This window comes from Schistocerca nitens, chromosome 3 (genome assembly GCF_023898315.1).
Source record: "Schistocerca nitens isolate TAMUIC-IGC-003100 chromosome 3, iqSchNite1.1, whole genome shotgun sequence".
NCBI lineage: Eukaryota > Metazoa > Arthropoda > Insecta > Orthoptera > Acrididae > Schistocerca > Schistocerca nitens.
Window position 1 is genome coordinate 256179267 of NC_064616.1, and position 72089 is coordinate 256251355.

Genomic DNA, 72089 nt, shown 5'->3' on the forward strand with positions numbered 1-72089 from the left:
GCTTCCCTCTATAATTATATGATGCTCTGTGTTCGAGATAGAACACCTCTTGCTTCATACATTCCTGGTGACGATAAATGAAATGAGGTGCAACTGCTATTCGTTCTGCCTGCTGCAGCAACAATGGCACAGCATCTAGCATCTCATTTCACTTCCATGGGTGGATAATGCTTTTCCACCACTAAGAACATTTGAATCCTCTTGCAAAAATGTGTCTCAGAATGCCAGAGTTATTGTAGAAATTGTAAATAGTCTGTGAGTGATAACAAAGAGCATAAACAAGTTGCAATGTAATTACATCAAATTTAAATTAGGTCCATGTTTTATGTATCATCTGACAGAATCTCACTGTTGAATGCAGTCATTATTTTAAAAACCATGTAAAGAATTTTACACTACTAATTATTAGCTTCAGTTCTCCTAAATCTGCTGTAAGAATGAATTACCCAGATACATTCATTACACATATCCTGCAAGTAGAAAAATGCTGGAGCACATAACTGCACTCTTTGATTCGGTCATTACTTGCACCTTTCAGTTTCATACATTGATGCCTAAACTGAGTAATACATTAATCTCTACACTAGTTTCTTTCTTTCTTCTTTGTGAAAAACACTTAACAATTTTACCAAGAAATTTGAAATATGCTAACAATAGTAACCAGTCACGTATACTCATCTTATCATTGCACATTTTGGATAATTAAGCCTCCATCATCAGATAGGTCTAGTAAAATGTGTTCTCTGTAAATCCAAGCTCCACAGGTTAAATCCTGTGATGCAGCTGTCCTGCCTCCTCCAGGAGAAATTGCACTGCAAAGAGAGACTTGTACGAAACATAGCACTGACAGCTGGACAGTGACTTTTACTCACTAGACAAGCATTCATGGTTATTGAGCAGCATCTGTGATTAGAAGTGTGGGATGAAATGGTACCTAAAAGGAACATGATAGGAGTATGCCTCTAGGCAGGACTCAAAATCACAGTCTAGCAGTACATCTCTCCCATAGATACCAGACACACATTAGCATAGGAAAGCCTATTTTAGAGTTTTCACTTGCAGAATTATCAATAGACTGAAGCTTTCAGTCATTCTGGAAAGCCTGTTTAAATGAACTGTTTCATAGAAGATTCCCAGTATGCAAAAGTGCCCACAGGATAGATAGTATCAGGGGGAGGCAGAAGCAAGACCCAGGAATATGGTGTATTTTTAATATTTTGGAAGACAAATGGCAACTTATAACTAGCAATTTAAAAAAGTTCCAATTGTGACCCTGTTAAAAATCAATGTAATACCGACTTTGAAATCACTTTCTTGAGAGAAAAACACCTGACTACACCATATTATTTCATTGCCGTAAGAGCTAGAGGGGGCCATGGACCCCTTTTGCCTCCAGGTATGCGTGCCTCGTCAGTAGGAAATATAAAGTTTTGAGGTAGTTACAGAACACAGTCTTAATTGTTAGAGTGATGATTATCAGCAAACACACTGTGGAAGACATTAACATGTATTCATGTTCAACAGACAGTTTGCCAATCCACTTGTAAAACAGTCTTCAAAAGGTCAGTCTTGCTATGCATTTGCATGTGTCTGTTACAGTTTATAAATTGTGCTCATCTTTCAGAAGGAGCTGTTGAGCCATTCTACAGATATTGACTAAATCTGAATGAAGGATCTCATATATAGACCTGCAAAACAAAGAGTTTATGCAACAGAGGTACCCAACAACATTTGTTTTCATAAGGTGTGTACATATAAAGCAGGTAAACAAAGTGACTGAGTGGCTACATTTTGTTTACCGCCACTGTGGGTACAGGAAGAGTAACGGAGACAGGGGAAAGCTGACAATGTTAAGGCTTAACATTTTTTTTTTAGTTTATTTATGGAGCTTCCACATGTGCACTGTTGCATATAAAAGACCAACAAATATGTCACATAATGCTGGTGTCCCCTGGAAACACTGCAATAAAAGGCAACAACCACTCCTTCCATCACCGGAAATGCAAGGAGAAAAGAGCCAGCTCAGACAGCTAAAAACCTACATGTAGTGTTGTCATCAGAAATAAACAACAGATCCCGTCAGAACTTTACCACACACATAAATGACACACACACTGTATCCAAGAAGTATGCAGAAAAGAATGGGGCAATAAGACAAAAAATATTGAGAATGAAATCGGCTATATAAAATCGACATCCTACATACAGCAGTGCTACCATCACAAAACCTGAGATAGCCATAATATCAACCAACAGAATTGTCAACAGCAACAGCAGCAGCACCAGCAGCACCAAGAACAGTAACATATAACTACTGACTACTGAGTATTGCACATTCACTATAAAATCAATATACAAGTCCCCTGGAGTGCTCAGACAGATTTTGCCACCAAACTTCGACAACCAGAAAACAGAGTTCATTTTAGGAGACCTTAACTGCCACAGCACATCATGGGGCTACATAGATACAAATGAGATTGGACATATACTAAACCTAGAGCAATTGGCATACATAAATAATTTATCTCTTCCTCATGACCACAGGCTACCATGTTCATTCAACAGCAAGATCTGGAGGTGTGAATCTAACCCTAATAACTGTTTTGTAAGTGCAAATCTGGAAGACTAATGTTTCGAAAACATATACACACCCCTTCCTAAAACAAAACACCAGCTTATCATAATCAAAATATGTGCTGCTGTGAGAACAACAAAAATACCATGCCTCAGAAGGTTCAACTTTGAAAAAGCTGAATGGACAGAGTATGCCGAGGAACTAGATACCCCTACAGTAAAATAATCAACTTTTTTCATGCAGTAGTGAACTCAAGCTACAATATCACTTTATCTGGACGGTAGGGTGACTACCACCCACATATGACTTCTATACAGAAGAATACTGAAGATTATATGGGTAGATCACATTACTAATGAGGAGGTATTGAATAGGATGGGGGAGAAGAGAAGTTTGTGGCACAACTTGACTAGAAGAAGGGATCGGTTGGTAGGACATGTTCTGAGGCATCAAGGGATCACCAATTTAGTATTGGAGGGCAGTGTGGAGGATAAAAATCGTAGAGGGAGACCAAGAGATGAATACACATAGCAGATTCAGAAGGATGTAGGTTGCAGTAGGTACTGGAATATGAAGATGCTTGCACAGGATAGAGTAGCATGAAGAGCTGCATAAAATCAGTCTCAGGAGTCATGACCGCAACAACAACAACAGTGTGCATTCAGTACAGAAGATAACATTTTTGCACATTTCTTCAATACATCTGTAGAAATAGCTTTGATAATGTGCCATCTGTTCCCGATGTCTAATACATGTGGCATGATAGGCAACATCCCATGCTATTGTTTTATGAACACACACACCTTTTTTTCTGCAAACCTCACTTTCTTATTAGAAGAGACAAAATTTAAAGTCACTGTAGCTTAGTCAGTTAGTAGCTAGTAATGGGGGTAACTAATCATGTACAAACCTGTACCAGTATCTTTGGTGAAAAATCAATTACCTTACTGACTGAAGTATAACAGTCACACATCCTCAAACTTCTGCTGTCCATTGACAAAAATGTTATGCAAAATTTGGAAGCTACAAGGGGTACTGGTGGATGCGAATACACTAATCAGCCAGAACATTATGACTACCTACCTAATAGCCAGTATGTCCACCTTTGGCATGGACAGCAACGGCAACACATCATGGCAAAGGAAGCAATGAGGCTTTGGTAGATCGCTGAAGGGAGTTGGTGCCAAAACTGTACACACAAGTCATCTAATTCCTTTAAATTCTGGGGAGGGTGGTGTGAGCTCTGACGCCACATTCAATCACGTCCCAGATGTATTTGATCAGGTTCAGATCTGAGGAACTGCGGGGACAGCACATCAATTGGAACTTGGAACTCGCCACTGTTCCTCAAACGACTCCATCACACCCCTGGCCTTGTCTCATGGTACATAAACTTGCTGAAAAATGCCACTGCTGTCAATAAGCATGATCGTCATAAAGGGATGTATGTGGTCCGCAACCAGAGTATGATACTCCTTGGATGCCATGATGCCTTGCACAATTCCTGCTGGACCCATGCATGCTCAAGTGAAAGTTTCCCAGAGCAGAACAGAGCTGCCATCACTTAGTCTCCACCCCACAGTACGGGTGTCAGGGAGCTGTACCCCAGGGAGATGACAGGTTCACACCCTCCCATTGGCATGATAGACAAGGTATTGGGATTCATCAGACCATGCAACACACTGCCACTGCATGAACTTTCAGTGCTGATGGTCATGCGCCCATTTCAGTAATAGTTGGTGATGTGGCGGTGGCGGTGGCGGTGGTGGTGGTGGTGGTGGTAATATTGGCACATGCATGGGCCGTTGACTGCAGAGGCTCATTGTTAGGAGGGTTTGGTGCATTGTGTGTTCAGACACACTTGCATCTGCCCACCATTAAAATCTGATGCCGGTTCCACTGCCTCTCCTGTTTTACCAGTCTGCCCAACCTACAGTGTCTGGTATCTCTAATGAGGGGTGGCCACCCAACCCCGTTATATGTCTGGACATGGTTTCACCTTGGTTTTGCCAGTTTCACCATTTGTTGATGACACTCACCATAGTACTCCTCGCACACCCAACGACTCGTGCAGTTTTGAAATGCTCTTGCCAAGCCTCCAGGCCATCATAATCTGCCCTCATTCAAATTCCGATAGATTGTGCACCTTCCCCATTCTACTCACGGCCAGCATGCTCATTCATACTACATGCACCATGTGTGTGTATGACCAGCAGTCCTTCTTCACCAGGTGATGCTGCTATCACCCAGACAAGTTTATATAAACAGAAGGTCGGTGGTCATAATGTTCTGGTTGATCAGTGTACATGTATATCACCATCCCACAAATGTACAGCAGGTGTGCAGTTCAACACTTGTCTAGAAGAAAAAAAGCAGTCTCCCTTATTCTTCTGCATGTGTGAGGTCAGAGCTCCCATCCTTCATGCAATTGAAAATACCTGCAAACCATCTCTCTATCGAGCTCAATGGTGGAAGTGTATTGGTCAGTTTACAGTGTATCTGAGAGCTTCTGGAACGTATGGATGAATTGCTGCACGCCATGAACAGTTTTTATGTCATATGACTTTCTTCATCACCTGTTGCAATCTAACCTTCAACGCACTGTGTAATATAATCAGAATTCCAAAGTGATATGGGCACAAATTTAGATAAATGTTTCATCTTTGTATCTTCTGGAATTAGCACAACTAGAAGTCCTTCAGAGTCTCATGAATATTGTTATTAATCCAAATACAGTTCCTGGTATCAGTGGTATGCGTTTCTACTGTCTCCCAAAATTTTATGCAATACTTGGTAGGTACTCCATCTGAGCTTGGCAACTTCCCTGTTTTGCTGTCTTACTGATTCAAGAATCTCTTCCTTCATGATGGGAGTGCATAGTGACCAATCATCATCTGCATTGAGCTTGTTTGTTACGTCTCAAAAGATAGAGGCTTTGAAAGTAGTTATGTATTACTTTTAGGATGCCCTTCCTCCATTTATAGTTCTTCTACTATTCATTGATTCCTGCTTTTATTGTGTTTTAGAAGATGATAGAGGGATGTTGGTTCTTGCTCAATTTCACTGATTGCTTTCACTCTTGCTTTCAGACTGTCCAGCTGTTGCAATCTGATACATAAAAATGTTAGCAGAACCTTATTAATACTACGTCTGCAACAGAGCTGGTCTGTACATCTACCATATAATTCACAGACACAAGAGTAGTAGATGTTTTTCATGTCTTATTTCACAGCTTGAAAAGCATATTAAAAATTTCCAGATCCTTGACTTTGCAAGTTTTGCATCTAGTCCAGTCCACTGATATTTCTACACTTGTTTTCGTACAGATGCACCATTCACTATTAAATTCATGTTCTAATTCTCTGTCTAAGAGTATGCTGACATTCAGCTTCCATATCTCTCTTGCCTGTTTCATTTCCTGTGGTTGCATTTTGATATATGTCATGTGACAGCATTGGTCAGAGGCGGCAAGAGTAGCTATTTCAGAATAAACTACTTTTGTTTTTAATGGCCCTGTTATATAAAATCTTTTCAGTCTTCTTATTGAAGCATTCACTATGTAGGTGCATGTTCGTGCCGATTCATTTGTTGGTTTCCATGTGTCATGAAAGTCAGGGCTTTCAATGAGGGTCTAGTTATTCTGAAGTGTGTAAGTTTGAAGGTATTTTCCTGTGGGCACTCACACAATTACTTCCATCTTGAAAAATGTTTGTTATTTCTGTTTTATTTACTTATTTATTTATTATTATTACCTGAACAATAGAGAGGGAGCAGGGAAAAGAATTTGCAGTGTATTTCGTGACAGATTTAAAATAGAAATTAAACATCTTCCAGTGAGTAAATATTACACTACTGTCACTGCAGCAGTGCTTCACAGGGCTTCAAGAAACAGAAGAATTTTGCAACTGAGTTACAGCATATAGTGCAATCATCTGAGGACAATTTAGCATTGTTTTACCGCATGTCGCTAGTTGAAATGAGGACAGATTGAGCAAGACTACGTGTCAATACATTTTTGGTAGCAGGCTTGAATGCCTGGTATCAGTGTTTTACTGTACACCCTTACCGAGTGAAATGGAGCACAATGTGGAAATGAGTAAAAATACCCTCTAGCAGTGCTAGTAATTTCAGAAAACAGGGAAACTTACGAGCTGATGTCCAAGAAAGAGTTACTGGGTTGCCAAGAGGAGAGTATCCTGGTCTGTCCAACCATAGTAGTCTGGACAGACACAGAGGCATATTAAGTACAATAATTTCTGGGGAAATATGAAGCAACAGAATGTCAGAGGGTAGTGTTAACTGTCTATCCCCATTTTCAAAGGATAGGAATGCAGTGGATATATTCGGTATACACACCAGAGACTATAATTCTGAACTGCTATTAATAACAAACAGGGTATAACTAAGATGGATGGAGTTAAAAGATAGTGAACTCCTAATGAATGAAATGGTTTGTGACATAGGTGGAACAACGTTCATCTGCCAGCCCCAATTACGGTTATGACAATGATCAAGTTAACACATTGTTAGCTGTTTTGGCCAGGGAGACTCTTCTAGATACTGTCAGTCCAAAACCTAACATTTTTAAAATGATTCCTTACACCAAGATATCCCTCATTCGTTAGATCAACTCAGACCAAAGATTGTCATCAACAGACTTGTGATTTCACACACCTCAGTCTCTTCAGCTGGTGCTTGTTACTTGGACACCAAGACATTTGTCTTCACAATTAATTCCACATGTGTTCACACAGCCAAAGCAGTGGAGAGCTAAAGATAAGTGTATTTTTTGCATCAATTATGTTATTTGACTGTTCAGTCAAATTTATTGTTCACTTTGTCCACCTGCATGTTCAAAAGCACAACACAATATTGCATATGTATTTATCTGTTGGCAGCCGCCGGCCGGTGTGGCCGAGCAGTTCTAAGCGCTTCAGTCTGGAACCGCGCGACCGCTACGGTCGCAGGTTCGAATCCTGCCTTGGGCATGGATGTGTGTGATGTCCTTAGGTTAGCTAGGTTTAAGTAGTTCTAAGTTCTAGGGGACTGATGACCTCAGATGTTAAGTCCCATAGTGCTCAGAGCCATTTGAACCATTTTGTTCGCAGCCCATGTCACTAGGAAGTTACACTGACCTTATATGATCACAAGAATCACTGAGTTGTAAATTAAGTATGGGACCAATTTTCATTTGATAGATACGTTATGTGGCCACAAACAGATAGGATGGGATATGCTTCTGCAAATCCACTCTGGCTACCGCGATTCCATTTAATTTAAGCCAACCATATATCCACTGTAACATTGTAGACAGTGGCATTGTTCTTTAGAATATTTGAGTGGTGAATCAATAATTTGTGAGTAAGGGGTTAATGGGCATGAGACGCTACATCACAGTGTGCAATAAGTTGGAAATTTCAGTCTGTCAGGGACTGTTTCCAGATGGCCAAGGTGGTTGAGGTGACCACTACTGAGAAGCGATAAATCCGGGTTCGAGTCCTGATGCTGCACAAATTGTCAGCTTTCACCATCGCATTAATATAGTGCCCTGTGCGGCTGGAAGTCTTTAATTCACAACCATCCCTTCACTTTCTTTCCCCATTCTCTATTTCATATACCTTTTAGTTTATCAGGTGGAACTTCAAATGACAAATTATAAATTATGGCAGACTGTAAAACAAAACCAGCATAAAAAATAACAACTGTGTTTACTGAAGCATTACCATGCTAAAATATAAGGAAACTGTTGGTATTTTTTACTATTCTTTCACTAACTACAGCACTGATATTCTTTTTGTAATATTATCCATTTTTCCTTCATTAATCAACCAATTACAAAGGAAGAACGCAGATGAACACACAATATTCCTCTCAAAGCTAAACTTCAGTGTTGTTTTCTATGAAAAGGAAGGAAATTTTCACTATAATTACAAATAAAAGCTACACCATGAAGGGAAGGAGTGAGCATGCTCATTGTATGCATGACCACTCAGTAAGGAAGGCCATGGTACATAACTGCACACTACAATAGTCAAGAACAGACTGGCACCACCGTGTCATTGAGCCACACACAAGAAAGGTTTTTTTAAAGTTTGAGAACTGAACATCCCAAGTGCAATGGAAAGGTAAGGATAAAAAAACTTAGCATTCCATTCTACATGTCATGTTCAACTTCTTTACTTGGGGCTTTTATTAATATACAAGCACCAACTTCCATCCCTCTCAAGGCAGAATGTTTCTAGTTTCTTTGAAAGTTGTCTTCTTGTGAATCACAGCCCTTTTTTGCTTCAGACAGGCACATGGAGTGTGTTACTAACAGCTAACAGCTGGTGACAATTCAAATTTGCAACCAATCATTGGCCCAGAAGCTAAATATGCACAAAAATGTTCCACTTTGTGTAGCAGAAGCGTGCTTTGCATAAGTCAATCTGGGTGCCAATGTTCCAAATGTTAACAAGCATACCTAATCACCACAAAAGTGATGTGCCAAGTAACTTCTGTCCCTTAGGCACTACTAAATTCAACACTGTGCAAGACTTGGCTGTGGACACAAGATTACAAGCAACTTACAGTCAGTTCCCAAATGGATGAAACGGCCTTAGTGTTACCAAGATTATCAAGTCTCTCTGTTGGTTGGTTTATTTGGGAAGTAAAGGGACCAGACTACATGGTTATCAGTCCCAAGTCTCTCAGTGATAAGTACTGTATACACCCTGTAGGTGAGTGTCTTAAGTTCTATTTGTGCCAAGTACTTACCTCGTATGAATCAATAAATCACTTTACAGTGTGTGTGTGTGTGTGTGTGTGTGTGTGTGTGTGTGTGTGTGTGTGTGTGTCGTGGGGGAGGGGTGGAGTGTAGAGGGTAGAGGGTAGAGGGTGTGTGGGGGCAGGGGGCTCCTTTCCTGTGTATCACACTCTCAAAACAAGTCACAATACAGAACAATAAAGAACAACTCGTGGGAAGTGTTGGGATTGTGAAACTTGAAGAGGATATTCCAAATGGGACATAACATGTAAATGACTGGAAAGAGCAACAGAGCATGAATGTGATGTGGTTGTCTTACAGTAAAGTCATGTCACAAGTGCTTTATTTCAGTTTCTATAATAATATGCACACTACGCATAGCTCACAATATTTGTCATGTGACATGGATGTCAGTCGACAGAAAGGTAGTCAGTTCTGTACGCAAGTCACAAACTCATGGTGTGAGCAAAGGAAGTGATATATACTAGGTGCAGAAATGTAAGTTATCACCTTTCAGACTAAAAGAAGCGAATTTCTGAAATGTCGAAGTTGGTGTTCTTGTTATGAAATGAATTAGTGATACCATAGTGAATAATTAAAATGAAAGCTGTGGGACTCCAAGTGACTGACGTCTGCTGATCAACAGCAAAGAGTTGAAATTGCTCGTAGTACCAAAACTGGATTGATCCTGTTTGGCAACATATAGTCTCTCTGGTGACGCACATTATGTTTCATGGGCAAGGTGGATATCAATGTGTTGTTGTTGTTGTTGTTGGTGGTGGTGGTGGTGGTGGTGGTGGTGGTCTTCAGTCTTGAGACTGGTTTGATGCAGCTCTCCATGCTACTCTATCCTGTGCAAGCTTCTTCATCTCCCAGTACCTACTGCAACCTACACCCTTCTGTATCTGTTTAGTACTGGAGAGGAGTGATTAAGTACTGTTGTCTACCAGTGGTAAACATGGCTTGAGAGACAGAGATCCATGTGCCTTGTTAACACTAAGGGCATTTTATACCTAAGTTACCAACTAAAAAGATGGCTGAAGGATAAAACATTTGCTATTATGAATAGATACATCTTGTACCCCAATAATGAAGCTTATATTGCCTGCAACAGTGCTACAGTGATTGGTGTGTGTCACATGTGAACCAAAAGGTACTGAAGTTTTCACATAATGGTCTCCCTCTGCGATTTTTACCCTCTTGCCAGCCATAATCTAGTCACCAGATTTCAATATTATACTCCTGTGATGGTTTGTCCTCATAAGCATAATCTGCGTCTCCACCACACCATGGCAGTCCCGAAAAACACTAACCATCACCTTTCTTGGTGAATCTACATATTTCAGTTGCTTGATTTGCTCCTTTGCCACGAGTCGTAGTGACACATTCATATGTGATGATTAACAGCTAAAGACATCATCTGTGTTTGCCTGACACAGCTGCAACATTTTTGGGCTTTTTGTATGCTTGAGAGTAGTCACAGAACCCACAGGGCACCAACTTTTGTGATGTTAAAAATATCATGTAAGATGTTGAAAACTGATGCGTGACTGATTTTGGTTTTTTCTACTATTGCCTCAGTTGTGATGCGTCAGTCTTCAAGCACCTGGGCCTTGACTTTTCTTGGGGTCCTGGTTCCTCACAAAAAGATGGGCTGCCTCTTCGTTCATCATCAGTCAGATTTGTCTGAAAACATTGGAAGTATCTGTTCCAACTAATCATTGCATCATATGATAGAGCATTTTTGCTGAACAATTCCCTGTCTCAACAAGGATTGTTGCAGCATTGTTTTCCTTCAAATGCAGAAAACAAACTACCACATGATACTCCAATTTATCAGTAGATTGTGTCATTTTGTTTTAGCCCATCTAGCAACAGCGGTTTTGACATGGCTTGGCAATTTTGATGTGTACCTAAAAAAAATGTGATTTTATTTTTCTGATGTGATAATTAAAACTTAATGACTGTCCTCTTCTTTACACTTTCACAATGCCTACAGCAGTGGAGAAAGTGGATATGGTTTTCATTATAGCGAATGTCGCCAAACTGTTAAACCGCAGTTGTATGTGTATCAGCAGCCTGATAATGTCAAGTCCTCAGATTTGTCATTGCAAACATTACAAAAACTTCAAGAAACTGAGTATGCAAAAAAAAATACTTCATTGAAAAATAACAGCAACTGATGACAGAAATACAGCTAACTTTTTAGCAGTGGTGACAAACAATCACATGTCCCTTTTAAAATTCAGTTATAGCTCTCCAAAAAGTGTCTACGAAAAATACAAAGTAGTGCTGTGTTTATAGACTGGATTGTGTTTATGGGTGAAGTGTTGTTTACATACCATAGGCAAGTCATTCTTCGAAATACGCTCCATTGGTCAGTTTAAAATACACACAAGCTAAGAGAAGTCAATAAACGGTCTCCTTGGTCTGTCAATGTGTGATGTAGTGATGTAAGCTACTGCACCCCCCCCCCCCCCCCCGGTCCCCCCACATATTTAATCTTAATCATTTGAGATATAGCTCCTGCACGTGGCATGTGGTACAACTTTATGAAACCCCTTTGCCTCCAAATTCCCCAGGTCTTAATCCTATTAGAAAAATGTACAACTACCGCAATAGTCACAATCACTGGGCGTATCATTTTTCACGAAACCTTCAAAAGTTGTGGGAAATAAGGTCCCATATATACATAGATTTTAACCCCCCCCCCCCTCCCCCCTCCTACTCCTCCTTGTGACGGAAACAACAGTTGCTCTGCATATTAGCAGTTGGCCTTAAAAATGTGACTTGACAGTGTTTACAAAGTACTGGAGAGGAGTGATTAAGTACTGTTGTCTACCAGTGGTAAACATGGCTTGAGAGACAGAGATCCATGTGCCTTGTTAACACTAAGGGCATTTTATACCTAAGTTACCAACTAAAAAGATGGCTGAAGGATAAAACATTTGCTATTATGAATAGATACATCTTGTACCCCAATAATGAAGCTTATATTGCCTGCAACAGTGCTACAGTGATTGGTGTGTGTCACATGTGAACCAAAAGGTACTGAAGTTTTCACATAATGGTCAAAATTATGCCTAATGTTGTTTGCTCTACTTTCAGCTATTGGCCCAGACACTGAACTATTATTGCTCTCCTCATATCATTAACCTGTTAAAATGTCGAAATATGTTAGTTGATGGAATTTTTTGTGGGTGACAATTACAGAATGCACGTAGTACACAGAATACTGTAGCCCTCACATGACTGTGTATCAGTTTTCAACGGTGTCTCAGAAGAACAGACTCTTCACATGGAATGTCATCCAGTGTAGTCAGCTGTACAGAGAAAGCAAATCAGTGCCACCTCTTCATGCCTCTGTTTATTAAGGAAACATGGGTGCGCGCACACACCCACGTGCGCACAAGCACACTCATGCGGGAGGAGAGGCCTGTCACATACACCTGTGCATGGAAATACACAAAGCTGAAATTATACATCATTCATTTATTCCAAACAACAATGGCTTTCAGAGCTGCAACATTGTAGTCAAAACAAATCTGTCAATAAACACTCAAATTAAAAACATTTAAGGAGAAGACCACGAATCAAGCTCCAGTTATAAATAATTCACTGTCACATTATTAACAACAATGCTAAAACTAATTTCTCAGACCAACCCACACACCAATTAGTGAGTGATTACAAAACAACAGGATTGTTGGAAGATGGCAGTTATCTTCGTAACCTCTGCTATTCAACATTCTCTCTTAAAATTTATAAATGGCAGGACAAATACTATGTACACGAACTGCACACATCACCTCCCTGACAAAAATATTCTTCTCACAATTAATCACTTTCTTTACACATAGAACCTGATGTTATATTCAACACAGACATTTCTTGCATTGATAAAGAACTTAAATTAATGACTTATAGTGAAAGAGTTTCCTTTATTAGCTTTTTCATTGTAGTACCAACTGATGTATTTGATGGCCCTGATGTTGTAAATGATACCTGGAAAAAACATACAAAGAAAACATACATAATAAATATATCACCTTTTCAGAACAAAATTAATCCAAAGTTTCTACTTTGTTACTGACTGATATGTACATACAATTAATGCCTATGCACACAAATCCTGAAACTATGATCATTAATTACCTTGAACAAGTATGGCTGTACATCAGGGTATGTTGTGTCAAAAATCAAATCCAGTTCTGACTGATTGGGCATTTTGGGGACATACTCATGCCTATTCATAACTTCTGCTATGTACAATATTTTTTCCGTCAGCATGTCACCAACTTTTTCTCGGCAAACCTGACGCTCTGAAAGTGGAAAAAGAAAATTAAATAATGGGCAGCATGAAAGCACATACAAACATGTCTACCACACATAATTAACAAAAATTCAGTTTAGGCAATAAAATAGCCACTCAACTTTGAGAGTTACAAGACAGCTAGTACCTTTCCTATGCCCTGCATATAATCTATTACACACTGGATATGTTTATTCTGTGCACAGCACAGTCATACTTGTGAATCTAATAATACTAACAGACACATTCCTGTTCTGTTCTATGGTCAATGTGTGTTCTCTCTCTCTCAGATGACCTCCATGAAACAACACACACCAAAAAATGTTTTGCATCACCCCGGTTCCCAGAACTCCTGAAGAGAGACATTGACTGGATATTGTATCACAGACACAGTCCCTTTGACTGTTCAGAGATGTCAGTAAACCTGCCCAAAGATGTAATCAACAATGCATGAGCAACGCCTATTAGACGGAGGGGGTCCAAAAGCAGATCAGTTCCTGAGGAACATAGCTCGTGTTATCTGTAGTTCAACCATGCCTAGACGGTCAATACCGCGATTCGATCACACCTGCATTGTTACTTTGTGCCAGGAAGGGCTCTAAACAAGGGAAGTGTCAGGGGCGACTGAGTGAACCAAAGTAATGTTGTTCGGACATGGAGGAGATACAGAGAGAGACAGGAGCTGTCGATGACATGCCTCGCTCAGGCCGCACCAGGGCTAGCACTGTAGTGGATGACTGCTACCTACGGATTATGGCTTGGAAGAACTCAGACAGCAACACCACCATGTCGAATAATGCTTTTCATGCAGCCACAGGACGTCATGTTATAACTCAAACTGTGCGCAGTAGGCTGCATGATACACAACCTCACTCCTGAGGACCATCTTTGCAACTACGACACCATGCAGTGCGGTACAGATGGGCCCAACAAAATGCCGAATGGATCACTCAGGATTGGCATCACATTCTCTTCACCAATGAGTATCGCATATGCCTTCAACCAGACAATCGTCAGAGATGTATTCGGAGGCAACCTGGTCAGGCTGAATGCCTGAGACACATTGTCCAGTGAGTGAAACAAGGTGGAGGTTTTGGGGTGGCATTATGTGGGGCCGACGTACGCTGCTGGTGGTCATGGAAGGCACCGTAACTGCTGAACCATACGTGAATGCCACCCTCCGACCAATAGTGCAACCACATCGGCAGCATATTGGCAAGGCATTCCTCTACATAGACGACAATTCGCGCCCCCATCGCGCACATCTCGTGAATTACTTTCTTCAGGATAACAACATCACTCAACTACAGGGGCCAGCATGTTCTTCACGCATGAACCCTATCAAACATGCCTGGGATAGACTGAAAAGGGCTGTTTATGGATGACGTGACCCACCAACCACTCTGACAGATATACACCAAATCGCCATTGAGGTGTGGGACAATCTGGACCAACAATGCCTTGATGAACTTGTGTGTAGTATGCTATGACGAATTTAGGACTTGCTACTAGGTATTAGAGGTGCTGGTGTGTACAGCAATCTGGACCACCACCTCTGAAGGTCTCGCTGTATGGTGGTAGAACATGCAATGTGTGGTTTTCATGAGCAATAAAAAGGGCAGAAATGATGTTTATGTTGATCTCTATTCCAATTTTCTGTAGAGGTTCCGGTACCGAGATGATGCAAAACTTTTTTTGATGTGTGTATTGTCCATACTGGCCAGTTAAAATGATGCCAGTATCTTGAATATCTTATCCTGAACAGCTATTGCATCTTAAATTCACACACACACACACACACACACACACACACACACACACACACACACACACACTAAATGCTTGGTGAACACACTTTTTTGACAGCAGCACTTTCATTATGATTGTTGTACTAGTGGACTACTGTGTTTTGACAAGTTGGTATACAGACTTTTCATGCGAAAGCACAAGCACAGTGAATACAGCCCACTGGGTTATTTCTACAAGAATCAAATTCACTTCCAGTGTCTCCTTGCACCCCCCCCCCCCCCCCACCCTCCTCCATGTGTTTTCCCCAACTCTTGTCTAGTGTACAGTTTTTGATCAGTGATTGTTCCCACTGGCTCTTTCTTACACCGACACAAAAGTACTCTGCACTTTCTCATTTACATGTCACCTGCATAAAGTCCTGTTAAGGTTCTCCAGACTGCCACTACTCTAAGGATCATGTCCCACTGCATTTTGTTCAAGGCTGGTCATTTTCTTCGTATGGGATTTGAGTGACAGTCCATTCTCTAAGTAAATGACTTAATATCAGGTTAACACTATGCATATTAATTATGTTTTCTGTAGGTAAATCACTGGGTTTTTGTTCAATGAAAGGTAGCTCTTTACGAGCATGTGTATCATCTTACTAATGTCCATTTGCAGCCTGTGCATTTATCACTTAAGAGAGCTAGGGTGTCATAACATTATCATTCCATACTGTCTCTTGAACTTTCTGATAGTAACACATGATCAGCAGACGTGGTAACTCCTGTTACACTTACAATGCCACTGAAGTGTAAGATGCAGATCTGTGGCTGTATCCTACAAGAATGTACCACAGCTAATTTTGAGGACAAACCTTGATGATATGCTGGATGATTACTGCAGATGGTACAGAGCACTTTCACTTTCTTTCTACAGTAATTTGTAAGGATACAGTATATACAAGACAGGATTCTTTAGTCACTGAGTCTGGCAAAGGATGATACCGATCAGCAATTGCTGAATGCACTTCATGTATATCTGAAAGCGTACTCAAAATTGCACATTACAACAATTTGTTGCAACTAGAGTTTCACTCTATCGAAACTATGGTTCAGTAGTTTTGGTACACTACATAAATAGTGTAGTAAATGGTAAGGTTACTGGTAGTACCAGCAGGAAATAAACAAAAGAATGTGTAAGAGACAAGCTGGGAGCCAATTCCCCCCCCCCTCCCTCTCCCTATATATATATATATATATATATATATATATATATATATATATATAATTTAGAATCACCCTTTATTCAGTGTAAGTCTGCTGTGTATTCTAAAACCTTACAGTAAGTTTGTAGGTAATTAAAAAAAATTAGTTTATTGTGTAACTCCTGTACTTTTATGTAACCAAAGCAATTACTTTTGATGCAAGTACAGTTTACATACACAAACAAAAATATATATAATTATTGTTGTTATTTTGTACGCAATAGAAATTCTTCATCATGAGCAAAAGGAAGAGTTTCCTGTTACTATTGATAAATGCAGAGGTTGTTTATAATGAATATAAACATGTTTCATGTAAGTTCATTGAAGTATTGAAGCAATTTCTAACATTTTTGTTTTGCTTTTTGTTGGAGAAATTGTATTTTCTAGCACTATATAATAAACTTTTAGTGTTTTCCTTACTTTTACTACAACACCCCTTGTTTCATGTTACAAATCAACAATTTTCAAAGAAAATCTGAATTGAACATGGCAATTTCAATCTTGCTATAAATACTGTTTATTTTTACTTAACAGACAGGAGAATAACTAAGTAGAACAAAAATGTTCAGTAGGTTTCGTGGCCCTTTATATATCCTCACTCAGTTTCTATATGGTTCAGCACTTTTAGGTGCATCTAGTAAGACACTGATTGCATGCATAAAGAAAGCGATCATCATGAGGTAATGCCCGATAGGTAGGCAACATATGTACAAGTAATGTGGATTTGAACCTCAGATGACCAAATTTACTAGTAAAACTACTGTAGTCTATGCGTACTTATGATAATCTACAGTAGCCTAGAGCAATTTTATACTCTAGTTACGACACTGACTGTTTTGCAAAATCCATCTTATGTTGGCTTTCTTTTCCATAACCCATACCGGTAAGTTACAGAATTCACTATGGGCCTCAAATTCATCACAGGGAAGTCTTAAATGTACTTTTACTCTTTATACAAGACATTTAGTGGGCATTTGGGTTAATAATACTTAGGTTTTGTTGTGTTCACATCTTCACATTTTCTAAATGACAATTACATGTGCCCTATTACAGACAGTAGGCGTTCTTTTTACAGTAATAGTTCAATAAGTATCACTAGTACTCTCACTGCAGGGTACAGCTGCACTTTCTAGCTTTCTTGATGCTTTACATGGATCACAATGTTATAAACAGGCAAGTGTGCTATTATGAATCAGAACTTATCAGTTAAGGTACTAATAAATTTTAAATGCCAATCTGTGGGAAAAAAGCTGTGGTAGCTATTACAGAGTAAAGCGAAATTATCAACAGCAAACAGTATTTATCACATCATGATTTAAAGGAGAAGATGAATTAATCACAAAGATTTCAAAAGCATTCATTTTCCTGTACCAGACTGGCTGGTTTTATTTGAAACAAACGCTCTGTTTCATTGACAACTGAGTAATTTTGCTTTCTTCAGGCATTGTCAAGCAATTTGGTGACAAAAATTATAACAAGTTATGGGCAGCTTTGAACAAACAAGAAATAACAACATACATTCCCCAGTTACATATACTGCACACAAAATGTGTAATATGCTTCCATTTGTTTAACACTGGGCTGACTTACACAATGATGTGGCAAGATGCTGACGAGAATTTCATGTAAAGTTTCAATACAATTGCAGACTGCAAATTATACATACAATTCTCATTTCAACAATGTTCTTTAACCAATATACCACCTGCATTATTTATAACATACATAGCCTTTATGCAATGGTTATTTTAGTTGTGTCATTGACTTGGCACAAGCCACAATAGATCATCATCTTCCCATTGCATTCTAACATTTACATTTTTAATCCATGCAATGTATCACCTCGGAATATTCATGTTATAATGCCAAATATAGTATTTGAGAATTTTGTAATATATTCAAGTACTTCACAGTCTGGTATTTCAGTTATCTATCACTGAGCTATTTACAACATATGACAGCTCAAGAGTATCATTAGTATTTTCCTTCTATCAATGACATAGTATCAACTTTCTTATACAATTCTGAAGTTAGCTCAAAGAAAAGCCTTAGGGTATTATTGGCTGGTAGACAATGGCACCTTTATTCCATGAACTGTGACTGCTTTGCCTTCAATGTATCTGTCCAGTGCATGTGACTACAAGTTCATGTACAGTTCAGTGGCAAGTTTGTGTTGTCTTTGACAAACAGAGAAGATGAGTGTTAAACCAAGTGCCAGAGCTTTGACTACTACTTCTCTCTAATAGCATCAAGGAGGCCACTGAACTTAGCATCACCAGTCACGGCGTCACTTGACCTCATTCTACAAAACACTGCAGAGAGGTTTGGAAGAACACTCATGACACTGACACAAACTTCTGGTGATGAGAAACTGTATACCACCACCTCTCCTCCCTTGCCAGCCAAATAATGGTGATTTCTTCTATCACCAGGATTCAAACGCAGAAGCATTTGTTCACAACCTCAGCTACAAAGGCAGGTCACAGTTAGCTACATTTTTTGCTTATAGCATTCCCGATCACACTGGTTTCATTTCAGCAACAATTCTGCACATGTATTCAATATGAACATATTTCTTTGGTTACCAACAATGGAAAATATAGGATGGGACATAACAACTGTGTGTGTGGAGGGGGGGAGGGGTGGGGGAAGGGGGGGTTCAATGAAGGCCTTGTTAACCGAAAGCTCACTTTCTAACAGTTTTTTTGTTGTGCCTATCTACGACTCAATATCTCTGCTATATGGTGCGTAGCAAGTATCCTTTCCATAATATTGTTTCTTTGGATATACATTTTCCAGGTGATTAACACTAAACTTGCTCATGTCAAGTCTCTATTTAACCAAGTCCCCCTCCCCTTTTTACCAGCAGCCTTTTCAAACATATGGTAAGTATCGGAAAACTTTTCCATGTATGTTTGAAGACTGATTGTTTACCACAACCTCAATGATATTGAGAACAGCCTGTCAGCTGCACCACAACACTTTGTACATAAGATCCCTATTTTCTCTCAAGAGTGCTCTTCTTCCAGCACTATCACAAAACCAATTAACGGTATTTTGTGGTTACCTGTGGTCAGTTGTATGGTGCACAATAAAGTGTTAATATCTGTATTAATTTCTTAAACTGATATGCAAATACATTAATTTACTTTAATGGGAAGGCCAAAAACATAAGTAACCATCCCAGGATTATCTCTTACAGATTCAGAAAAACCATGGAACACATGTCAGATTTCAAACCATACTAATCCAGTGTTTATGTCACTACATCACTTTGCTTTGTAGGAAAGCTGGAAGATTTTATTCAAATTCAGTACTTCACACAGCAATTAACTTCTCTATAACAAACAATGTTGTAACTTATCTACTGTCTGAAATCATTTTATTTACTTCAATATAATTCATCCTTATGTCTACTGTCATCTTCTATCAAACCTAAAGAAAATTAACACTGGCCCATCTGTATTACACTGCTATTTCAAAAATAAACACTAAAATAAACTGATGAAATTGTAAAACAACAGTTCACTATCAATTGTATGGTTACTGAATAAGCTGCCTGCCTAAGCATCAGGAGGCTTCCAGCAGTTAAGACTTTACTTCATCTACTACACATTACCATTACTACTAGTTCTTAGCTGCAAGTACTCAATAAAATAACAAAACATCTTTTTTCATATCCATCAACCAAATATCGAAACCTAATTACGGGAATATAGATATATGACCACATTTTTTCCAATGGAATGTGCACAGAAATTAAAATTTTTTTTGTCAGGCACACAAATTATAATCAGTTCCTATTCATGTCATGTACGTATCTGTTTATGTTTCACTAACTTCATTGATTGGAAAGTGTATAAAAGAGGGTCAGATATGGCAATCTCAAGGCACATTACGAAATAGAAAAGACAACTGGCTGTGGAGAATCTGCAGATATTACAGTTTTAATGCACTTACTAACCAGAGAGAAAGTTGCTATCAAAATTGTGAACAAATCTGGAGTTGGGGATGACCTACCTACACCATGACAAGAACAGGAAGCACTGAAGAGACTCTCATCATCATATACATAAACAACATGAAGTCATCGAAGCAGATTGAAAAAGTTGCTGAGGATGCGGGGGCCAGAGGGGCGGTGGCAGCAGCAGCAGCATCGTGCACAAGGTGTTGGGCAGCTGAGGTGGAGCCTGCAGCACATGCATCATGTGCTGAGGCTACAAGGGGCCAGCAACAGCTGCACAGATGGGGCATGGACAGGTGCATGGGGAGCCCTTGCCTGCTGGCAGCCAAGAACATATATAATGTGTAAACCAGCTCCTGCAGATGCTTATCAACTGGGGGCTTCAATTGCCAACCAGAGGTGTGGGTGGTGCATGTCAAGCCGCCATAGATGTCCAAGTTGGAGGTGTACAGGATGGCGCCATCAGTAGATGGCAATCTTGTGGTGGCCGCGCACAAGAAACAGCTTTCGAGTGATGCCCGGAACTACAAGCACATCTGCACACTGAGCTGCTTGTCATCTAGTATTCTAGGCATACAAAATCTCTTACCAGTCAATGTCAACACACAGTTTTGCCTTTAGATTTTCATTATTATACTTCGTGAGGATATTCCTAAGTATGAACCTTTGTCTTTTTAAGACACATTCATTTCCTGACATTAGAATCTGGTCCCCCGCAAATGATAATGTTTTTATGCAATATACATTTGTGATTTTCCCACCCTTGCCTTATTTACTGTTATGATTCATTATTTCACTACCTCTAATGTTAAATTTGAGGGTTATTTCACAGCAGATCTCCATTGTTTCAATGTTCATTTAAAGTCATTGACAGAAATGAAAAAGACAGCATTCACACTTTACAGTAATGACAGTCTGCTATTACTCACACTTTTGCCGAGCTAGTTCTCAAATTCAACATTAAAATAGAAACAATAATTACGCATACCTGTAATAGACCACACAGTTGTCTAAGTATCTGAACAATGTATAAATTTTCTGGGCATATTCTACAGTCTAGTTTTGATATGTACAGTTTTTATGAGAGTTCATTATATGGGTTAAATTACTTCTCACGTATCTCTTTTCAACCCAGTTACGAGCCCCCTCAAGATCTAAAATTAGAAACATAGAGGATAAATTAATCTGAAGCTGCTCCAATTGTGTCATTATAAATATGGCATTTACAATTGATCCCCTTCCTCTTTTATAAATCAACAATTATTCTTCTCCAAGTGTCTCTTCTATTATTTTTAAAGCTTTCCAAAATGACTGTTTACGGGTAATGGAATTTTGTTAAAGTAAATCAGGCAAAGCTGATAGAATTACATTAGGGAATGAGACACTAAAAGCGGCCAATGAGTTTTGCTATATGGGCATTAAAGTAACTGACAATGGAAAAGTGGAGTGTATATAAAATGCTGACTAACAATGGCAAGAAAAAAGTTTCTGAAATAGAGAGATTTGTTAACATTGAATATAAATTACAGTCATACGACATCTTTTCTGGAGGTATTGGTTTGGATTGTAGCCTTGTACAGAAGTGAAACATGGACGATAAGTAATTCAGACAATGGTGCTGCACCAGAATACTAAAACATTGATGGGCAGATTGAGTAACTATTGAGGAAGTAGTGAATCAAACTGGGGAAAAAAGAAATTTGTGGCCCACCTTGAATGAAAGACAGTAACAGTTGATAGGACACATCCTGAGACATCATGGAATCATCAATTTGGTAATTGAAGAAAGAAAGAAAGAAAGAAAGAGAGAGAGTGGGCATGCACCTGCAGGTGCAGGAGGAGGAAAAGGGGGAGGGGTAAGAAATGTAGAGAGAGACCGAATATTGACTACAGTAAGCAGGTTCAAATGGATGTAGATTACAGTAGTTACACAGAGATGAAGAGGTTTGCACAGGAGAGAATAGCATGAGAACAACAACAACAACAAATATGACAAAGATATCCTATGCTCACCCTGTTCATTGTTAAGTTTTATAAGTTCTAGCCTTATAGTCCAAACTTCCCAAGGTATACACTCTGTCTGGAAAGGCCACCGATTCTTTTTCTTCTGGAAAAACTCTAACGAAATTTGTCCTGAGCTTGGGCCATCATTTCCACGCAGCGCTTCCGAAAACTCTGAAATTTCTCTCTTTAGAGTACGATCAAGGTTGTCAGATGAACAACAAACCTGAAAATTGAAAACTGATGTTAAACATGAATACAGACAGAAGATCAAAAAAATATAAATCAACAAGAATGGTAATGTCTTTTTCATCTTTAATTAATGATACAGAGCATCTCTCCTGGTTATATGCCTATTCCCTCATCTCAAACAACAGACAGGAATGACATCATATAAACCGAGCAAAAGCAAACATTTCTATTTTGCTCATTTTTAATACATTTATTTCCCACAAAAACTATTGTCCTGCATTTGTACTCACAGATGACCCAAACACATAAGCTATCAAATGATAAAGAAACATATCTAGTCCATTTTAATACTTTAGTTGGCAGTTTTTCAGCCATCACATTACAAGCTCTGTAGTGAAATTTGAAACCAATAATGTACAGACAATACCCTAGCTGATTACAGTGCAATCTGGGTTGCAACCTACAGTGTGCAGCATAAAACTAGAGTTCTTTCAATAAAATGCAGTGGAATGTTACTAGTATTCAAAATGTAGTTACATCCTTACAAAACAAAGCCTGTGTAAATTTTTTGCAGAACTTTCAATATCATGATGGTTAACCAATAAAGTTAGTCAACAACATTAAGACTATTTCAGTGTACCAATTATCTTTATTTGTTTTAACACACAGCAAAATTACTTCAAAAACAATTGTATTAGTACCACCCACAACTATAACAATTGCACCCAGCCACTCCTGCTCTTTAACAGTACTCTGTGGAATGAAGCAGTGAACTGCTGAAGTGTTTCCCTTGGCTGCAAATGAATAAACATAATAGCCAGCAAAACAACACGTTCATATGTCCAACTATGTGAATAGTGCGAAATCTGAAGCACTGATAGCAGGGTGCATACCAAATATAAAACAGTAAGATCTTAGAAATTAAGTTGCATGATTAAATACCAATGGCAGGAAGAAGGGTTATTCTGAGGTATTCAAGATGTTAATCTGGAAGTTTAAGAAGCAGCATAAAAAATATCATAGAAGGATGCAAAGATTTCGATGGGAGGCCAAATCAAGAACAGGCAGTTCTAATAATTATAAAGATCTTTCAAAACTGGAACAGAATAGAACCTTGCAAAAAATTACAATTTGCCAATGATAAGTATCTCTTTGATAGTGTTTAGCTTTGAAAATCCTGTAAAATGGCAAAAAAATTCTCATAGTTGAAATAAATAACCATTGTCATCTACTGCATATAGAATGAATTCTGCCTATCTTTGTGTTGAAGAACATGATGCCTTCCAAAGTGTACTGGCTTGCTTTTCTTCAGGATTATCATGATACATATATCCACACGTCATAACTGGTTACAGAAACACATCATATCCATGAGTAATTTTAATACATTAACTCACGGCACGTTACCATTTTCACAGCTTTTTGTTTGGAAATCAAGAATGATTGTACCCTTGTGTACAAACCATATGGAGATGGCTATGTGTAATTCAGAAACACTGTCACATAAAAATCTCAACACTTCACTGAGTTTACATAATGAGCACAGAATGCTGTTAACCAATTTCAGTAACTGTACCAATGTTGAATTCTATGACAACAGAGGTGCAACACTGGGGTCATTTTCCTAAAATACTTTAACTACCCAATTGTGTAGCAACTTCAGCACACAACTGCTGAAAAGTCACCTAAGTTTGAAACAAATACCTATGACTGGATTATTTCTTTTGTTGTTTACAAAATGCCATAATACAGCATTGCTCCCAACTAAATTATACAAAAAGTGTTTTGAATAACAAAGTCATTTTCAGATGCCAACTCATCCTGCTTCTGCGAGAATAAATGATTCCTAAAAATAAGGAGAGAACTATGGGGCTACCAATTTGATGCATCAAAAGATGCATATTCAGTTTACATTTTTTAAGTTGGCTTCCAAACAAGGAAGCAATCAAATTTGAATTGACAGGTTTAGACAATGCATGTAGTGATAAGTGAGATTTTTTTAATTCTTTGACTCATGTATAATGGATTAACACATGCCTAGGTCGTGTTCTCAGGTGCACTGAACATGTTAGGGTGTGCAGCCATGGAGACCCTGGTGTGCTCCTAATGCATTAAGACAGGCTTCCACTCGTGTACCTGTATGCTCTGGGCATGTTAAAACACAGAGCCATATAGCCAAACTGTCAAATAGCTTTTCAACATTTGGCCTGCTCAGTCAAGAGTCTGTGCACAATGATATTAATGTAAAAACTCATTGATTGTGATCACAGTAACAGCTTTTGACAGAATACTGAAGTAATAGTTCTGAGCCATGTCTATCAGCTGATATAACATCCACCTGCTTCAACAAGAGATGAAAGTTCTTGAGAATTTGAAGTGCCTGAAAGTGCAAGCAAAATATTTGGGAAAAAAGTATGCTTTAGAAACAGGTTTGACTAGAACAAATTCATCCATTTGTGCATGTGTTTGATGACTCAGCTTCAGACAAGTTCAGATTATGACAATACTGTATCATCCTACTATTTTTCCTGATATTTTCTCAGAAGGTATGATGAAATTTGTAGAGCACAAAGCCAATAGATTATATTTTCATACCAAGGCAAATACCAAAGAATCGCTGCATTTTAGATACAGGGTTATTACAAATGATTGAAGCGATTTCACAGCTCTACAATAACTTTATTATTTGAGATATTTTCACAATGCTTTGCACACACCTACTAAAACTCACAAAGTTTTTTTAGGCATTCACAAATGTTCGATATGTGCCCCTTTAGTGATTCGGCAGACATCAAGCCGATAATCAAGTTCCTCCCACACTTGGCGCAGCATGTCCCCATCAATGAGTTCGAAAGCATCGTTGATGCGAGCTCGCAGTTCTGGCACGTTTCTTGGTAGAGGAGGTTTAAACACTGAATCTTTCACATAACCCCACAGAAAGAAATCACATGGGGTTAAGTCGGGAGAGCATGGAGGCCTTGACATGAATTGCTGATCATGATCTCCACCATGACCGATCCATCGGTTTTCCAATCTCCTCTTTAAGAAATGCCGAACATCAGGATGGAAGTGCGGTGGAGCACCATCCTGTTGAAAGATGAAGTCGGCGCTGTCGGTCTCCAGTTGTGGCATGAGCCAATTTTCCAGCATGTCCAGATACACGTGTCCTGTAACGTTTTTTTCGCAGAAGAAAAAGGGGCCGTAAACTTTAAACCGTGAGATTGCACAAAACACGTTAACTTTTGGTGAATTGCGAATTTGCTGCACGAATGTGTGAGGATTCTCTAGCGCCCAGATTCGCACATTGTGTCTGTTCACTTCACCATTAAGAAAAAATGTTGCTTCATCACTGAAAACAAGTTTCGCACTGAACGCATCCTCTTCCATGAGCTGTTGCAGCCGCGCCGAAAATTCAAAGCGTTTGACTTTGTCATCGGGTGTCAGGGCTTGTAGCAATTGTAAACGGTAAGGCTTCTGCTTTAGCCTTTTCCGTAAGATTTTCCAAACCATCGGCTGTGGTACGTTTAGCTCCCTGCTTGCTTTATTCGTAGACTTCCGCGGGCTACGCGTTCAACCGTTTCTTCGCTCACTGCAGGCCGACCCATTGATTTCCCCTTGCAGAGGCATCCAGAAGCTTTAAACTGGGCATACCATCGCCGAATAGAGTTAGCAGTTGGTGGATCTTTTTTTTTTTGTGGTTTTAGGGCGCACAACTTCAACGGTCATTAGCGCCCAGACTACGTTAGGAATGCACCGCGAGGCACAAGTTTAAAACAGCAACTAAAAGGGAAAACACGATAAAAGATCGACAGGCATAGGATTAAAAAAGAACAGCATAATCAAATGTCCTTAGACAGGTCGGTCAATTTGATAAAACGAAGAACGCGAGCAGCTGCTCCTGGGTCATCCGCTAAAATGGCATCGAGAGTACACGGCAGGCCAAGATCAATGCGCAGTGTATTAAAATTCGGACAGGACGTTAAAACGTGGCGTAACGTCAGCAATTGCCCACATGGGCAGAACAGCGCCGGCGCAGCCTTCAGCAGATGGCGATGGCTGAACCGGCAGTGTCCAATTCGTAACCGGGCCAAAACTACCTCCTCCCGCCGAGAGGGGCGTGAGGAGGACGTCCAAGCCGCGGGAAGAGGTTTCAAGGCCCGAAGCTTGTTGTCCGTAAGTGCAGCCCAATCGGCATGCCACAGCGATAAAATGCGCCGACAAATTACCCTGCTACAATCTGATGAAGGGACACAACAACAAGCTGTTCGAGGCTGGAGGACCGCAGCCTTGGCCGTGGCATCTGCAGCTTCGTTCCCAGGGATACTGACATGGCCAGGATCCCACATAAAGCTAACCGGAGAACCGTCGTTCACCAGCTGCTGAAGAGAGCGTTGGATCCGGTGCACGAAAGGGTGAACCGGATACGGATCACTGAGGCTCTGGATGGCGCTCAGGGAATCTGAGCAGATGACATAAGCAGAATGTCGGTGGCGGCAGATATAAAGAACAGCCTGGTAGAGGGCAAAGAGCTCAGCTGTGAAGACCGAACAATGGCCAAGAAGCCGGTATTTGAAACTTTGTGCCCCGACAATAGAAGAACAACCGACCCCGTCATTAGTCTTAGAGCCATCTGTATAAATGAAGGTCATATTAATGAACTTCGAACGAAGTTCGACAAAACGGGAGTGGTATACTGAACCGGGGGTAACCTCCTTTGGGAGCGAGCTGAGGTCAAGGTGAACGTGAACCTGAGCCTGGAGCCAAGGTGGCGTGTGGCTCTCGCCCACTCTAAGGGTTGCAGGGAGTGAAAAATCAAGGTGTTGAAGGAGGCGACGAAAGCGAACTCCAGGGGGTAGCAGGGCAGAGACATACAACCCGTATTGACGATCGAGAGAGTCGTCAAAAAAGGAACGATAAGATGGGTGGTCGGGCATTGACAGTAGCCGACAGGCATACCGACAAAGCAGTATAGTGCGCCGGTAGGGCAGTGGCAATTCACCGGCTTCAGAATGAAGACTCTCGACGGGACTAGTATAAAATGCTCCGATCACAAGACGTAAACCCCAATGTTGCATGGAGTTGAGGCGGTGTAAGATGGACGGCCGTGCAGAGGAGTATACGAAGCTCCCATAATCCAGCTTTGAGCGGACGATCGACCGATATAGGCAAAGTAGGACGGTTCGATCCGCTCCCCACGACATACCACTGAGAACACGGAGGACATTTAGTAATACAGACAGTCTTCTTGGCAGAAAAACGGAAGCCACTGGTGACACTCCAGGAGTAAAGACGGTCAAGACAACGCTGAAGACAGCGCTCCAGGAAACATGTACGCTGCATGCTGCAATAGATGGTAAAATCGTCCACGAAAAGGGAGCCTGATACATCAGCTGGGAGGCAATCCATTATTAGATTGATCGCTATGGCGAAGAGAGCGACACTCAAAACTGAGCCCTGTGGCACCCCATTCTCCTGGCGAAAGGTGTCCGACAGGACAGAACCCACACGTACCCTGAACTGTCGATCCATTAAAAAGGAACAAATAAAAAGAGGGAGGCAACCGCGAAGGCCCCATGTATGCATGGTGCGGAGAATGCCCGCCCTCCAACAGGTGTCGTAAGCCTTCTCCAAATCAAAGAACACAGCCGCGGTCGGGCGCTTCCGCAAGAAGTTATTCATAATGAAGGTCGACAAGGTAACCAGATGGTCAACAGCAGAGCGGCGCCTACGAAATCCACATTGTACATTGGTAAGTAGGCGCCGAGATTCGAGCAGCCAAACCAAACGAGAGTTAACCATTCGCTCCATCACCTTACAGACACAGCTGGTAAGCGAGATGGGTCGATAACTGGAAGGAAAGTGCTTGTCCTTCCCCGGCTTAGGAATCGGTACAACAATAGACTCGCGCCAGCATGCGAGAACATGTCCCTCAATCCAGATGCGATTATAAGTACGAAGAAGGAAACCTTTACCCGCAGGAGAAAGGTTCTTCAGCATATGAATACGAATAGAATCAGGCCCTGGAGCGGAGGACCGTGACCGGGCAAGTGCATTTTCGAGTTCCCGCATGGTGAAAGGGGCATTATAACTTTCACGATTCGAGGAGCGGAAGTTAGGTGGCCTAGCCTCCTCTGCCTGTTTTCGGGGGAGGAAGGCAGGGTGGTAATGAGCGGAGCTCTAAACCTCTGCGAAAAAGCGGCCGAAAGCATTGGAGATATCCTCAGGGGGCCACAAGGACGACATTCGCGACCGTCAAGCCAGAAACTGGTGAGTGGACCTTAGTGCCAGATAGACGGCGCAGGCTACCCCAGACAACAGAAGAAGGAGTAAAACTGTTGAAGGTGCTTGTGAAAGCAGCCCAGCTGGCTGTATTGCTTTCTTTAATAATACGAAGGCACTGCGCACGTAATCATTTATAAGTGATACAATTCGCCACTGTAGGGTGGCGTTTAAAGGTGCGTAAAGCACGTCGACGAGCACGTAAAGCGTCTCTACATGCTGCGGTCCACCAGGGGACCGGTACGTGACGTGGAGAAGAAGTAGTGTGAGGGATGGAATATTCAGCAGCAGTGAGTATGACTTCCGTAAGGTGTGCGACCTGACTATCGCAGCTTGTGAAGGTTTGATCCTGAAAGGTCGCCCTGGAAGAGAAGAGCCCCCAGTCTGCTTTGGAGACGTTCCAACTAGTTGGGCACGGAGAGGGGGTGTGATACAGGAGATGGATGACACACGGGAAGTGGTCGCTAGAATATGTATCAGAAAGGGCATACCACTCAAACTGGCGTGCAAGTTGGGTAGTACATATACAGAGGTCTAAATGGGAATAGGTGTGAGATGTGTCCGAAAGAAAAGTAGGGGCGCCAGTATTGAGGCAGACAAAGATTGAGCTGGTTGAAAAGGAGCCCCTCGGGCAGGATGCTGGAGAGCCCCAAAGGGGATGGTGGGCATTGAAGTCTCCAGTTAACAAAAATGGTGCAGGTAGCTGAGCAATAAGTTGCATCATGTCTGCCCTGGTAACGGCAGACAACGATGGAGTGTAAACGGTACAAATAGAAAATGTAGAGAGTAATTCGGACGGCAACTGCCTGCAGGCCGGTGTGCAATGGGATGGGATCGTAGTAAATATCATCCCGGACCAGCAACATAACCCCTCCATGAGCCGGAATACCTACCACAGGGGGTAGGTCAAAACGCACAGAGGTGTAGTGTGCCAAGGCAATGTGATCGCATGGGCGTAGCTTCGTTTCCTGGAGGGCTACGATGAGCGGACGGTGCAAGCGGAGCAGCAACTTCAAGTCCTCTCGGTTGGAGCGAATGCTGCAAATATTCCAGTAAATAAGTGCCATCGTGAGAAGAAAAGGAAGATGAAAGAAGGGGTCACCTCGAAGGCCGCTGAGGGCCTGGCTTCGAGCGAGTACTGCCGCTGCTATCAGTAGGCAGACAGTCATCGTCCATTGGTTCTATAGGTTCATTGGCCATCTCGTTAAGATGGCCGGGAGGAGGAGCTTCCTCCGCCGGTGGACGGCCAGGTGTTCGGCAACCAGCGGTGCGGCCAGGCGAAATGGATGACAGCCTGGGGCGGCAACCGCTGGGTGGCGCAGGAGAAGAAATGCGCCGTGGCGGAGAAGGAGAACTGTGCTTCCTATGAGCCTTTTTGGAAGGTCTTTTAGTGGAAGTACTGGTCGATGGCTGGGAGTTCGAGGTACGTAGGAAGTCTGCACGAGACGGTTCCTTCTTGAAGGCCCGTACATCTGATTTCTGGGTCTTCGTCTTGGCAGAAGCTGATGAAGGTGCTTGTGTTGGAGGGGTGACGGGAGGAAGAGGAGACGTCGACCGCGCGATCTTAGCACTGGCCGAACGGACGACCGTGGTGCCGACGGTCAGATCGCATGTCTGCGTCGCCACCTCCCTGGTAGTCCGAGGAGAGGCAAGGACAGTACTGTATTTTCGCACTGGGAGCAGCGTGGGCTTCCTACTAGCAAATAGCTTGCGAGCAGCCGAGGTGGACACTTTCTCTTTGACCCAAATTTCTTGGATACAGCGTTCTTCCTTGTAGATGGGACAGTCGCGGGAGGACGCTGCATGGTCACCCTGACAGTTCACACAACGAGGAGACGGAGGTGGACAGTCACCCTCATGGGCATCCCTGCCACAAGTGACACATTTAGCCGCATTGGAACAAGACTGGCGAGTGTGATTAAAACGCTGACACTGGTAGCAGCGCGTAGCGGTCGGGACATAGGGGCGAACAGAAATAACCTCGTAGCCCGCTTTGATACGCGACGGCAGCTGAACACTGTCAAAGGTCAAGAAAAGTGTCCGGGTCGGTATAAGGTCATTGCTGACCTTTTTCATGACCCTATGGACAGCCGTCACACCCTGCTCAGCGAGGAAAGACTGAATCTCCTCGTCAGTCAATCCGTCGAGTGATCGAGTATATACCACACCACGGGACGAATTCAAAGTGCGGTGAGCCTCCACCCAGACAGGGAACGTGTACAGGAGTGTGGCCCGAAGCAGTTTTTGTGCCTGAAAGGTGCTCTCAGTTTCTAGTAACAAGGTACCATTACGCAACCTGGTACACGACTTGACAGATCTGGCTATGGCATCTACGCCCTTCTGGATAACAAAAGGGTTGACAGAGGAAAAATCCTTGCCGTCCTCAGATCGAGAAACTACGAGGAACTGTGGGGCAGGCGGTAGTACTTTTGTCACTGGTGGCTGGTCAAGTTTCCGTTTATGGGCAGAAGTTGAGAGAGAAGAAGAGAAATCCATTGCGGAGGAATCCCCCACGATTGCCAGCATCTCCGATGGCACGCTCCTTCCTTGTGGGGACCCTCTCAGACGGCACTCCCGCCTTAGGTGAATATTTACACCTCAGGTCACACCTCCCGAGAAACAGATGGAGGAACCAATCGGCATGGTCAAAAGGTATCAGCTCAGGCAATCACCCCTCCCTGGGCCTGGCCTTTACCAGGGGGTACGTGCGTGCCTTACTTGTCTACCAAGGGCGGGGAATTACGCGTTACCCCGTCACCAGCTACGCGTGCGAACGCGTGGGTCGGCCTTCAGGCGCGCACAGGGAGGAAGGAAGAAGAGGAAAAAGAAGAGAGAGAGGGAGAGAGAGGACAGACTGTCTCAAACGCCAAGGCGGAGACCAGAGAAGGCAAGGATAAGAAGGCAACGAGAAGGCAAGGAGAAGAAGACAAGGGAAAGAGTAAGGAAGACAGTGAAATGGAGAAGAGCAAAGAAAGGAACCAACCAAAGGAAGGAAGAAATGAGAAGAAGTGAAAAAGCAAAATGACCACAAATAGAGGTCGTGGAACCGTCCGTCTCCGGACGCAGGCACTAACTACCCCCTTGAGGGGGAGGGACTCCTTTTAGTCGCCTCTTACGACAGGCAGGAATACCTCGGGCCTATTCTAATCCCTGGACCCGCAGGGGGGTTGTCCTGAAGTGTCGTTGCACTGTTGTGACTGACTGATGTGAGTGCATTTCAAGCACGACATACGCTTTCTCGGCTCCTGTCGCCATTTTGTCTCAGTGCGCTCTCGAGCGCTCTGGCGGCAGAAAACTGAAGGGCGGCTTCAGCCGAACAAAACTTTATGAGTTTTTCTACGTATCTGTAGTGTCTTATGACCATATGTCAATGAATGGAGCTACAGTGAATTTATGAAATCACTTCAATCATTTGTAATAGCCCTGTAGTCACGGTGGAAAAATGGCATTTGAAGAAGTTATTTCCCCACTGCATTTGTCTGCTTATGATCCTTATGAAAAGCTGAAACTTAGTCTAGACACATTCTCTTAAAAACTGCAGTTTTAAATTAAATTACACCCAGAGGTCATTTTTAATTGATTTTGAGAATGCTTCATTTTAGTGACAACTCTTCCACAAATTAAGGAGATCTGCTATTCTAAACTAGAATTTCACAATGTATTTCACCCATATAAAAAACACTGCAGCAATGAAACCCTGTCATTGTTCAAAGGGCAATTATCTTTCAAACAGTACACATCATCCAAAAGAAGTAGGTTTGGAATACAAAACATTTGTGCTGTACAACTGTTGGACAAGTTATATCATTGATCTGGCTTCCACACAATTTGGAGAAATTTGCCAACATAGTGGTAACACTCATGAAGCCATATTTCGAATGAGAACACTCACTTTAAGTTGACAATTGGCACTCAAACCTAAAGTTGGTCCCCTGACTTCCTAACTATGAGACAACCGCATCTGGCACTTCTTGTATGAATTTGCACAACCACCAGAACTACAAGACAAACTGAAATGTGGAGTAAACCAGTTTATATCCACTGATGTAATGCTTGTCACAAAGTGCTACAATAAAAGTAATATTGTTACTGACTACCTGTAACACCACAAAAATGTGAGACAGCAGAAACCAACAGAAAGACTGGTGCAACAAACAAGAAACCATACTGTGTTGTAGTTTACAAATCAAGTATGGGGACAGTTGACCATATTAACACATTGCTACGTTCTCTCAAGTTAGTGGGGATGTGACACATGAAGTTCTTTCCCCACATACAGGACCTGTAAGATTCACCTGCACACGCTCTCCACAAGGGTACAAACAGGGTGAAAATGGCCAATAGCATAGTTTCATGTGTCTCTACAACACAATGTGTTTAAGCTTATGCCACAGCACAAAAGAAAGGTGGTAGAAGAGAATACCTGGTGGTTATAATTAAACACAGTGTTCTGAGTGGTGCAAGGTAGGCTGTATGTATTACAAGTTGCTGAAACATCGTACATAAGTTCATTAATCAGCGTGCTAATGGAGTGTGCTGAAAAAAATAATAGTTCCACTTTCCACCGGCTGGAGAAAATATGACACTGTAAACAGACACATGTGAAATGTTTGTGTTTTAAACAACAGTAGGCTATTTGTCACTTGGTGACATTAGTTGGTTTTTTTGTGAAGTGACTGTTGGTGTAAACAGTCAATAAGATTGAAGTTTTTATTAGAAATGCAATGGCTATTGAGAAGAAAAAACATGCACTGCAGGTAAAGTTTTATCAGAACAGCAGCAATAGTAGTGCCACATTGCAGGAATATCACTGACAGAAACAGCTGTGAAGATGCCCCACGTCAATAAATGAGATAAAGAATATGATCAAGAAATCTGGAGAAACAGTTAAATTGGGGAGATTACTAGGGAGAAGGAGGTGGCTCATTCCCATGGCAGTAGTTGAAGCTGCTACAGCTATAGCCAACCGCGCAGCCCATGCCTCATTCTGCAGCCAGTGCTCAAGCTGTGTCACAGGAACTGGGAATTGTTTCCCCTATGGTCAACAGATCAGAAGATTTTGTGGCGCATTTTATACTGGTACGGCATTCAGAACGTCCACCAAACGAAGTCCCAAGATAGGTTACACCACCATGACTCGGCCCTTCATTCTTTTGACACACATGGAAGGGATGACATGTGGCCAAGGAAGATTCTTTGTACAGGCAAGGCACATTTAACTCTGCACGGTGCCATGAATGCACAGAACTGAACTGTCAGGTATGGGGATTTACTCTGCCACATGTTGTGCAAGAACATCCACTGCACTCAGCTTATGTGACTCTGTGGTGTAGTTTTGCAAGCTCAATCATTCTCGGTCCATTTTTCTTCGAGAAGATGACACCTTGCAGGCCTGTTAGATGTACAGCAACATCTGCACACTATAAGGACCTCCTTGCGCAACACATGATTCCAGCTTTGCAAGAACACAACTGTGTCTACACAACTATTTTCATGCAAGGTGGGGCCACATCATCTCCAGGCAGTTTCAACATATGTGGCCTTCCAGATCCCCTAACCTAAATCCATGTGACTTCTGATTGTAGGGATCATGTCTAATAGGGGATGTATCCGAACTCTTACAGATCTAGACTGAATAATCTGCAAGCAACTGTAGACCGTGTAATGTTATGAGTGCAGTATGCTGCTGATCCAGGGACCATACTGAACACATTATAACTTGTGACCATATTCTAACAAATGTGACAGAACCACCATTACCTTGTGTTTGATCGTTCCTCCCCTTTTCCTGCAACTACACCACATTCCAAATGCTTACAGCACCATATTTTCACATGGTGGCAGAAAGTGGAATTACTATTTTTTCAGTATACTCCACAAGCACACTGATTATTGAACATATGCATGATGCTTCCTACGATGTATACAGCCTGCACCGCAGCACTCAGAACACCGTCTGTTTAATTAGAACCAGCTGGTGCTTTTATAAGAATCCTCTACCATTTTTTGGACATATTTACTATATATTATTGAGAGTGAACACACAAAGAAAGATATGCCAATGTGTGGATGCACAGTTGCTTGAAACAAAGTGCAATAAGAAATAAGGCCCAAATACAAAACATGCAATAATGAAAAACCAAACAAAAAGGTGCAGTCTTGCACCAAAAATAAAATAAATTTTTAAAACTGCCAGTACTGGACCAAAATAAAACACATTCACTAGGTAGGCAAGCAAAGGGTAGTCATGGTGAGGGACTGTTACATCAGATCGGCTGATGTCATTTAGCATGTATCCTACCTCCCTGACCTGGTTCAAGCCATATTCATGTGTCTGTGAATGTTAGAGCAACTTGGTCAAGTACACATTTGCAGAATACATTAATATGATGCTTCAGAATGGCGAAGCTCACGGTAATGAAAGAGCTGCTCGTCACCTTTACCAAGATCGTTTTCCACAATGTCCGACTCCATCACGTACTCTTTTTGCCACAATTATGCAATGGCTTCAAGAAAGGGTACCTTCACCATCATCAGGCATGACTGTGATGCTATGAGAAGCCACCACACACCCAAACTGCAAGAGGCCGTACTGCATCACGCTGAAGAGAATCTGTCAATAAGTACACAAACAATTTTCTTTGGCAGTTAATGAGTGAGTGGAATTGTAAAACAAGTGATGTACTGGGTCACACCTGAGCAATTACTTGCAAAGTGGTTGTGTTACCAATATGTTCTCAAATGGTGGTAGCGTGGGAACAGTACATGCCTGGACATGGTTCCAATTCAAAATATTCTCTACTCACCCCCCTGTAAAAGCCCTTTAAGTTTGTAACTGGAATTTCCGAGCACCCTGCATTCACAGAAGATGTAAAAAGGCATATTGGTATGACATAACTGGCTGGACACCACCCAAGAGGAATGTTCAACCATCTTTCTGCAAGTTATTTCCACTGGACACCACTTCGGTGACTTGTGCACACTTAATCTACCCTGGAAATCCTACTGGGGAAAGGGCACCTACAGTTTAACATAGAATATGAACCACATTTCATTCCTGGCGTATCTTCACATCATTTAGAGCTCAAGGCTAGCATAAAGGCAGACAGAAAAATTCCAGTGTCTGACATTATGGTCTCCAGGTTCGCCCTTTAACACTAGACCACCAAGCCTGACTTACAGCAGACATAAAAGTTATTCAAATGCTTTAAAGAGATCCCAACTTTGAAATTTCTCTGCAGATGAATTATTACAGTGACAAAAGTATCAACTTTGCAGATTGCAAACACAATCAGTTTAATTATAATCGCCTGTTTAATGTATGCTGTACAAAAACTAAAAACACAGCATACATTACGTTAGTAAAACAAAATTACATAAAATCATCTCTCTCTTATGTGCAACTATTCTTCACAGACTCCAGCAAAAGGTGATCAGTAACCTTGATTATATCCGTTTGAAGGTTGTCTAGGGAGATTTTATTGGGTTTATGAGTTAGGAATATAATGGTAAATTTTCACATAGTTAACTGGCACAAAGAGGTCATCTCTTGAAAGTGGTTTGTAGACAAACCATTGTCTAGTCATAGACCAACAGAAACAGTTCTATATTTCAAACTCTATGGTGTTAATTTCAGAAGTTACAAAAAGAAAAACCAAGCATCAGTGAGTCAAAGGATGTTCAGTTGCAGACAGCCAAACATTTCCAGTTCAGAAGAAGTGATCCGAAATTAAAGTAACCAGTTGATTAGTTACAACACAGGATGCAACATCCGTGCCTTAAGAACATTGTTTACACATTTCGCTCATTACTGATAGACAATCAGTCAGCTTGTGAATATGCACACAGATTGCTATAGTCTAAGGACCAAATCACACACAAAATTATCCAACAGCTCTCATGAAACTGATTCAAATGGAGTAAAGACGTTCTTACTGTGCTTCGCAGAAAACACCATTGTACTTGAGTGATATTAGAGGAAGTCTATACATCCCTTTCTCCTGTAAATGAAGGACTTTTGACCTACAGAAACACCCTAAAGTAACCTGTGGCCTGTTTCATTCTTCCATGGGTAATACAGACAGGACTACAAGGAGAAGACTGCATATTCAGAATGAGTTGTTTAGAAGGGACACAACCACTTAAATTAAATATATGACTCGTGTTGTTTTTATTGCTGGTTATTAAAATTCTGACAAAAGCTACTGGAAAGATTTACTTCATCACAAAAATAATTTTAATGAGCGTGCGAGTTTGTACAGCCAGTCAGCTGAAGACAAACTTCAGAGTTAGAAACTAACTGAAAACTGATTTTCATCACACTTTAATCATCATGTAACTACATTCACAGACTGCATTTGAGACATTCATTTAATTGATTGTAAATATAATGTACTTGGATAGCTAAAAAATTGACTCACCCAGCAGCAGCAGGCGAAAACACACATAAATGTATTAAAGTTTGCAAGCTTCCGGAGTCGGTGGTTCCTCATTCTGGCGCAAGAGTCGAAGGATAAGGAAGAGGAGTGAAGGAAGAGGAGTGAAGGAAGAGGAGTGAAGGAAGAGGAGTGAAGGAAGAGGAGTGAAGGAAGAGGAGTGAAGGAAGAGGAGTGAAGGAAGAGGAGTGAAGGAAGAGGACAGCTGCGGTTTATGGAAAGGGGTAGAGTTCAGAATAGTCACCCAGAACAATGGGTCAGAGGAAACTTACTGGACAGGACGAGAAGGAAAGACTGACTGTTGGAGACTGCATCAGATGATTTGAAAACCTGATAGCTTCCAGCTGGAAGATAAAGTAATGTGCAGGACAGAGATTACTGCCAAAACATCATGCATGAGTTGGAGTGGAAAGCTAAGTGTATTTTACATTATAAGAGGTGGGAGTGGGGTGACAAAAAGTAGACAGGTCAGAAAGTGAAAGATATAGGAAACTGAAATGAAGTGAAGAAATGAATAGTTACCATGAAGAATCACCAAGACCAAAAAATTAACGTAAATTAAGCCCAGGTGGGTGGCGAGAATCAAGAACTTCTTGTAGTGCCAATTTCCACCTGTGGAGTTCTGAGAAAGCGGTGTCTGGGGGAAGAACCCAGATGGCTGGTGTGGTGGAAACAGGCACCGAGGTTATGACTTATGTTGTACAGCATGCTCTGCAACATGACAGTGTGTTGCCAGTATAAACCCGCTGCCTATGCCCATTCATATTAATTGATAACTTTGTGGTAGTCATGCCAATGTAAAAGGCTGAACAATGTTTAAATAACAGCTGGTATATGATGTGTCGTTTCACAGGTGGCTCTCCCATTGATAGTGTATGTTTTTATCAGTTACAGGGCTGGTTACAGGTAGTGGCTGGAGGATACATAGGGCAAGAGGGCAAGGCTTACAGCGGGGACAGTCACAGACATAGGAGCAATAGGGTACAGAGATACATGCAGGAGGAGTGAAGGGTCTAACAAGGATATTGTGGAGATTGGTAGGGTAACAAAAAGGTGTTCTAGGTGTGATGGGCAAAATGTCAGACAGAATCGACCTCATTTCAGGGTGCAGTTTAGGAAGTTATAACCTTGCTGAAGTAGCTGATTAATACACTGAAGACCAGTATATTACTGACTGACAAGTGGTGTAATCCTAAGTTGTTTTTTGGAGCGATGAGTAGTTCCAGGATTGGATGTGATGGCCTGGAAAATCTGCTTCTGAACTACGCTGGTGAAGTAATTATATTCAGTGCAGGCTGAGGTGAGAATGGTGGTGTATTAATGTGAAGAGTCTGCATCTGAACAAATATGTTTGCCTCAAATTCCAAGGCTGTGTGAGAGGGAATGTTTGACATGGAAACGTTCCCTCCCATACAGCCTTGGCATTTGAGGCAAACATATTTGTTCAGATGCAGACTCTTTACAGCTATACACCACCATTCTCACTTCAGCCTTCACTGGATGTAATTACACGATCAGCTTAATTCAAAAGCAGATTTTCCAGGTCATCACATCCAATCCTGGCACTACTCATGCCTCCAAAAATAAGACTTAGGAGTACACCACTTGTCACTTCCAAGGGGAGGCCACAATGTTGGGATCATGGATTTACTTCAGACTTTGTACACCTTTAGTGGGCAATTAAAACAACATTACATGCAAGCAGTAAGGGCACTACTCAGGCAATTCTGAGAAAATCACTAGAAGTTTTACGTGTCTATTATGTAACTGATGTAGCTGTGCGAAGATGCCAACCGTAAGAAGTCACTGTGGTCAAGTGGTTAGTGTTGGCGTGTTGGAAGAGGTTCATAGACGAGACAACAGTTGGAGTCTTGATAACACTTTTTAATCTACGTTTTTATTATCACTGGTCACATATTTAATTTACGTGACACCTAAGAGGTAATATAGTGGAAAAAACCACATGTATTTTCATGAAGTTTTAGTGAATTTACTTTGTTATTTGCCTATTTACTGTTGTTGTTGTTGTGGTCTTCAGTCCTGAGACTGGTTTGATGCAGCTCTCCATGCTACTCTATCCTGTGCAAGCTTCTTCATCTCCCAGTACCTACTGCAACCTACATCCTTCTGAATCTGCTTAGTGTATTGATCTCTTGGTCTCCCTCTACAATTTTTACCCTCCATGCTGCCCTCCAATGCCAAATTTGTGATCCCTTGATGCCTCAAAACATGTCCTACCAACCGATCCCTTCTTCTAGTCAAGTTGTGCCACAAACTTCTCTTCTCCCCAATCCTATTCAATACCTCCTCATTAGTTACGTGATCTACCCACCTTATCTTCAGCATTCTTCTGTAGCACCACATTTCGAAAGCTTCTATTCTCTTCTTGTCCAAACTAGTTATCGTCCATGTCTCACTTCCATACATGGCTACACTCCATACAAATACTTTCAGAAACGACTTCCTGACACCTAAATCTATACTCGATGTTAACAAATTTCTCTTCTTCAGAAACGCTTTCCTTGCCATTGCCAGTCTACATTTTATGTCCTCTCTACTTCGACCATCATCGGTTATTTTACTCCCTAAATAGCAAAACTCCTTTACTACTTTAAGTATCTCATTTCCTAATCTAATTCCCTCAGCATCACCCGACTTAATTTGACTACATTCCATTATCCTCGTTTTGCTTTTGTTGATGTTCATCTTATATCCTCCTTTCAAGACACTGTCCATTCCGTTCAACTGCTCTTCCAAGTCCTTTGCTGTCTCTGACAGAATTACAATGTCATCGGCGAACCTCAAAGTTTTTACTTCTTCTCCATGAATTTTAATACCTACTCCGAATTTTTCTTTTGTTTCCTTTACTGCTTGCTCAATATACAGATTGAATAACATCGGGGAGAGGCTACAACCCTGTCTCACTCCTTTCCCAACCACTGCTTCCCTTTCATGCCCCTCGACTCTTATAACTGCCATCTGGTTTCTGTACAAATTGTAAATAGCCTTTCGCTCCCTGTATTTTACCCCTGCCACCTTCAGAATTTGAAAGAGAGTATTCCAGTCAACATTGTCAAAAGCTTTCTCTAAGTCTACAAATGCCAGAAACGTAGGTTTGCCTTTTCTTAATCTTTCTTCCAAGATAAGTCGTAAGGTCAGTATTGCCTCACGTGTTCCAACATTTCTACGGAATCCAAACTGATCTTCTCCGAGGTCGGCTTCTACCAGTTTTTCCATTTGTCTGTAAAGAATTCGCGTTAGTATTTTGCAGCTGTGACTTATTAAACTGATAGTTCGGTAATTTTCACATCTGTCAACACCTGCTTTCTTTGGGATTGGAATTATTATATTCTTCTTGAAGTCTGAGGGTATTTCGCCTGTCTCATACATCTTGCTCACCAGATGGTAGAGTTTTGTCATGACTGGCTCTCCCGAGGCCATCAGTAGTTCTAGTGGAATGTTGTCTACTCCCGGGGCCTTGTTTCGACTCAGGTCTTTCAGTGCTCTGTCAAACTCTTCACGCAGTATCTTATCTCCCATTTCGTCTTCATCTACATCCTCTTCCATTTCCATAATATTGTCCTCAAGTACATCTCCCTTGTATAAACCCTCTATATACTCCTTCCACCTTTCTGCCTTCCCTTCTTTGCTTAGAACTGGGTTTCCATCTGAGCTCTTGATATTCATACATGTGGTTCTCTTCTCTCCAAAGGTCTCTTTAATTTTCCCGTAGGCAGTATCTATCTTACCCCTAGTGAGACAAGCCTCTACATCCTTACATTTGTCCTCTAGCCATCCCTGCTTAGCCATTTTGCACTTCCTGTCGATTTCATTTTTGAGACGTTTGTATTCCTTTTTGCCTGCTTCATTTACTGCATTTTTATATTTTCTTCTTTCATCAATTAAATTCAATATTTCTTCTGTTACCCAAGGATTTCGATTAGCCCTCGTCTTTTTACCTACTTGATCGTCTGCTGCCTTCACCACTTCATCCCTCAGAGCTACCCATTCTTCTTCTACTGTATTTATTTCCCCCATTCCTGTCAATTGTTCCCTTATGCTCTCCCTGAAACTCTCTACAACCTCTGGTTCTTTCAGTTTATCCAGGTCCCATCTCCTTAAATTCCCACCTTTTTGCAGTTTCTTCAGTTTCAATCTGCAGTTCATAACCAATAGATTGTGGTCAGAATCCACATCTGCCCCAGGAAATGTCTTACAATTTAAAACCTGGTTCCTAAATCTCTGTCTTACCATTATATAATCTATCTGAAACCTGTCAGTATCTCCAGGCTTCTTCCATGTATACAGCCTCCTTTCATGATTCTTGAACCAAGTGTTAGCTATGATTAAGTTATGCTCTGTGCAAAATTCTACAAGGCGGCTTCCTCTTTCATTCCTTCCCCCCAATCCATATTCACCTACTATGTTTCCTTCTCTCCCTTTTCCTACTGACGAATTCCAGTCACCCATGACTATTAAATTTTCGTCTCCCTTCACTACCTGAATAATTTCTTTTATCTCGTCATACATTTCATCAATTTCTTCATCATCTGCAGAGCTAGTTGGCATATAAACTTGTACTACTGTAGTAGGCATGGGCTTTGTGTCTATCTTGGCCACAATAATGCGTTCACTATGCTGTTTGTAGTAGTTAACCCGCACTCCTATTTTTTTATTCATTATTAAACCTACTCCTGCATTACCCCTATTTGATTTTGTATTTATAACCCTGTAATCACCTGACCAAAAGTCTTGTTCCTCCTGCCACCGAACTTCACTAATTCCCACTATATCTAACTTTAACCTATCCATTTCCCTTTTCAAATTTTCTAACCTACCTGCCCGATTAAGTGATCTGACATTCCACGCTCCGATCCGTAGACTGCCAGTTTTCTTTCTCCTGATAACGACGTCCTCTTGAGTAGTCCCCGCCCGGAGATCCGAATGGGGGACTATTTTACCTCCGGAATATTTTACCCAAGAGGACGCCATCATCATTTAATCATACAGTAGAGCTGCATGTCCTCGGGAAAAATTACGGCTGTAGTTTCCCCTTGCTTTCAGCCGTTCGCAGTACCAGCACAGCAAGGCCGTTTTGGTTAATGTTACAAGGCCAGATCAGTCAATCATCCAGACTGTTGCCCCTGCAACTACTGAAAAGGCTGCTGCCCCTCTTCAGGAACCACATGTTTGTCTGGCCTCTCAACAGATACCCCTCCGTTGTGGTTGCACCTACGGTACGGCCATCTGTATCGCTGAGGCACGCAAGCCTCCCCACCAACGGCAAGGTCCATGGTTCATGGGGGGCTATTTACTGTATGTAATTAAATTTTCAAAGATGAAGGACAGACTTTGAGAGCCCATGTCAAACCTAAATAAATAATTACGCGAATAAAGGTTTCTTGAAATTACTGCAACCAGTCACTTTTGTTTTGTTCTTCATTTTTTTTTATTGCATTACCAGTTTCGAACCGCCTAGAGATTCATCATCAGAGGGTACATTTATTAATTGTCTGCAGTACTGTGGGATTTGCGTACAGTGATTAATACCCATTAGTTGGATATAGGTGAACACAGTAATCTGGAAAATGTAACGAATGTTTGCCTGTGACGTTAATTGTACTGCAGTGCAATCCAACCAATGGATATTAATCACTCTACATGACTTCCACATTGCTGCAGACAATTAATAAATGTACCATCTGATGAATCGCTAGGCGGTTCGAATCCGGTAATGGAATAAAAAAAATTGAAGGAAAAAACAAAAGGTGACTGGTTTCAATAATAAGACACTTTTATTCATCAGTCACAGTGTTCCTCATTCATAATGGATAAAAGTTTTAAATAATGCAAGTGATGTTATTCATGATCAGTAATATAATGAGTTACAACGTGCCAAATCACAAGAGTAATGCACAATTACTCATCGGACATGCTCACATCATCACACCTTGCAGGATGCTATTTATCATGCAGACATGGAAAACAAATTGAAACTTCATGCAAATACACATTGTCTTTTTTCATTATATTGCCTCTCAAATGCCATATAAATTAATATGACCAGTCATGAAAAAACAAATAGATTAATAAGCACGTTTGAGCAGGAATCAAACGGTCCCCTCATAGAAGTTCATCTTTTAAGGCTCTAATGCTTTTCACTTGACCACCATGAGCTGTAACAGTCAACATCTACAAACATTAGCCATATAAAAGACGCATAAAACTTCTCTTGCAATTTTCTTGGAATTTCCAGAGTAGTGCACCTTATTACTTGCACATTATGTTGTTTTAATGGCCAACTAAAGATGTACAAAGTTTGAAGTAAATCAGTCATTCCGATGTCATGGCCTCCCCTTGTCAGTATTATACTGGTCTTTAATGTATTAATCAGCTATTTCATGAAGGGTGTGACTTCCTAAAACTGAGCCCTGAAATGAGGTTGATTCTGTCCGACATTTTGCCCATCACACCTAGAACACCTTTTTGTTGCTCTTTCAATATCCACAATATCCTTGTTAGATCTTACACTCCTCCCGCACCTATCTCTATACCCTACGGCTTCTACGTCCGTGACCATCCCCACTGTGCCCTATACATCCTCGTGTCACTATCTATCCTTGTGCCACTATCTATACCAGCCGCATAACTGGCAAAACATATACTTTCAAAGGGAGAGCGGCCTCTGAAATGACATTGCATACCACCTGTTATTTAAACATTGTTCGGCCTTTTACATTGGCATGACTACCACAAAGTCATGAGTTAATATGAATGGGCATAGGTAGATGGTATATACTAGTAACACACAATACTCTGTTCCAGAGCATGCTGTACAACATAATAGTCATAACCTCAGTGCCTGTTTCCACCACACCTGCCATCGGGGTTCTTCCCCCAAGACACCACTTTCTCATAACTCCGCATGTGGGAACTAGCACTACAACATGACCTTGGTACCTGCCACCCATCTCAGCTTAATTTACATTAATTTCTTCAAAGTAACTATTCCTTTCTTCACTCCCTTTCAGTTTTCTATATCTTTCATTTTCTAACCTGTCTATTTTTTGCCACCTCCGCCTCCCACCTCTACCACATAAAATGCACTTAGCTTTCCACTCTAACTCATGGATGACATTTTGGCATTAATCTCTGTCCTGCGCATTAACTTATCTTCCACCTTGAAGCTCTCAGGGTTTCAGAACACCCGATGCAGTCTCCAACAATCAGTCTTTCCTTCTCCTCCTGTCCGGTAAGTCTTCCCTGACCCAGGGTTCTGGGTGACTATCCTTAACTGTTCCCCTTTTCCTAAACCTCACCAGTCCTTTTCCTTCACCCCTCTTCTTTCCCCTTCCACCCTTGTGCAAGAATAAGGAGCCACTGGCTCTGAAATCTTGCTGTTCATTCAATTTGCTTTGAGAGGTATGATGCTTTAACTCTAGGTTAATTCTAGTGCTGCAAGAGAGACGTATATTGCAGCAGCAACTATTCAAAATTCCTAAAAGGAACTAAGTTCATAAGATTGAATTGTTTTGCTTCAAAGACAAAGTAACAACAATATGTGACCAACAGTTTTAATTCCTCAGGACATACTACACTTCCACAAAGGTTTCTGCAAAGAACCTGAAAAGGGTGGTTCAATACTGGGCGCAGTTCTTTTTTACCCTTTCAGCATAGTGCAACTTTGACGTTTGCCTTTACTTTCTGAGATACTGAAAATTAAAGAAAAAAAGTTTCTGCTAATAAAAGATCAGACGCACAAAGTTTCTGGGCAATCATATTGGTATATTAATGAAAAGAACAACTCACCAGAAATCTGCCGACCTATTTTCATTTGCTTATAAGCCACAAATTTCACAATATGAATTTCATTGGTACTGTGAAAGCACACAGTTTTAAAAATGGGACTCTCCAAAGGTCAGAGGATCAGAGAAAGGCAAGGGCACACCACCGCCAATATGATTAGGACTAGTAAGGCACTAGACTGCTCAACCCAATCTTCAGTGTCAGTAAAAGTAAGTGTTGCATCAACTCATTAAAATTTTTTTCTGCTTCATGTGTTCTCTTTACACTATCCTATTTAGCAATATTATTTCAAAGTTTCAGTTTAATCTCTGTGAGAGGTATACACCAGTCGCACACGAAAGGACCAATCTATTAAAAATAGTGCTACCTTGTGTGACTTAACTGAACCAAGCAACCACGAGAAAGTTCCAGCAAACAATAAAGGCTTGTTTCTATAATCACTAAATAATTTCTGGTACTTCTATTTCAAAAGTTCATTCTGTATTCTTGTGTATTAAGAAATATCTTAAAAATCAATCTTTTGAGATTAGACCTTTCTGCTCTGTAATATATAAGCTGTCATGTCATTATTATCTCAAAAACTTACACTCACTTTTCAAAATCATTTTGTCCTATAAATAGTTAAGAGGCCACTACTCAATATATACAAATATCCGGAGAATATCAATACTTCTCTTAATCCTGAATAATCCAGTTTTTTCCAATTGAAACCATTTCTAAATGACAAAGTTCATAATGCAATAGAACTATTCTAAGACAGTAGTTTAAGTAACTGCCTTCAAGAAAACAGGTACTTACAAAGTTTTAGAGGTGGTCAGAGGAAGTTTAAAATTTTTCTTTTGAAGTGCTCTGTGCAACAAGTACTATGTAAATGGAAAGATGACAGAACAATAAGCTGCAAGACAGGACAAAAATATGTGGGATAATTTATGAGAAAATTCTCATTTCAAAATCAATTCATACCAAAACTGCTGATAATTACATCTTCTTACTGCCCCCCCCCCCCCAAACACACACACGCATTACGTTATTTATGAAATAGACTCCAGATGAAGGGTAAGTAAATGCTCTTTTTTATCTACAGTGCGCAACAGTGTTTGTTGGCAACTATTCAATAGTTGTCAAAACATTATTTGCAGTTTCTGCTACTATGGAGTGTGTGTCACTTCAGTAAACATCCAAATTACATCACCTACTGAATTTTTAAACGTGAATGTTTTGTTATACATGATAGTGAACTGATAAAGGATACATTTTATAGCAAGATCCTTCTCAAGTCCAATCTGAAGTGGCATATACATATAACTTTCACAAAGAAGCTATGTCACCCTTGAATATATCTTACCCAGAAGCTGGAAATCAATAAATTTTGATCATGAAAAATTTCAGCAGTTACTATCACCATCTCTTTAGCTTTCTTATCAAAGTGTCAAAATGTTGCTCCTATAGTGCTCAATTTATATTTAGTTTGCAAATACATGTATGTTCCAACTGCAGATGGTATGAAATTGATAATGAAATAAAGTTAACAACAAATTACAAGTTCATTATTTCAAATACTTACATATGTAAAATCAATGAAATCACAGTCCACATCACAGTAGCCGACAGTGCCTACTGAGTAACTACCTTCTTGCTTATATCGAAATTTACCCAATGATCGGTGGAAAAGTACTGTGTGAAAAAGACTTGCTACAGCTTCATCAACTTGTCTGCCCTCTACAGTCTGCCAAAAGAAAATTAATCATTAATCTAGAGCCCATTATTTCCTCTTCATTGCCTATAAGAGGCACCAAAACCATTTCTCTACTTTACATGACTAACAAAAATACTGAATGAAAGTCTTTGCAGAACAAATTAATTTATATTTTACCTTCACATAGTGACAATTAAGAAACTACTACTAAGTTATAGCTAGAATTTGAGTATAAACATTGAATCTGGATGTTTGTCTGTTGTGGATAACACACTTATCAGCATTAAAAGATGTAAAATGAATAATTCAGTAAGCCACATCACAACAGCTAACAATGCTAATGAAATTCTAAAGCCCCAGTTCCAAATATTAGCTCAGGACAGAGTTTTAGTCTACCTGGGAGATTCAGCACGATGTACATTCAAGGCGAACTTAAAGATTCAGTCACTAAATATTATCTGCTCATTGGTAATTATTTCTTTTAACATATGAACCTGGTTTATTCCTTCATCTGGTATTCATTTAGCTCTATTCTTTGCACTTTATTATTTCAGTCTCTTGTCCTCAGTGGGGATTCTTCACATTTCCTACACAACCTGAGATTGTCCACAATCAGGTATTAACTATTTCTCTTATACTGATTTCTTCATCTAACCCATTCATCTCCTCCACACAATTTTTGCATTTTCTCAGTCCTTTTATTTCTGTTATAGCGATTGTTGAAGTAATGGAAAATTTGTTCAGCTACATCTGTCTCTTCTCTTTACTTACATATTTTCCTCTCATTATGTAGCATCTGCTTTCAACTCCAGACTGTTTCCATGTTCTCCATTCCCTTTACTTCCCCCACAATAAAATAATGTAGCATCGTATTCTGCTGCACATAGTGCTTGGAGTTTAAACCTTTTGGCTTTATTGATCTGTCCAAAATAAGTCTTCAGAGATTTTAATGCATGTATACATGTTTTGCATGTATAATATTTGAGCTCTACATTCTTCATAATTGTTGCCAAAAGAATCATTTTAATAATGGCTAAATTTATAGCAGTGGCAACAGTTGCTACATCACCTGCAAGGGCAATGTATTTAATTTTGCCATCTTAACTTTTGGTCACGCACACCCACATCCTCCATCAATCCTTGCAGCCTCAACATAAGACAATATTTGTAATACCCACACACTGCTTAATTTATAGAAGAAGAGAGGAAATCTCACTCCAGCCCAGGGTCAATTTATTCAGTGCTAAGTATGCATATCCAATTAAGATTGTCTAAATCAGTGGCTCCGAACCTTCCTCAGACCAAAACCCCCGAGTTCAGTCAGGCATTAGGTAGTAACCCCCCCCCCCCCTATCATCATCTCCAACTTTAGCACCTATCTAATCTGTAGAATGAAATGTTTTTCTTGGAACACTTATTTTTAAAGTGATGAAAGATGAATGAAATGTAGTAGTAGTAGTAGTAGTAGTAGTAGTAGTAGTAGTAGTAGGAGAGAGAGAGAGAGAGAGAGAGAGAGAGAGAGAGAGAGAGAGAACAGCGCCCCAGACTATATCCTTAATGAACAAACCGAGTTAGCTAACACCCCTTTACTGAAAAATTTCCAAAAATTATTTTCCACCCTCCAAAGCAAATAATATTCTTATGCTTATCTGCAGATTAAGTAGCAAATTTATGTGTTACTACAATTCTCATGATACTAAATGTAAATAAATAATGTAGCCTACTGTCGTACCTATACAGTACTAAAAAAAAATGGATCAACTTTATAATAAATGTAACAGTATTTACTATAAAGCTCACACTATCAATGTCTCCCTGTACTAGTGTTAAAGGTGTTTCAGTTGCTTAAGTGAATTTATGATCTTTTTCCAAACATGGGACATCTTCATGATGTCACAACATATCATAGTATCTTTGTCACTCATATGTTTGTAAGCACTTTGTATTGTATCAAAGCATGTGGTGTGTGCTAGAAATCTTTTCTGTGACAAATCTAAAAAGCTCAGCAAGAAAAATTTATGTGTGCAACAATAAGAATGCAGTGGGAATGTATTCACATCTGTTGGACAAATGTAATGAAAACAAACACTCCAAACCGACATTTCACGTCAGTCACATCCAATGAAAATCTGTAAATGCAACAATCTGTGTGGCATGCTTATAATTATGTATTATTTATATTTTAGGACAATTAATCTGTAAAAAAACGTAATGAAAGCATGAAAACCATCTGAAGATAAATCATAATGATTCGAAACTGGTAATAAAGGAACTGAAAATAAATTTGTGGCTGGTTGCTGTCTCAACACCATCAACATTAATGCTACTAATTGAGAAAAGTAATTATTGATAAGCGACTCCATGGAGTGTCCTGTGCACCACGACCAGATAATAGATATACTTAGAAGGAGAGACAGCATTGGTCGTATTTTTTTTCTGTTTTATTATCCGCAAAATCGATTTTCGGTCACTTTGTGACCATCCTCAGTGCTGTAATATATAATTTAAATTGGTCGCTCTAAGCTTGTTGACACCAGTGCCTGCCAATTTAAATTATATATTACAGCACTGAGGATGGTCACTAAGTGACCGAAAATCGATTTTGCGGTTAATAAAACAAAAAAATACGACCAATGCTGTCTCTCCTTCTAAGTAATTATTGATAACTTATATAATCAATATTAAAGACTTACGAAATTGTGATAATAGTAGTGATCTTTTGAAAATAATTTAGTTTCATGACAAACACAACTGAATCATTTAGTTTTTACCCCTCAGAAAATTATATTTTTCCCCTCAGGTGGTAATTACCCCAAGGTTGGGAACCATTGGTCTAAATCAATCTTGGACTGGGGCAGTCTTAAGTGCCGTTCTTCTTCCACGATTGAAGCTGTGTCGAGAGAGTAACAATATTGTGGAAATCGGACTTCCATTTCTTTACCCATCAGTAAAGGATGATTTGGTTTTCTTGTGCTCTTTTCCCATCATCATCAGATCTTTCTCCCAAGAAACTGTAAAGGAGTGTCTTACCACAGTTCTTTTTAATTTACTACTTTTGGGATTTTTAGCAAGAAATTTGATTTTGAAGTTACCATTTGAAAGAGAGACTGTGGGATCAAGTTTTGTCACATCATCATCCGATTTGAATTCATACTGTAGACATGCTCTCTCCATGTGATTATGTTTTTCCGTTTTTTGTCAGCTTACAAAGATAATATGCTTGTTTTATTATCATGTAATGTCTTACTACTGGGATTATGCTGGAGTATTCATGAACACAAACATTTCCTTTTGAAGTTCTTCCCTATTATTTACTAATCTAACAATTGAAACTTAATATTCCACTACAGACATATTTGTCAATGTGATGAGACATATCTCACTATCATTTTTACCTCCAATTGTTTTCTTCTTTTGTGTTACACCATCCATTTCATTTCATGTGTTAAATAATCTTTCTTAAATTCCTCAAATTTCATAATATTGTGTAGAAAACTCAAGTTTGACTTAGTGCACTATCACATTTCTCTTACTTCTGCATCTTATTAATTGCTTTTGGCTTCTTCCGAACAAGGTGATACGGACTTTACATTTGCCTTTTGATGTGTCATTTTCTGTTATATGACAGGGGCTTAGGTATTGATACTTTTGCTTGCAGCATTGTTGCAAAACTCTTCTTCATACACTCTGGTCATGTCCTGTGATATATCCAGAAAATTCACATCAGATGCAAAAAGTAAAATGGTAACATCAGCTGCATAACAGGACTCTGCAAGTATAACTGCTGACTTATGCAGATACGTTCACATTTTTTAAAAGGCACATATTTTAGAATGTGCCTATTTCCTATATAAAATATCTAAAAATTACCAATATGTTTGAAATGGGTATAAGTAGATCAAAGTTCATGAAATCCTACAAGAGACCATTTAATCTAAAGCTTGATGTATCAATACCACCGATACATACTGAGCTACAAAATGTATGTACCTATGTAATTATTCAGTAAATATGGAAAAAGCTACAAAAAATCCATTAAAAACTGCATATCCAAAAACATTATATAATACAAAATTCATATACTACAAACTTTCAAAATGAGTGCAATATAGTGAATATAGCACATAGACCCACACTTTAGACAAGTATCTAACACATCCATAAAGTTAAATGAGATTCTGGAAAAGCTGAGATAGGAAGACAGACTGAAGAGATAATGAAAAAAAATTTGAGAAACATATGGTAGAGGCTGTTCACAATATTTAAACATGATATTAACTGTCCATTGTGACAACGTAATCAAGAAACACTGAATTACACTAAGTAACTGTGAACTGAAACGCTTTTTTATTCAGTGTAAACTGTCCCTTCAGAGAAGTTCATTCCGCAGAATACGAAAATTGATTCATGACAATTTTTTTTTCTTTTGTTTCTGCGGCGGGGTGATGCACGCAGAAACAATATTTTCATTTATCTTTCGTACCGTAACAAAAATAACATCACATTCCCAACTTGCCACAACTACAGAAAATTGATTTTTTAAATGTAGAAGTGCAACTCATTACCTAACGGTAAACTCAACTTTCTCTAACCGCATGTTAAAATGCCTTTGTCGTTATGCAAACACGTCTAACATATTAATATATTCACCTGGGTTTATTGTCGTGATTCGAATGCAAGAGCAGATACGAAGTAAAAAGAAGACGTAATGACCGGCGCAATTAACTCAGCCGGTACTGAAAATAGGAACACTCTTTCACAATATTTGTGCCACTGATACAAACTACTTTACACAGAGACGAATTAGCGCATCTAGCCTTTTTAAATAGTTCTGTAGTACACTTCAAACTGAAAATGTTTGGTAATTTTCAACAACTATGGTCTAGGACCGTCGTTACTTACCAATTCAAAAGTCTGGGATCTTGCATTCATGTTCTATTTTTGAGAATTTTCGCAACTGATTATTCATGACTATTAATTTTTTTAGCTAGCCGTATTTCCACTTGCTAGCGTGGAACACTTTAAAACCTACTTTGCACTGCAAGCGCACACAACAAGCGTTGGATTGTCAGCTGTTCTTTGTTTATGTGCAAGAATATAAAGTAGCTTATGTTTTTCTTCGAATATCTATAGCTTTCAGTTCACAACAATTACCGACACTTTCTTCAAACCTTCTTATCGTTTGGAAAAAACACACATGCCGACGCCTAGATACACGGCCACACAAATAGAAATGCATAATATTACTGACGCCGCCCCAGCAAGCTTTCACCACATATCCTCTCCCAGCCCCTCATGCGTTTCTACGTCATGCCAGAGACTCTCATGTATGAAATGAACTCAGTCGATAAACCAAGCCACGTTATCGATATTTTTGTTCACAATATCGATGCCATTTCGCGTAAACTTGTTTAGAAGCATAAGCGAACCAAATTCATTCTTTCAGATATTCGTAGTCAATGTCGTGTAGTCAGCAGGGAGTAAATGCATGACATGTCATTCAGTTCATTTTTTCCAAATAGGCGTGTAAGAGGACAAAAAGTGTCCGTATTCAAGGCAGGCTTCCGAAATTGGGGCTACCATCTTCTGCGCGAAATACAAATCTTCTACTAAGAATATTTGCAAAAAAGGTTATTAGTTCAGGAAGTTTAACACCTGCTCAGCTTCGAGGTACCAGTAGCTAGAAGGAAAGAGGATTAGGGTTAAACGTCCCGTTAACGACAAGGTCAGTAGTGGCACAACCCAAGTTCGCATTTCATTACAGTTTTTCATAGGAAGCCTCCCAGCAATCACCTAAAGTGATTTAGGAAAAACATTGAAAATCTAAGTCTAGGTAGTCAGACGCAGATTCAAATGTCGCTCGTCACGAATGAGACTCCAGCGTTTTAATTTCGTGAGGTATAGAGACGTTTGAATGCGTACGTTGAAGAAAGAATGGATTATGGGTAGGATCTGTCGCAATCTCGTTGAAGAGACAGTACTGGTATTTTCCAGACCTGATTTATGGCAAGCATGGAAAACCTGCATCAGGGAGGGGATTTGAATCTACTCCTCACTCAAGAAGTCCAATGCAGTCATCAATAACATTAATCGTCTAGGCAACTCTATCGTAGTCATTAAAAAAGTTTATCACAAACTGTTTAGAGCCTCTGAACGAGAGAATTCGATTTAGATTAAAAAGAAAATTCTTACTCATCAATAGTCACTAGAAGCTGAGGCTGAAAGAGACACAAAAGGACGAATGTAGTTCGTCCAAAGCCATTTAGTTCTCGGCTATTCGCACAAGGACAGTGTTTTACCGCTGTGCCATGCGCACACAACACACGAGTCATCTCAGTCTCTTCATTACTGAGCGAAGTAGAGGAGTAGTTAAGTATTGGAATCTAATTCAGGAGTAGTGGGGCTCATATTCTCGACTCAACCATATTGATTAACCTTTTTGTGGATTCACTAAAGAAGGGTAGGCGGATGCTGGGGCGGTTGCTTAAAGAAGGTCACAGCTCAGCTCCTTCTTCATACTTGCCTGTACCATGTTTCTGCCCGGTCTCTGATGCCACTGATGTCAACGGGACGATAATCTTTAGCAGTCTTCAGTACCCTTAAATAATCAAGGGTCTAAGAATCCATGCCAATGCTCAGCAAAGAAAAGCTCAAAATATTTGATATGAGGCTATTCCTTTCATAAGCTGCACTACCTTACAACTCCCTAGTGAATGAATTATTATTGTCAACTGCACAGCAGGTCAACTAATATACTTGGTAATCTATCATCATTTTCTGATGCGATTTAGATATTGTTTATTAGCTTGTCTCTGGTATGTATTTGCCCCTACACTATAAAGTGGTCTGTGGAGGAGGAGATAGTGTTTAACGTCTCGTCGACAACGAGATCATTAGAAACGGAGCTCAAGCTCGGATTGGGGACGGATGGGGAACGCAAGCGGCCGCGCCCCTCTGAAGGAAGCATCCCAGCATTTGCCTGAAGTGATTTGGGGAAATCACGGAAAACCTAAATCGGGATGGCCGGACGCACGTTTGACCCATCGCCCTCGTGAATGGTGGTTCACGGAGTAACTACGCAGGTGTATTTTTTTAATTACAGTCGCTACCTTGGTACATTCGTTTACTTCAGCCAAATTATACGTACATCTTCAGACTGCTGTTCATTTGTCTTCTACGTCTTTCCCAGTATCTAAATACAAGCTAGTTGTCTGTCTGCTCTCTCTCTCTCTCTCTCTCTCTCTTCAGAAACGATAGTTACACGTAAAATTAGTAAAAACAGTCTCGATCGCACAATAATATATTAAAATATGACCGGTTTCAGCCTCTAATAGCACGCCATCTTCAGATAATGAACCATCCGGCTGACGATGATGACGCTTGGATCAGCTGTGCTGACCTCAGTCGCAATACTGCTCACATGGTTTAACGTCGCACACAACCTCACATCATGGTTGTTGCTACTTATAACGGGAAACCATTTTCTCTCGTTGCCTTAATTTTGCGTTAAAGTGGTGGCTTCCGTTTACGGCTGTCAAAAGAAGGCAAGAAGGGAGGTTGGGGTTTAACGTCACGTCGACAACGTGCTCATTAGAGACGGAGCACAAGCCCGAATCGTATCAAGGATGGGGTAGGAAATCGGTCGTGCCATTTCAAACGAACCTGGCCGGCATTTATCTGGAGCTGTTTAGGGAAAACCCGTAAAATCTAAGTCTGGATGGCCGACACGGATTTGAAACGTCCTCCTCCCGAATCCGAGTCCAGTGTGCTAATCACAGTGCCACTTTGTTCATTACGGTGTCCAATTTAGTGCACACTGCAGTGTGGAGTATTCTTCATAAAAAAATCATAAACGCATTTTTTAAAAACCTTTCTCTCCCCTACCCGTAAAGGTAGAGTAGGTTGTCTGCGATATGATCCACTGCAGAGGCAGGGAATTTTCAGCCAAATACCAGGAGAACTGGTAGATGGAGTCGCAATAGGGATTGTTTGGAAGGAGATTTCCAGCTGTGGGATTTGCCTTACATCTAACAGAAACTTCCCAAAAACTTGCTCACAACTGGCGCATCAAAACTTGATAGCTGAGTGTATGTGAAAGTGTATATGGTTAGGTGTATCCATACATATCATAAAAATGTAATATTAGCGTATGTCTGTAAGTATCTATGTATACAGGGTGGTCCATTGATCGTGACCGTCAACCGAAAAAACTACAAAGAGCGAAACTTGTCTAGCTTGAAGGGGGACACCAGATGGCGCTATGGTTGACCCGCTAGATGGCGTTGCCATAGGTCAAACGGATATCAACTGCGTTTTTTTAAAATAGAAACCCCCATTTTTATTACATATTCGTGTAGTACGTAAAGAAATATGAATTTTTTAGTTGGACCACTTTTCTCGCTTTGTGATAGATGGCGCTGTAATAGTCACAAACATATGGATCACAATTTTAGACGAACAGTTGGTAACAGGTAGGTTTTTTTAAATTAAAATACAGAACTTAGGTACGTTTGAACATTTTATTTCGGTTGTTCCAATGTGATACAGGTACCTTTGTGAACTTATCATTTCTGAGAACGCATGCTGTTACAGCGTGATTACCTGTAAATACCACATCAATGCAATAAATGCTCAAAATTATGTCCGTCAACCTCAACGCATTTGGCAATACGTGTAACGACATTCCTCTCAACAGCGAGTAGTTCGCCTTCCGTAATGTTGGCACATGCATTGACAATGCGCTGATGCATGTTGTCAGACGTTGTCCGTGGTTCACGATGGCAAATATCCTTCAACTTTCCCCACAGAAAGAAATCCGAGGACGTCAGATCCGGTGAACGTGCGGGCCGTGGTATGGTGCTTCGACGACCAATCCACTTGTCATGAAATATGCAATTCAATACCGCTTCAACCGCACGCGAGCTATGTGCCGGACATCCATCATGTTGGAAGTACATCGCCATTCTATCATGCAGTGAAACATCTTGTAGTAACATCGGTAGAACATTACGTAGGAAATCAGCATACATTGCACCTTTAGCATTTTCAACACCAACGTTTTTGCGATTCCCGGTTCTCGCGTAATTTGTCTGCCACTGATGTGCGGATTAGCCGCGACAGCAGCTAAAACACCTACTTCGGCCTCATCATTTGTTGCAGGTCGTGGTTGACGTTTCACATGTGGCTGAACACTTCCTGTTTCCTTAAATAACATAACTATCCGGCGAACGGTCCGGACACTTGGATGATGTCGTCCAGGATACCGAGCAGCATACACAGCACACGCCCGTTGGGCATTTTGATCACAATAGCCATACATCAACACGTTATCGACCTTTTCCGCAATTGGTAAACTGTCCATTTTAACACGGGTAATGTATCACGAAGCAAATACCGTCGGCACTGGCGGAATGTTACGTGATACCACGTACTTATACGTTTGTGACTATTACAGCGCCATCTATCACAAAGAGAAAAAAGTGGTCCAACTAAAACATTCATATTTCTTTACGTACTACACGAATATGTAATAAAAACTGGGGGTTCCTATTTATAAAAACGCAGTTTATATCCGTTTGACCTATGGCAGCGCCATCTAGCGGGCCAACCATAGCGCCATCTGGTTTCCCCCTTCAAGCTAGACAAGTTTCGTTCTTTGTAGTTTTCTCGTTTGTCGCTTATTTCGTGAGATATTTGGACCGGTCACTATCAATGGACCACCCTGTACATGTTCCACATCGCCTCCTAAATGACTGGATCAATTTCAACCAAATTTAGTTCACATATCTTTTACTAATTATACAGAAACACTGTGGGGGTAAGAACAACCCGCCTCTCAAACGGGTGTCGGTAGGGGTGAAAAACAAGCGTAGCTCACGAAGCGCAAATAGTCAGAATATATCCATCCAGTATTTGGGAATGAACACTTAATGACTTGCAACAAGCTTTACACATAATTTCAAATCTTTACGAGACTTTTTCTCACTAACACTTGCAACAAAACGATGAAAGGAAAAAGGTTTTTGCTTATTATATTTTCACTGTTCATGCAGTAAAACTACCGCATCACGCATGATCTTTTAATCTATTATTGATTTACTAATAACTCTACTCTCAACACATTTTGCGGGCCGTATTCACATATGCTATCTAATGTACTTTCAAAAATATACCATTGCACGATCCATGATTCAGGAAATATGACGTCATAAACATCGGGCTGCGTGAAAACGAAACTGCACGGTGAAATTCACTAGAGATCCTGGATCGATTTCAGCCAAACTTGGTATGTTCATTACTTACTTCCTGGAAAGAAATACCGCGGGGGCGAGAATCAACAACTTTCTATTGTGGTGGAGATGATAATGTGTCATTGGACACAGAAGGGAGGAGAAATGGACAGACAGGGAGGAGTAAGGAGGGGAGAGATATGGGGAGGAGGACACTGACAAAGAGAGGGGGAGGAGAAAGTTGACAGAGCGAGGGAAGTGAGGGGCGAAAGGAGTGGACAGAGTGGAGGGTAGAGGAGGAGGGCAGAGATAGTGGGAGGAGAAGATAGTCAGACAGGGGGAGGAGGAGATGGATAGAGAAAGGAGGAAGGAGGAGGGGGACTAGCTAAAAAGTAGAGTAAATAGATATCCAGGCAACGCTGGATACTCGGCTAGTATAGTATTATGTTGCTCGACATATCTACTGCGCCTCACGCGTTTCGATCGACGTCAACTGTTGCAACTTTTCCTAAAAAAAAATAAGAAAGCTATGCACACAAACTAAAATAATACAGTCACTATTCTAAACATTAGGCAAGTGCACATGGTCTTGCAGTCGCAGAATAAACATATATACATGGTTTTCTATATTCCTGTATTTTATGTGACCTGGACAGAGATCGAGCTGTCTTGAAGTTTGGAATACCGGCTGTATTTGGGGCTGTGTGAATCTTTACATTTGCGATTTTTGTGTGAGACAGAAATACTCGAAGCGGCAGTCATATAAATAAAAACGAGGCAGTTTTATGCAGCAGCATCCATGCTCAGTAATCACACGAAAGCTATGGACCCATACAACATAAAAGTTTTTTTTTACTGTAGCTAGAGACCACGTAGCTGGAATACAGGGTGACGCAAGAAATGTGTTACCATTTTGTTTCTGAATATAGACTTTATTGTCAATACAATCTGAAAGGAACATATACTACAATGAAGAGCTGTCCATGGAGATTTGTTCTAACTCAGCACAATGTCCACCATTTCGTTTCCTAACTTCCTTCGAACGAACACTGAAGTTAGTGATTACCCTACGGCACATGTCTTCTGTAATTTCACTGCAAGCTTGAAGAATAAGTCTTCTGAGCTCCATTAAATCACGTGGACGTTTCGGGGAAATTTTTTTCCTTTAGGTACCCCCAGAGAAAAAAGTCACATGGATTGGGGTCTGGACTATTGGGAGGCCAATTTTGTCCGTCATTGAAGCGACCTGGAAACCTGAGTGAAATGATCCGCATGTCGAAATGCTCGTGTAAAAACTCCAACACAGTGTTTGCAGTATGTGGCCTTGCTCCATCTAGCATGAACCACTGCATGTTGAAGGGCAAGGCAGTTGCAAGAAGCTGTGGAATGAAGCTATTGCGAAGCATGTTCAAATAACGCTCGCTGTTCACAGTTTCTTCAAAGAAAAAGGGTCCAATAAGTCCGTGACTGGAAATTGCTGCCCACGCTGTAATCCTCGGAGCATAAGGTTGTTGTTCATGAAGCACTTGTGGGTTTTCAGTGGCCCAAAAGGGTACATTTTGTTTGTTAACCACACCGTCTAGATGAAAACGCGCCTCGTCTGAAAACCAAACGTTGTTGAGAGTTTCTTCCCTATCCTCCGCCCACTGAGGAAACAGTAGTCTCTGCTGCTTGTGGTCTTCAGTGAGCTTCTGTGCACAGGTCATCTTGTATGGGTACATATGGAGGTCACTTTTAAGAATGCGTTAAACGGAGCGTCTGGATATTCCCAGTTGCACTGTTGTCTTTCTACACGATTTCCTGGGACTTCTCTGTACAGCAACTCTTACCGCTTCAATATTCTCCGGCGAACAAACTTCGCTTCCAATGACTGTTCCTTCCTGTACAAATTTATCGTACAACCTGTGGATGGTCTTCTTGCATGTGCAGCAAGGCACACAAGTTATGTAGAGCTTTCCATTACTGACTGCAATAAAATGACCCTAGCAGTTACGCTAGAGATGTCTCATGATAACACGATTATTTCTAACAATAGAAGCAATTACAAAAACGGGGTCAAAGCAGTTCGAGCCGTGTTAAACTGTTGTCGAAAACGCCTCTGAGTCACAAGTCTTTTCGCTTCATGAAAAAGTAACAAAATTGCCGATCGTTGCTGTGTCGGCAGTCTTTCATTGTCAGCCATTGCTGTTTACTAGTCTCCTACCGGCAGTATCGTGAATTACACGTCATTTCGTAACTCAATTGTTTTTCCAAGGTCTGCTGGTACTGCTGTAGAGATCCCAGTGGGATATCTAATGTGTGTCGTAAATTGTGAAAGAAACAATTGGTAACACATTTCGTGCGCCACCCTGTAGGATAAATAGGGACTGTCTCAGTATTGAAGATATTTGTTTGTAGCTCGGTGCAAGGGGGGTGGGGGGAGGAGGGGAGCGGAGGGCGATCGCCTCGCCCCAGAGATGTGACAGCAAATTTGAAAAAAGTTTTTTTTTTTTAATCTGTGCTGGAGTTAAGCACGCAAATTTAAAAACCTGGTCAGTAGACTTCGTCATTTACTTCCGTATTCCGCAAGGCATCATAGTTTGTGTGCCTGGGAGAATGTACTACCTGTACCAGTCTCATGGTCGACTCTCAAATTGTGTGCGCCAAATATTAGCAGGATTTCCCGATCTGTCACAGAATCGTGTTATCATGAGACATCTCTAGCGTAACTGCTAGGGTCATTTTATTGCAATCAGTAATGGAAAACTCTACATAACTCTTGTGTGCCTTGCTGGTGTGCTCAGCCAAACATTAACTGTATGTTTTTCCAAAAAGGGACTATTGACCGAAGTTTTGACTGATACTTACTCAGTCTAAAAAACAATGCGAGAAAATGTAGCTGCAGAATTCAGCTTGCTGTATGATCAAGCCAAAAGAACTGGCAGATATAGGATGCACCATTCAAACACCCAGGATCACATCTCTACAAGTTAACAGGCCTAACACTGCTCCATGAAGTACGAAAAGTTATTTTAGGGTGAATGTATTGATCCCTGTTCTTGGCACAATAAACACCGACCTAGAAAATAGATTCTTTAAAGACGTATTCAGTCACTACATGTTGGCCTTCAACTACGTACCCTCAGACTCAGAGTTGAAATATTAAAAGTTTTGGCTGGTTTTGTTGTCTATGGGCTAGGATACGTAGTTGACGCATTACAAGCCAAATGCTGCTGAGTCTACAGCATATGAGGCTTGTCCAGAAAGTAAGTTCTGATCAGTTGCAAAATGGAAACCACAGTGAAAACCTGATGAAGCTTTGCGCAGATGTGTTGGGTACTTTCTCTAGTATGACCGTCGATCGCATCAAGACGCTCTTTTCAGCTGTGAGTGCACTGTGAGCGAGTAAATGTGCCTAGAATAACCATGTCTCCCGCCAAGTAGGAGGGCCCACTGAGAGGCTTCGCCTTAATGAATGCAGCCCACCTAACACAACTGCTACGCACTTCCTTCTTCATGGCGATTCTCAGCTGCACTCTGCAGGGGCAGTGAAGACGTTCCTGGAGCCTTTTCGATGGGAAGTGTTCGATCACCGACACAACAGCCCTAATTGGCTTGTCCTAAGTATCATCTCTGTTCACATGAAACGCTGGATACGAAGATAACACTTGGGCGCAGGCTACGCGCTATAGACCAGCGTAGAGAATTATCATAAAGCATAGGCGGCTGCCTTCTATGACGGTGGTGTTGGAAATTTGGTATAACGCTCCGAAAAATGTCTAAGTCGGAGCGGCGACTATGTAGAGACGTATCTGGAAAGTTTAGCTAACTCTTGCAAATAAAATGTTTCTGATTTACACTGTGGTTTCCATTTAGAGACCGATCGGAACTTACTTTCTGGACAACCCTCGTACAATATGAATATACACATGAATCGAATAGTTGAAGGTTCCTATCACTCGGCAATTGCGAATTTTGAGTGTAACATAGAAATTTATAAATGAAAGATTGCAACTACGCGCAGACTGCTCCACTTTCCAAGTATTTCCCGCGACCGTCCGTCGCGCTTCCCCGTCCAGCACTCTCCTGTGTCCTGTGCCACCCAATGCTCCTCCACCACGTTCATACAGTCTCTCCATTCTTCGGTAGTCGCCTACCGTAGTAACTAGCGCTGTGATTGGCTACAGCGCTCCCACCATGTCTTCAAGCCAACGGATACTCACAAGCATATTGAAACACATACGAAATACTGCATTTACATCTTATAACTTGAAATTAAATAAATATTCCTACGGTTGGACCATAAACACGCTCTTTTTTCCTCTCAATCACCTTTTTTTTCTTTATTGTTCAAAAATGGTTCTGAGCACTATGGGACTTAACATCTGTGGTCATCAGTCCCCTAGAACTTAGAACTACGTAAACCTAACTAACCTAAGTACACCACACACATCCATGCCCGAGGCAGGATTCGAACCTGCGACCGTAGCGGTCACGCGGTTCCAGACTGAAGCGCCTAGAACCGCACGGCCACACCGGCCGGCTTTCTTTATTGTTCAAATGGCTCTGAGCACTATGGGACTTGACTTCTGAGGTCATCAGTCCCCTAGAACTTAGAACTACACTCCTGGAAATGGAAAAAAGAACACATTGACACCGGTGTGTCAGACCCACCATACTTGCTCCGGACACTGCGAGAGGGCTGTACAAGCAATGATCACACGCACGGCACAGCGGACACACCAGGAACCGCGGTGTTGGCCGTCGAATGGCGCTAGCTGCGCAGCATTTGTGCACCGCCGCCGTCAGTGTCAGCCAGTTTGCCGTGGCATACGGAGCTCCATCGCAGTCTTTAACACTGGTAGCATGCCGCGACAGCGTGGACGTGAACCGTATGTGCAGTTGACGGACTTTGAGCGAGGGCGTATAGTGGGCATGCGGGAGGCCGGGTGGACGTGCCGCCGAATTGCTCAACACGTGGGGCGTGAGGTCTCCACAGTACATCGATGTTGTCGCCAGTGGTCGGCGGAAGGTGCACGTGCCCGTCGACCTGGGACCGGACCGCAGCGATGTACGGATGCACGGCAAGACCGTAGGATCCTACGCAGTGCCGTAGGGGACCGCACCGCCACTTCCCAGCAAATTAGGGACACTGTTGCTCCTGGGGTATCGGCGAGGACCATTCGCAACCGTCTCCATGAAGCTGGGCTACGGTCCCGCACACCGTTAGGCCGTCTTCCGCTCACGCCCCAACATCGTGCAGCCCGCCTCCAGTGGTGTCGCGACAGGCGTGAATGGAGGGACGAATGGAGACGTGTCGTCTTCAGCGATGAGAGTCGCTTCTGCCTTGGTGCCAATGATGGTCGTATGCGTGTTTGGCGCCGTGCAGGTGAGCGCCACAATCAGGACTGCATACGACCGAGGCACACAGGGCCAACACCCGGCATCATGGTGTGGGGAGCGATCTCCTACACTGGCCGTACACCACTGGTGATCGTCGAGGGGACACTGAATAGTGCACAGTGCATCCAAACCGTCATCGAACCCATCGTTCTACCATTCCTAGACCGGCAAGGGAACTTGCTGTTCCAACAGGACAATGCACGTCCGCATGTATCCCGTGCCACCCAACGTGCTCTAGAAGGTGTAAGTCAACTACCCTGGCCAGCAAGATCTCCGGATCTGTCCCCCATTGAGCATGTTTGGGACTGGATGAAGCGTCATCTCACGCGGTCTGCACGTCCAGCACGAACGCTGGTCCAACTGAGGCGCCAGGTGGAAATGGCATGGCAAGCCGTTCCACAGGACTACATCCAGCATCTCTACGATCGTCTCCATGGGAGAATAGCAGCCTGCATTGCTGCGAAAGGTGGATATACACTGTATTAGTGCCGACATTGTGCATGCTCTGTTGCCTGTGTCTATGTGCCTGTGGTTCTGTCAGTGTGATCATGTGATGTATCTGACCCCAGGAATGTGTCAATAAAGTTTCCCCTTCCTGGGACAATGAATTCACGGTGTTCTTATTTCAATTTCCAGGAGTGTACATAAACCTAACTAACCTAAGGACATCACACACATCCATGCCCGAGGCATGATTCGAACCTGCGACCGTAGTGGTCGCACGGTTCCAGACTGCAGCACCTAGAACCGCTCGGCCACAGCGGCCAGCTATCAAAGGAATAGAAGCAAAAACACTCCTGGAAATTGAAACAAGAACACCGTGAATTCATTGTCCCAGGAAGGGGAAACTTTATTGACACATTCCTGGGGTCAGATACATCACATGATCACACTGACAGAACCACAGGCACATAGACACAGGCAACAGAGCATGCACAATGTCGGCACTAGTACAGTGTATATCCACCTTTCGCTGCAATGCAGGCTGCTATTCTCCCATGGAGACGATCGTAGAGATGCTGGATGTAGTCCTGTGGAACGGCTTGCCATGCCATTTCCACCTGGCGCCTCAGTTGGACCAGCGTTCGTGCTGGACGTGCAGACCGCGTGAGACGACGCTTCATCCAGTCCCAAACATGCTCAATGGGGGACAGATCCGGAGATCTTGCTGGCCAGGGTAGTTGACTTACACCTTCTAGAGCACGTTGGGTGGCACGGGATACATGCGGACGTGCATTGTCCTGTTGGAACAGCAAGTTCCCTTGCCGGTCTAGGAATGGTAGAACGATGGGTTCGATGACGGTTTGGATGTACCGTGCACTATTCAGTGTCCCCTCGACGATCACCAGTGGTGTACGGCCAGTGTAGGAGATCGCTCCCCACACCAGGATGCCGGGTGTTGGCCCTGTGTGCCTCGGTCGTATGCAGTCCTGATTGTGGCGCTCACCTGCACGGCGCCAAACACGCATACGACCATCATTGGCACCAAGGCAGAAGCGACTCTCATCGCTGAAGACGACACGTCTCCATTCGTCCCTCCATTCACGCCTGTCGCGACACCACTGGAGGCGGGCTGCACGATGTTGGGGCGTGAGCGGAAGACGGCCTAACGGTGTGCGGGACCGTAGCCCAGCTTCATGGAGACGGTTGCGAATGGTCCTCGCCGATACCCCAGGAGCAACAGTGTCCCTAATTTGCTGGGAAGTGGCGGTGCGGTCCCCTACGGCACTGCGTAGGATCCTACGGTCTTGCCGTGCATCCGTACATCGCTGCGGTCCGGTCCCAGGTCGACGGGCACGTGCACCTTCCGCCGACCACTGGCGACAACATCGATGTACTGTGGAGACCTCACGCCCCACGTGTTGAGCAATTCGGCGGCACGTCCACCCGGCCTCCCGCATGCCCACTATACGCCCTCGCTCAAAGTCCGTCAACTGCACATACGGTTCACGTCCACGCTGTCGCGGCATGCTACCAGTGTTAAAGACTGCGATGGAGCTCCGTATGCCACGGCAAACTGGCTGACACTGACGGCGGCGGTGCACAAATGCTGCGCAGCTAGCGCCATTCGACGGCCAACACCGCGGTTCCTGGTGTGTCCGCTGTGCCGTGCGTGTGATCATTGCTTGTACAGCCCTCTCGCAGTGTCCGGAGCAAGTATGGTGGGTCTGACACACCGGTGTCAATGTGTTCTTTTTTCCATTTCCAGGAGTGTATTTGACCAATTTCGTCATGAATAGTATGTATCGGATATAAACAAAAACACAGACGAATAAATATATTTATAAGCATGCTGCTACCGTTTTTTGTGTAACTGTGGAGTACTTATGGCCTGGCGCAATCAATAGTTATCGGCTACTTTGACCTCCAATAACTCATGTACTCTTCAAGTTACATGCTTGTAATTCATACCAATTCAGGTTTACACCAACAGCTTTCTAAAGACACGGCGATCGACAAAATCGGATGAACCATTTAGATTTTGGAAATTCGTTGCTAGGTGTTACTTGTATAGTTTACCGTCAGATACTAAACTTTAAACTAATAAAGATATTGAAAATCTGATTACCCCATCAGAAGCGTCGTGGAAATAATGGTAATGTACATGTTTCTTTTTAAGGTATCATGATTCCTCCAGCTATTATTAATTTCTACATGAACTATGAAATGTCTGCCATTATGGTTTCACAAAGTCCACCATCTTCAACACTCCCAGCATACAAATCTCCTTCATCGACACAAAGCACAGTCCTCGTCACAGCATCAACATGGAATTCCCAGCCAACTTAGAACATTTTCAGGGAGCCACCACTCGCCCGTTACCTCACAACACACTTCTACCAAAAGTGTGCTCATCTTCAACAAGGTCCACTGAATCAGTGGTTAGGGACGCGGAAACCGTGGCTACAAAGTACGACAAGGGAACAGGGGTGGATGAAGCTGACTGCATTTCTAATCTGAATGTAGAAATCAAGATGGCGGTGGCAAAATGGAAAAGAGGAGATGCAAACAAAACACTTCTACCAGGCTATGCAGTTGATTGTTTGCAGTTTTTCACTCCGCTGATTTTCTCTTTAATCAGATCTATAATACTGATTCTTTCTTCTCTTCCTGTGTCAACTGCAATAGTAGAAATAGAAGAAAAAATAGTGTGAAAATTGATCAATAGATGGTGCTGTATGCGTCAGAATACGTAAATGGAAACACCTGTCATGTGCACGACCCACTGAAGTTGTATAAACACACCAGGTACACGGCTTTTCCTCCTTTCGCGTCTGCGACGTTCACCATGACTGTGTCAATGCAGGAGCGCGCTCTGCTTGTAAAGCTGTATTACAAGAATGATGACTGTGCACACGTTGCTCTGCAGAAGTTACGGACACTGAAGGGTTTGAAAAGTGGCGTTGGTCAGATAACTGCCGTGGGTCTGGAGAAAATGATTCAGAAATTCGAAAAGACAGGTTCTTTTCGTGTGCAACCTGGAAGAGGGAGGTAATGAATTGATTCGACGTCAATGGAAGCAGTGGCTACAGCAATGCAGGAGGAGACGAGTGGCGGTGTGCAGACGTGTAGTGCACGGAGAATTGGCCAAACATTGGACATACCCGCGAGCATGGTGCGTAAAATCCTACCAAACATCCATCTTTGCTATCCACTCAAAATTATTCATGTGCACAAGCTGCGTCCTGTTGACTTGCTAGCAAAAAAAGACCTTTGGCTTAGAATTTGTTGCTCACATGGAAGTGGACAATGATCGTCCGTGGAATATTTTGTAGACAGACGTAGCCCACTTCCATCTGACAGGATATGTCAATACACAGAATTGTCGAATGTGGGCAACAGAAAACCCACACGCAAATCAGCAGGTACCACTTCATCCTGAAAAAGTCAGTGTGTGGTGCGGGTTTACGGCATCATTTATCATAGGGTCATATTTTTCCGAAGAGACAGCTGCTTCTGGTCCTGTTACCTGTACCGTCACTGGTAAGCGCTATGAGTGTCTTTTGCGCAACCATGTCATTCCAGTTCTCCAACATCGTGGATGTGTGGATGGTATCATTTTTATGTAAGATAGTGAACCTCCGCACATTGAAAATCCTGTTAAGTAGCTGCTGAAGCGCCATTTCGGAAATGCTAGAATTATCAGCTGCCATTTTCCTACAGCCTGGCCGTCCCGATCACCTTATCTTAATCCGCGTGACTTCCGGCTGTGTGGCTATCTGAAAGATGTTGTGTTCATTGTTCCGGTTGCAAACGTAGCTGCATTGAAGGCACACATTGCGCTAAACATTCTGAACGTGGCCCCGGAAACACTTCCACCAGCTGTGGAACATGCTGTTTCTCGATTTCAACTTGTTGCAAAAAACGATGGACAGCATATTGAACATGTTTTGCGCCAGTCACACAGAAATTAATAATCCGATTTGATTTTGATTGATGCTTTTTATGAGGTTTTTAGCCTCAGGACAGCATTAAAAACCGATTTTTCCCATCCGATGTGACATGACCTTTTTGTGATGGATGGGCATACATAACTAACAGTATCACAGCTGTATACCCATGCACACTGAGCAGTACAGTTCGTTTAACGTCAGACGTACAACTTAGGCACGGTTGTATGATTTATTTGTCATTTGTAGTCGACCACTATTAAATTATGATGCTTGGTGCGCCATCTATCGCTACATTTTGTAACTCTTTATTTTTCTTCTGCCACACGTTTCCCCCCTTGTCCGATAATATTCCGTTGCAGTTTGACGTCATTCTGACCAGTGGTGTTATTTCTACAGCTGCTTGAACACAGTTCAAGAAATTTAAAACTTATTAGTTAAATAAAGCATATTTTGGCACTTCTTTGATATTTTTTAAGAATCAAAACAGCTTAAAATAGTAGTTTTAAAGATTTTTCCTTATCTTTGGAGGGGAGGATACCCGGATTTTCTTTCTCTTCCAGGCAACTGCCCTACCTACAAAATTTCAGTAATCCACCACTGGTTTTGCGGCTATACAGAAACCAATGAGGCACCTCTGGTATTAAATATTTCATAGGTTATTTGCGTCGACTATGATAATCAAGGGCCTTCCAGTACAGACGATCCTACTGGGCTTCTTTCGCGCCAGCATGAGTGGCGCCCAAAAGAGAAACTACATGTTGGGATGAGTCGGCTGGACACTTCCGTTAGCCTTACTGATTGAGAAATCACATCATAATAACACCTCTTAGATGTCATGTTTGCAGTGCGTATCTAATGGTGTTGTTGCACAGTGACTGGCTCATCTGTTGGTGTATATTAGGCATGGGCAACCTTTGGTGACCCATGGACCTGCGGACGAACATTGTGCTATTGAAAAACGCCACATAATACTGTCGCATGAGAGATAACTCATGAGGACGCAGGGTGCCCGTGATGTACCATTGTGCTGTCAGAGTTCCCTCAACCACTATCTGCCGTGAGTAATACTGCAGGAGTAATACTGCTGTATCTCTCCAAACTGGGAAATCTCATCAGGGGGCCATTATAATTGCCCACGATGGTCATCCAGGGTAGGATAGAAACGCACTTCATCGTTGAAGACAGTGCAACGCCATTCATCAGCAGTCTATGCTTCCAAGTCGCAGCACCACTCCAAATGCAACTGTCTTTGTTGTGGTGTTAAGAGACATCCTACACAAGAGACAGTAAATCCTTAGCGAGGCTGCTGATAGTCTCCAGCCAGAGGTCCAGGATGAGACAGAATGCTGAAAAGAGCTATGCTCGGGTGGTAGGCACAGATGTGAAGGGATTATGGTTCAAGTGGCTCTGAGCATAATGGGACTTAATATCTGAGGTCATCAGTCCCCTAGAATTTAGAACTACTTAAACCTAACTAACCTAAGGACATCACACACATCCATGCCCAAGTCAGGATACGAATCTGCGACCGTAACGGTCGCGCAGTTCCAGACTGAAGCGCCTAGAACCGCTCGGCCACACCGGCCAGCGAAGGGATTATGATGTTGTTTGTTTGTTGCAGAGTATGGTAATCCTCTCTTGTGACCGTTAGATGTGGCTGACCAGAAACTTGGCGGCACATATGACTGCCCTCACGTTCCAATGCAATCCAACATTGGGCCATCATCACATCGAATTGCCCCACAAATCTGGAAATTGCACGATTCGACCAGCCAGCCAAACGGAAACCCAAAATGAGGCCTCTTTCTAACTTTGTTATTTGCTGAACACTATCTTGCACAAGTACTTTGAGTCTCTGTATTCTTGACAGTGATCGTTCAACACCTGATGCTGTTCACACCCATTATATACCAGACCAGGCCCTTTAACACCACTAAACAGACAAGAACTAATGCACTCTGGTGGTGATTGTATCTGCCACAGAGAACTGGAACCAAAAATGAGGCGTCTTCTAATTTTGTTAGGTACTGAACACTATTTCGCACAAGTACGTTGCATCTCCATATCCTTGTCAGTGATCACTCAATACCTGATGCTGTTCACGCCCATTATACATGGTGTTCCACTCAAAAACCCCTGATATCAAAGACCCGGGGAAAAAAACCAAAATAATTACGACAATGAAAAATGCACCACATTGTAGAGCATCTCAAAGAATTTATTTATTTATCATCAATACACCTCTACATGTGAACCATTTGTAGTACGAAGAATATCGAGTTTATATTCAATTTCTTGCCAAGTTCTTTGTAACATTACCTCCGTTATTGTTGCAATCGCATTAGTGATACAATGTCGCAACATAGGAATATCGTCCACTTTGGTCGCATACACGCAGTCCTTCATGAATCCCCACATGAAGAAATCAAGTGGCGTAATGTTGGTTGACCGTGGTGGCCAGGCAATGGGTCCTCCGCGTCCGATCCAACGATTGGGAAATTTCCTATCCAGGAACTTGCGAACAGCCGGCAGAGCTCCACCTTCTTGAAAAATGATGTTGGGTTGCAAGTCTTGTATCTGAGTGTACACAAACTGCTGCAACATGTCCAGATACACTGACCCATTCACTGTTTGTCCTGCAAAGAAGAACAGCCCAACAATCCTGTCATGCATTAGCCCGCACCAGACATTTAGTTTAGGGCTATCACGAACATGTTCAATGACAATGTGCGGCTTTTGGGAAACCCAAATCCAAATATTATGCCTATTAACTCTTCCTGATAGATGAAATATTGCCTCATCTGAGAATAAACATCTTTCCAGGAAGTTGGCATCCATACCAACACGCTGCAGCATATCTGCAGCGAATTGTTGTCGGTGTGGTGTGTCGTTCGGCGTCAGATGTTGCAGAATTTGCACTTTGTAAGCATGCATACGAAGACGCTGGTAAACTACACGATGCAATGTTGATCAAGGTACACCAGGTTGCCTAGATGCTTGCCGAATTGATTTACGTGGGCTTCTGAGAAACGTTTGTCTGATATCCTCCACTGTCTCTTCTAAAACTCCGTAATGTACACCGCCAGACTGTTTCAGAACACTTCCTGTTGCCAGAAACTTCCTATACCATTCCTTAATTGTTTTCACATCAGGTGGACCACATTCATACACACGACGATAATTTCTTTGCACAGTAATCGGCGATTTTGTTTCTGCAAACCACACTACTGTTTGAGGGCGCTGCTGTGGAGTCGCCACTTTTACTTCCTGCGACCATGATGCACTCTGACGACAATACTTGGCACTTCTGACATGGGAGTATGAATTCTTTGAGATGCTCTACAATGTGGTGCATTTTTCACTGTCGTATCTACTGTGGTTTTTCTCTCCTGGGTCCTTGAAATCAGGGAGGTTTGAATGTGACACCGTGTATACCAGACAAGGCCCTTTAACACCTCTATTTTAACAGACCAGAACTGATGCTCCCTGGTGGCGATTGTATTTTTCACAGAGAATTGCACGTCTAACCATTTACAATCCCATCGACAGTGTGTATGTTATGAAGCTGCACTAACATCCGACAATGTCTTCTGGGTGCTTTTTGTCAGGCAGTATATTTGTACTAACTAGGACAATATTTCTTACTGAAGTCAATGGCAGGTACTAACCACAGGCTGGCAATTACCTTGCAATCTTCGTTTGAGGACCCGTGTTTACTGCAACGTTTCTGATTCTACTATCGTATATTTTCACCTGAGTCAGTTTTCATTGTTAATTATGATATACTTTATGTTGTACCGGACGAAAATACAGCCGTCGGTAGAAATGTGGTTTTTTTTGTTTGCTCCAGGAGGAGACCGAGTAGACACCATAGCACATAAATATTAGTTCACTATATTAGAACATAGATAAGAAGAATTACTTAACTTTGTACAATCCATTTCCACAAGAATGTCATGCGTATTTACAACTGTCTGTGAACCTTCAGATATCACTTGATATGGACAAAATGTAAGTCTCCCACTCAGAGTATACCTAACAATAACTTTCACTTAGTGTTCTGCCTGACGCAATGATTACACAGATGGCCTACGAGAAGACGATGCTGTCATCTTAGTCGACGATCACGGGCTGAGGCGACTAGTACTGTGTTCGGCCCTAAGTGGAAAATCCGTTGCGGCGGTGCAGCGAAAGGTTTCTGGGCGTGGCTGCGCTGGTGTTGTTCATTCGTCAGTCCGGCTTGCGGCTACTGTCTTTTCTTGTGGTTGCGTTATGAGGTAACAACTTTGATTTGGCATCTTGCTCGCTGGACGACACCACGCAGAGGACAGAGCCCACTCAAATTTGCTGCTACCCACTTTGTAGAATATACAGTGATGAGCCAAAACATTGACACCACCTGCTTAGTAGCTTATTTCACCGTCTTTGGAACGTAATACATCACTGATTCTGTGTATCAGGGATCTGACAGTTTCTTGATAGGTTTGTGGAAGTATGTTGCATTAGATGTCTACGCACAGGTCATGTAACTCGGGTAAATAACGGACCAATGATTTGCGTACGCGGTGATGGCGCCCGATAGCGACCCAGATGTGTTCCATTGGACTTACATCAGGTGAATTTCTGTAGCACGGCTCTGGCTTCGAGATACGGACAAGTATTCTGCTGAAAGAGGACATCGCCTTCGGGGAGGACATCAAGTATGAAGGGATGCAGATGGTTCGCAGCTGTCAGCGTGTCTTCGATTACCACCACAGGTCCCATGCAAGCCCAGAAGAGTGTCTCCGATAGCATTATACTGCTCCCACCAGCCTGCGCCAATGGCGCGCTGCACGTTTCGAGCTGCCGTTCACCTCGATGACGGCGTTTGTGGAGATGACTATCGACCTAGTGTGACAGAAATGTGATTCACCCGAAGAGCCAACACGATTTCATTCATCGACGATCGAATTCTGATGGTTTAGTGCCCACTGCAATGGAAATTGACGATGCCGTTGGGCCAACATGTGAACATAGGAGTAGTCTGCTGCGAAGCTACATGTTGAACAATGTACGATGAACGGTGCGTTTCAAAACACTTGTGC

The 72089-nt window shown here is 41.8% G+C and overlaps 1 protein-coding gene across 1 annotated transcript; it reads right to left on the bottom strand.

Moving 5' to 3' along the window:
* Positions 1-12792: 12792 nt before the first annotated feature.
* On the bottom strand, positions 12793-52311 carry LOC126249566 (autophagy-related protein 101). Its single transcript, XM_049951229.1, has 5 exons — positions 51903-52311; positions 46869-47030; positions 22605-22818; positions 13476-13642; positions 12793-13325 (listed from the first exon to the last, which is right to left on the bottom strand). Exons 1-5 carry the CDS (start codon positions 51930-51932, stop codon positions 13242-13244), a joined length of 657 nt encoding a protein of 218 aa, XP_049807186.1. The 5' UTR covers positions 51933-52311; the 3' UTR covers positions 12793-13241.
* Positions 52312-72089: the final 19778 nt, after the last annotated feature.

What these genes read in the sequence shown, in the direction of transcription:
- LOC126249566 (XM_049951229.1), bottom strand. Translation starts at nt 51,932, where the DNA reads ATGAATGCAAGATCCCAGACTTTTGAATTG. An exon ending in GATCCCAGACTTTTGAATTG is followed by an intron (nt 47,031 to 51,902) that starts GTAAGTAACGAC and finishes TTCTTTTGGCAG; the next exon opens with ACTGTAGAGGGCAGACAAGT. An exon ending in TACAGCCATACTTGTTCAAG is followed by an intron (nt 13,326 to 13,475) that starts GTAATTAATGAT and finishes TGTTTTTTCCAG; the next exon opens with GTATCATTTACAACATCAGG.